This window comes from Pinus tabuliformis, chromosome J (genome assembly GCF_031772625.1).
Source record: "Pinus tabuliformis cultivar Carrire ecotype Pingquan chromosome J, CPIR1, whole genome shotgun sequence".
NCBI classification, from domain to species: domain Eukaryota; kingdom Viridiplantae; phylum Streptophyta; class Pinopsida; order Pinales; family Pinaceae; genus Pinus; species Pinus tabuliformis.
Window position 1 is genome coordinate 535,332,467 of NC_142295.1, and position 72,089 is coordinate 535,404,555.

The 72,089-nt window shown below is 33.8% G+C and overlaps 1 pseudogene; it reads right to left on the bottom strand.

Annotated features, from left to right (window-relative positions):
- Nucleotides 1-29,469: 29,469 nt before the first annotated feature.
- On the bottom strand, nt 29,470-30,246 carry LOC149228123 (non-specific lipid transfer protein GPI-anchored 9-like; annotated as a pseudogene).
- Nucleotides 30,247-72,089: the final 41,843 nt, after the last annotated feature.

Genomic DNA, 72,089 nt, shown 5'->3' on the forward strand with positions numbered 1-72,089 from the left:
GACCTTAGAGGGATCTATCTTCAATTCACCACCCCCTACAATATAACCCAAATAATTCAAAGATGTTCTGCAAAATTCACATTTTGACAGTTTTACATAGAAATTTTTTCTTTCCAAAACATCTAAAATCTACTTTACATGCTTAACATGTTCATCCCATGTTCTACTAAAAACAAGAATATCATCTAAATAGACTATTACAAAATCATCAATGAATGGTCTAAATACATCATTCATGACTCGCATGAATGTAGCTAAAGCATTAGTTAAGCCAAAAGGCATAACCATCCATTCATAGAGTCCTTGCTTCGTTTTGAAAGCAGTCTTCCACACATCCTGTTCTGCAACTCTGATCTGATGGTAGCTGCTTCGCAAGTCCAATTTAGAGAAGTACACTGCATCCTTTAACTGATCTAACAAATCATCAATACGAGGAAGGGGATAACGATTCTTTATTGTGATTTTATTTAATGCTCTAAAACCAATTCACATTCTCCACGAACCATCTTTCTTTCGCACTAACACAATAGGTGATCCGCACGGTGATGTGCTTGGTCAAATAAACCCTTGATCGAGCAACTCCTGTACCTGCTTCCTTATCTCTGCATTCTCTAAAGCTGATAACCTGTACATTCCAATGTTAGGTAGTGGAGCATCTCGCTGCAAATAAATCTCATGTTCTATCTCTCGCTTGGGTGGAAGCCCTTTAGGCTCTTGAAACAGAATATCATAATCGGAAACAACTTTAACTAGATCTGCTTTCTGTTTAGGATTACAGCCTTTGAATGCATCAGATTTATCAATATCCTTTGCTTTTACAATCATAAGTAAAAATTGTTTACTTGCATTTACAATTCTTTTCATATGTCCAGAATTTATGAGAGAGAAGTTATCTTTGAGTTTATGAGCCCTTACAATATATTCAATTCCATCCTTAGTGAGTTGATACTTATTTTCAGTTCGATAGAAGATAGCATTTCTATCGTACAAGTATGGACTTCCTAACACAATTCCACATATGTCCAATGGGACTATGTCTAACTCAACCTCATCTACAAACTTTGACCCAATAGCAAAACGAAGTTTACATTGTTTCGTAACTTGTAGCTTAGTTTTATCACACACCCAACCTAATGGATATGGCTTTTTATGAGGTTTTGTTTCTAGACCCAACTTCTTTACAATTGCTTCAGAAATCAAATTAACTTGTGACCCACTATCAAATAAAGTATCAATTTTAGTATGCTTGGAAATGACTCTTATGTGAAATAGCTCATTTCTTTTCTTCTTATCATTATCATTATCAACAGAATTTGAAGAAGTACTTGTACATGCTTTAGAATCTTTACCTCTTATACCTGTAGATGTAATCGTTGTCTCGTCACCTGAATCTAATCCCAAGTCCTTTTGAATAGCAGCAACATTCTTTCGCTCTTTACCCCCAAACTTCTTAGGCTTCAATTCCGGATGCAGTGACCAGCAATGTGCCTGATCGTGTCCTTCCTTCTTACAATGAGTGCATGAAGGTTTATCCTTCTTCACAGTGTTTGTTTTCTTCTCTTTCCACTTAAGTTTCTTCTTGCCTTTATTCTTTCCTTTAATAGATTTGGATTATTTCCCAACATTTGGGGTTACATTTTTACCTCTAGCTTCTAGATGAGTTGCTTCAACAGATATATCATCTAAGCTAATTGGATTAAACATAAGTATGGTATGTCTCAAATAACTATGAAGACAACCTATGTATTTCAACAATGTTTCTGGTGAGTCCAATGAAATGCCTAGTGTTAAAGCTCTCTTACGGAATTCCTGAGTATAACTTTGAACACTTTGACCTTTTAATTGACGTAGTGTTTGCCAACTCATCATTGCTTGTTGCATATAAGCCAATGGATAAAATTTCTTTTTAATAGCAGAAACAAATTCATTCCAAGTTGAAATGATTTTACCATGCTTTTGGAGATCTGCTTGTGTCTTGCCTTCCCACCATACAAGTGCAGTTCCTCCAAGTCGAAGGCTAGCAAGCTGGATCTTCTTTCTTTCTGAATCAACTTTCTGCACCCTACAATATACATCAATTTGCCTTATCCAATTATCAAGCTTTTCAGCATTAAGTTCTCCATCATAAATTGGAAAATCAAATTTTACATCTAATTTGATCAAAGAGGACTTCTTTTTCTTCTTCTTAGAAGAACTAGTTTTATGAAAAGAAGACGATGATGATGACAATGATGGTGATGAGGGAGGAGATGGAGGAGGTTTTTCTCCCTTTCCTTTCTCTTTATCTGGAGATGTAAAAAGAAAAGGTTCCTCTGCTCCTTTGTCTGGTTTAGGTGATGAAGTGCCTTCACCTTTACCCTTTTTAAACTCATGATACATCTCTTCCACCATGGCACGTATTGTCATGAAACTATCCAAGAATTGGGATTCTGACCAAAGTGGAGTTTCATCTACTATCCTTCTTTGTGAAAAGACCCTTCCAATCTCTGGATTCGCCTCAACAAGCTCTCATTCGCCTTGTTCGAGCCTCAACCTAATAAGCATCCAAATCTTCACACAAACTTATCAAACCTTAAAAACCTTGCCGCTCTGATACCACTTGATCCATAAATGAAAAAGATATTATAAACTGTGTGTGAATTCGTTTATGTTACTTAATGCAATGGATCGAAAAGATTCCCAATAACATAAACAATTAAACCATTTAAAAACACATTCAAACACATCAACACAACAGAATTTAATAAAGGAGTTCACCAGACTTCCTAGCTACGTCTCCTTGTTCTTTTACTTCCAGTGTTGACCTCTTTATTTTGTCTTCAGAAATGTTGTTACAGGCATAAGCTCAAAAACAGAGTGTCAGATGAGAAAATGGAGGTCACCACTGCGTTTAGCTCGAAATTTCAAGTCAAATGAGTATAAACAGCACTTTCTCAGTGTTTCCTGAGACCTCCAAATCCAAACAAACACAAACAATAACTTCTAACGGCCAGATTCAACATATTTATGGGTGCTATTGTGCCTTGAAACGAGGGATACAAATAGCAATTTCAAGCAATGCAGAACTCAAAGACAGAACTGAATACCCATTCATCAATTAATGAAAAATTCCAAATCCCACCCCTCTGCCGCTGATATGCATGCCCAGACTCCATTCTAGTCTCTGACACATAACAGTGGCACCGGACAACCCAACTCGATCTTTTGTCACTTCTTGTGTACAAAATGACGTCGTACTCTGTCCGTTTCAACAAACAATTGCTGGTCACGCCACATGCCAGAATGTGTGAGAAAACATGTGAGTAGATCAAACGCTTAATTTTTGTTTTATTTCTTGCCTTCTGTAAGTACAGTTTTATTACATTGAGTTTTAGTTTTCTATTTGTAATTAAAGGGTTGTAGGTTCCCGTCAATCAATTCAGGTTATAAAAAAGGGGAAATTATATATTTATAGTTATTTTTAATTTTAATCAATTTTAAAAAATAAAAACTATAATTTCAAATTAATCAAAACTTTAATTTTATATTATTTTATTATATGCAAATTCAATTTTTAATAAATTTTAAAAAATAAAAACTATAATTTCAAATTAATCAAAATTTAATTTTATATTATTTGATTATGGTAATATGATAAAAAAATAGTACTAAATAAAAAAATTACAGTTTTTCTCATCTTCTTTTATCACTATTAATTAATAATAAATAATACATTTTTCCTTATAATCAAATATAATTTTTAAAATAGTTATTAAATAATTTTATATTATAGCTATTAAGTAATTTTTATATATATATATATATATTGAAGTTGTATGGTCTTTTATCAATAAATATCTTAATTTTCTCATAATGAGGTGATACCCTATTCGCCTACAAAATAATGATGAGCCTTCATTGCCCATGCTTACTCCACCCTATGCAACTTGGATAGCTAATAGCAGATGATGAAATGTAGTACATGCAACACAATTTGAGTGTATAGAAGGTGGTGCCAAACTCCTCTCGGTCATGTGCACCATTTCACTCCCATGTAAAAATGATTTCACGCATCTTCTACCTCATTGCTCTCCCATTATGAAGCTGAACTCAAAGAATTATTCAAATACCATGAAGTGTCAAGCTATTCCAAGTTTGGATTTGTGGCTTTCTCACAATAAGATAAGCATATCTCTCTGTTTTCTATGTTTACTAAAGCCTTCTTCTTGGTTTCTCCCTCATGCTGGGGCTAGGAGATTAATCCTGCATCCTAGGTCCTCTCCTTTCTGAACTCCCAGTGGAATTTGACTCCACATCAAATTTATGTATTTTCCCTAGCTCTTGCTCGATAAAGCTCTTACCTTTGGAAATTAACTCTACAGCTTCTTTCCTTTGTTCAAAGTTTTTGTCGCCAGGATCTCCTACCATCTGGTTTACCTCTCCTTTGTGTTTTCAAGGTGGCCTATTTTGTTGATTTCTCCTCTCCCTATAACAACTTATTACTCATCTAGTCAACTTGTTACCTCGTGGACCTATTACCTCGACTCCTTGCTTTTGTTACCTCAACTCCTTGGTTCTCATTAACCTGTTACAACACCTCTTTGCTTATGTCGCAAGTATTCCTCCAAGCATACCTCAACATGGTTCATGCCAACACAACATAATGAGTCCTAGTCCTAAAGGACTCCCCTAAGCGCATGCTTAGATAAATGATGAGAACCCATTTGCTACTTATTGAGAGCATACGCCTCTATTAGCTACAAATAAAATTAATATTGTAGAAGCAAGGTAGGGAGACAGTTCATGTAGGATGAAAAAATAGAAGAAAATGTAGGTCAATGGATTTTTAACACTAAAATTAGCAAAGAGAGATACAATAGATATATTTATGAAGTGGACCTATAATCACAGATGGAAACCATCATTTGCAAAGTGTTGGTGGAAATGAGTGAGGCTCAATGAAACCCTTGTTGTGCATAGATGCTCTCTAGCTCCAAGTGAAAAAACTGGATCACAAGATCTCCAAACTCGCAAAAAGATAGTTAGCCTATAATTCCCTGATTCTAATGATGAAGAGGATAATCCAATGGCTAAACAAGTGGACTCACCCTTTGGGTGATCATGTCAAGAATTGTTTTTTTTTGTTTTTGTTTTTCTTTTCTTCAACAATAAAGCTACTAATCAGTTTAATTTTAAATATAGGCTAGGAAATGAAAACCTAAACATTATCAAACTTATGGTTTTACTTTACTTTATCACCATTTGTGCTACTGGTTTGGTTTCCCAAGTGGCAGGGATAGCAAGCCACATGTATTTCTTGTTTATGATCTAGATGGAATGTAATTTCAATGTAGATCGTACATTATATATATCATGTCGAGAATTTATTTTTTTTGTTTTTCTTTTTTTCAACATTAAGGCTACTGACCAATTTAATTTTAAGTATAGGCTAGGAAATGAAAACCTAAACATTATCAAACTTATGGTTTTACTTTACTTTATTACCGCATGTGCTACTGGCCTGGTTTCCCAAGATTTCTTGTTTATGATCTTGATGGCATATAATTTCAATGTGGAACTTATATATATAATTTAAATGTTTTACAATTTTTGGGGGGTAAATTCAAAATAATGGGAATGGAAACCAATGTTTTTAACCCTAAAAAAATCTTACAATAATTATTTCGAATTAATGGAATTGTAAATGTCAAATGTTGACTTTGTGCAATCACATTGCAATAGGGGTATTTAAAAGTGTTGGATCCATTTTTACATTAAAACCAACAATTTCATCTATTGAAAAGTGCAATAATTTTGGTAATGATTACATGATCAACTTTGATGATAGTAAAAAAAAAAAAAAATCCAATATATAAAATGTCTAGGTTTCCTCCTAATAAATAACTTCATCTTTTTCTACGGTTCAGAGGATTTTGAAGTAAATTCAATTTGTTCTTACTTGTATTGTGATCCAAATTTGCAGATTTGATTGAGATGGTCACTAACTTATTGTTTTTTAGCAAATCCAAGTAGAAATTCAGTATTTCAGTGTTTTTTCTTAGTACATCTAATTGTATTGAAGTTGTTTGAAAGCAAGTATGTTAAAATTTGCATGTTTTTCAACCATATGAGAATAAATATGTGGTTTATTGAGCTATTTTGATGTGAATTTGGCAAGATCTATGGGTGAAAGCATGGAGCTGAGTTACACTTTTTGGCAAAGGAGGGCACATTTTCGGTGAAAATCAACAACTCGATTGAGCACCTTTTGAGCCCTCGATTGAGTTGTTAGAGAGCTTAAACAATGTAACCTGAGGTTAACTAGGACCTTGATTACATGAAGTAGGCAACTTGGACATGGTTCATAAAGATTGATAAGTATTTAGATGAATAAGGGTTCTAACTGAGTCCTTCATATTTCAATCTATAAGTCAAAACCATTGGTAATGATATCATTCTATTAATCATTTATGTAGATGACATCATTATTACAGGAAGTGCGGCAAGTGTTATTGAATAGATCAAATCTAATATGAGTAAATCTTTTGACATCATCGATTTAGGCATGATGCATCATTGTCTAGGTATAGAACTTTTGAGAACAAGTAGCAACATTTTTGTTTCACAAAAAAAATATGGCAAGAGTTTACTTGATATATACAAAATTATAGAGTGCAAAATCTCACCTACACCTATGGAGAAAAGGTTACAACTTTTAGTTGAAAACAACTCTAAACCAGTTAATGAGTTAGTCTATAAGAAGCAAGTTGGAAGCTTGATATATCTTATATCCAATGGGCCTGATTTAAGTTACATTCTAAGCTTCATTTCCATATTTATGATAACACCAAAGGTAGAACATGAGATTATAATAGTGAGAGTGTTGAAATATGTGAGAGGGACACTTCACTTTGGCATTCACTTTAGCAGAAACAAAGACCCTCAATTGTGTGGGTATGTAGATTCATATTGGGTAGGTTGTGTGGATGGCAGAAAACCAACTCTTAAATATATATTCAACCTTAGCATAGGAGTAATCACATGGACTAGCAAGAAGTAGCATGCAACTGCCTTTTTATTGACTGAAGTAGAATATCAAGTAGCAAGGAGAGAACTGTGTGATGTAGTTTGGCTCTACAAGATGCTTCCAAACATAAGGATGATGTTGATAGAGCCAACATCACTACTTTATAACAATAAATGGATGTTCAAACTAGCCAATAATCTAGTATTCCATGAACATACCAAGCATGTTGAAATACCCAATTACTCTTTTATTGATGGAAGCATAATATCAAAGAGCAAGGAAAAAAGTGTGTGTGATGTAGTTTGGCTCTATTAGATGCTTTCAAACACGAGGATGATGTTAATAAAGCCAACACCACTACTCTATAGCATTAAATGAGTATTCAAATTAGCCAATAAATAATCTAGTCTTCCATTAACATACAAAGCAGGTTGATATATACTTAAAATACACTATCACTTCATGAGATAGCTAATAAATAATGGATCTATCAAATTACAACATTATCCACTAAAGATCAAAATTCATAAAGTTCCTAAAAATATATATATAATTATAAAATAAATTTAATGTACTTGAAATAAATATCATATTATAACACGGGCTACATAGTAGCTAGTACTTGTCGCTCAGCTTAAATATAACTTCATTCAACAAAAAGTAACAAAGACAAAGATTTTATCAAAAAAATAAAACAACTAATAAAATATTGTATTGTTAAATGTCATCACCAAAAATTAAAAAATATGATTAACTAGTATTGTTTATATTAACATAAATATATCTATGTGTGTGTTTTAGTTTTATTAATATATATAATTGTTTATAATTAAATTTATTAAAATATGTTTTTAATATAATAATAAGTCATTTTAAATTGAAAATAATGTGAAAAAATTATAATTTATGAAAAAAAAAAAAAAAAATCAAAAAATTAAATAAAAGGAAATAAAACTAAAAATAAAAAATTGGTAAGTAATAGAAATGGAAGTTACTAAATAATCCATAATAAAACCTCAACCAATCACCTTACAAAAAAACAAACTTAAATTTTTAAAATTAAACTATAAATAAACATCATAAATTCTTAATTAACAGCAAACTAATACTTAATCAAAAATAAAACTAAATATGTTATATGCCTACCGTGAGGAAGATATAATAATGATATGTTAAACATAGATTATAATTATCAATATAATCCCTTATATTAAATTTGTTTCGGCTTTTATGTACTTTTCAATCCCCCACATTCAAAAAGTGAATTTACTGATATGACTTGTAAACTTTTATAAGAAAAGGAAAGGAACCTGCATCCTTCCAAAGTGAATTAGGAGGAGCCCATGTGTCCTCGTGCTCCCTTCTCACACTACCCATTATCAAGTGTGCCTGCCTCGAAATATTTCAATTTTTTCCTTTAATATTTAAAATGATAATTAAAAAAATCCTTATTTTATTTAAGTTTAAGTAAATCATTTTAAATTAATAAAATTATAAATATTCAATATTAGTATAATTTTTTTTTATTATAATAAAAATAAATTTAATAATATTATATTTATATTTATTTATAAATAACAATTTGATTAATATTTTTTTAATTTTACTAATTATATAACCAAATTTAATTATAATAAATTATAAAAATTCAAATTCATAAAAAAAAATTTAACATTCCCAAATTAGAACATAGAACTCATCAATAAATATATTTTTTTATATTCCAACAAATTTTTTTATCACTTTTCACATAATATGTTTAATATTTCTTTAGCAAAATGAGATTCTAACAAATTAAAACATACACTAGTATCAATTTTTTAGATGTATTACTTTTAACTAATGATAAATAAGTCAAATCTTTAATTAACATCATTATCACCTAATCAAGTAGCTTTCATCCATTTTTATATCACATTTCATAATTCTTTAACTAGAGCAAGTCAGCTTTTTAGTTAATATCCTTATCACGTAACCAAACAACGTTCGTCAAATATTACATGACACTTCATTATCCTTTAACTAGAACAAAAGATTTTTTCATACATATATATTCTTCCTGTTATTTAATAAATAAATAAAACAAAAATCACCACAAACTTTTTTCAACCATGTTAGTGATAAAACAAAAATTGTCACAAACTTTTTTCAACCATGTTAGTGTGACATGATTTTCAAATTAAATATTTTTTATTTAAAATTACTAACTATGAGTTTAGATTGTATTATTTTAAGATATATATATATATATATATAATTTAAATTAATAAATTTATTATGATATAAGATTTATCTTAATTTTAAATTCAATTATATTGTTATATCGATGATATCCAAATTAAATATTATATTATATAATTTTAATAAAAAATTACCTAAAAGATATTTCAATTATATTATTTTATAATAATTATATATCAAAATTTATTTAAATAATTTAAACTAACAGATTTGTTATAATTTATTTTAAATTTAAATTCAACTATATTATTAGAGATATAATATTCAAATTAAATATGCATTATCTAATTTTATTTCTTTAAATTTAAATTCAACTATATTATTAGAGATATAATACTCAAAGTAAATATACATTATCCAATTTTCATTTAAAAAATAAAATTGTCCGATCTTCATTTAAAAAATATCAACTATATAGTAATAAATTTGTTATAATGTAAATTTATTTTAAATTTAAATTTAATTATATTATCATAATTATAATATTCAAATTAAATATAAACTAATATAACACTTTCATTTAGAAAATATCAACTACATATTTAATTAAATTATAATATTCTATAATGAATATACATTTATTTTTATATAAATATATAATAAAGGTATTTTACTTTTACAAAATATTAAATTTTAAAGCAATTAATTTAATCAATAAATTTCTTATAGTGTAGTATAAAAAAGGAAAAATATATGTGAAAGTAATTAGATCTCTTCATACATTTATAATTTATAATTTTTATATTTTAAAAAGTTTTAAGCTGGAAAATTTCAAGTTAGGATAAATTTACATTATAATTATAAAATTAGATACTAAAACATAATTTAAAAGATAGATTGATGTATCAACTTAAATATTATTTTAGATTATAAAAATATGATTATCACATTATTATATTTTGTATTATCTTTTTTTTGTAAATTGGAAAGGACTACATCTTCAATATGTCTAATGCATTTAATACATCATCCCTATCGAAGCAGGGAATTGAACAAGTGACTTCACATCAAGAATTGTCTTAATAGAGCACCCAATCACCATCTATCCAGCTCCCAGACCCGTATTATCTTTCTTATTTATACTATTTTCAAATTTAAAATAAATTTGATAAAATTGCCTAAAAAATATTTCAATTATATTATTTTATATAATTATATATCAAAATTTATTTAAATAACTTAAGCCAACAAATTTGTTATAATTTATTTTAAATTTAAATTCAACTATATTATTAGAGATATAATATTCAAATTAAATATACATTATCCAATTTTCATTTAAAAAATAAAATTGTCCTGTCTCCATTTAGAAAATATCAACTACATATTTAATTAAATTATAATATTTTATAATGAGTATACATTTATTTTTTATTTAAATATATAATAAAGGTATTTTACTTTTATAGAATAATCAATTTTAAAGCAGTTAATTTAATCAATAAATTTCTTATAGTGTAGTATATAAAAAAAATTAATTTCAAATTTTTCGTATGTGAAAGTAATTAGATCTCTTCCTACATTTATAATTTTTATATTTAAAAAAAAAAAAAAAAAAAAATTATCTTGAAAAAGTTTTTACCTTGGAAAATTTCAAGTCGGGATAAATTTACATTATAATTATAAAATTAGACACTAAATCATAATTTAAAAGATAGATTGATGTATCAACTTAAACATCATTTTAGATTATAAAAATATGATTATCATATTATTATATTTTGTATTAACTTTTTTTTGTAAATTAGACAGGACTATATCTTCAACATATCTAATGCATTTAATACATCATCCCTATCTGGACAGGGAATTGAACCAGTGACTTCACATTAAGAATTGTCTTAATAGAACACCCAATCATCATCTATCCAATACCCCGTGGACTCGTATTATCTTTCTTATTTATGCTATTTTCAAATTTAAAATAAGTTTGATAATATTTTCCATAATATTAATAATTTTTTATTATATATATATTGGCATTAATAGATATCTTCTTATCCAGTTAGGGGTGAAAGAATATGATAAATTGGCCAAATCTTACAGCTCTAGTTGTTCTAAATACCATTGAGATTTCCACATATGTTTGATGGTTTTAGCTACTTATGGTTTTTCTAGCAGTATTGTGTCATAATATATTGTATAATAAAATCTTGGGGAGTGGATCATTTTTTTTATGTAAGGAGTTAGTTAGTACACAGACATTTGGGATAAAAAACATTAACTTTTGTCATTAGTTTAGTTTCCAATTTGACAAACCACTGCCAAAAGATTTTAATATTATATAATTTGGTATCAATTTAATAGAAAATAAATAAATAAATTTACACAATGATAGATTTTTTTTTTAATATTCTACTATTATTATAATTTTTTTTTTGGTATTGTGTTTTTCATATTTTTATTTAAATATTTTATTTCATGTTATTAATCTCAATATGTATGTAATTTATCTCTCTCATGCATTCTTTACCTAATATAGATGTAATTTATTAGGTTTGAAATGTTCTATGCATTATATTAATATAAATTAATATTTTTTAATGCATAGGTTTTTTTATTTTTATTGTAATTAGAAGAATAGGTAATTTAACTTATCTTATACTCACATGATATTGGGTCAAATTCTACAACAACTAGTATAGATTGAATATGATACTACCATTATAACCTTTTGATGTCGGGAAAACACTGGTTGTGCCAATATGTCAGCTTTAAATCCCACAAGGCCCAACATCGTCCCAACCAGTGCTTCCTTCAAAGCTGACTTATGGGAGATAAATCTCTTCCTTTTTGTTAAACCAAGTGGGAGGAGTCATAAGGGTATGGCTCAGACCCTTTTAAATTCCACAACTATTGACCCATTCATGGGTGATATAACTCATTCCAATACCTTGCGTGGGTTTGGCTTTCTAAACCAATCCTTCATAAAGAACCATCGTAGTTGAAACTCTTTATACACAAATCACGACTGTGAAGCAAAGGTTCTATATTGCTTAGTCCCTTACCTTTTTATTTATAACGTCAGCTTGAGCCCCTACTTACACTCTTCCTTTATTTGCAAAGCTCTTACTAGCTCGCAAGTGACGAAAGTTTATGACATTGGCCTTCGTTCCTTTTTGTTATATGCCACTCCTTTATCCGCCAATGGAATAGCTCCATGGTGCCTCCCTTTACGCATTATCCAGGCCTAGCATCATCCCGCCTATTCCAAAAGCGTGCAGCTATAAATTACTTTGGGAGATAGACTCCAGGTAATGGAGTTTCTCCCATCGAATTATGTCATCCTCGAGCTCTGTTAATTGTTGTCCCAAATCCTTATAAAAAGCATGCACATCCCTTTTTCCTTTGTGAAATATCTACAGTACTTATGGGCCCCTTGTTAGTCTCGTCTCCTAATGATATTTCTCTGTATCATCCCGACTCATTTCACGTTGTTCAGTCTTCCATGTTGGCCTGGCGCTGAGTCAGCCCACTTGTTCTCTTTTGTGTGCACTTCTTAGAATCATCGGGGAAGATAGAACATGGGAGACATAAATGTTCCCATCACTTGTAATCAATCCCGCCCTCTATTAAATAACATTCCTAGCCATTAACTCCTCCATTGCATTAACCTTCCAAGATAAGTCAACATTCTTTTCGCAATCATGCTCACACTCCACACTAACCCAACTGTTTTCTTATTGGTGACCTTACACGTCAGCTCGGTCCTCGTCACCCCAACTGCTCAGCTCATGCACTTCTCTTTGATCATTCAGGAAAGAACCTTCAAGCCGACACTGCCTCTTGATGGGACTATTATGACAAAACTTTGAGTTTTGTTTCACGACGTCATCAATTTACATACTCCTATCAACCTTTAAGAAACCAAGTCTTATGCTACACCTTCTTTATATTCTCAACCAATGTTGAGCTACTCCTACATAAGATTCACTTCAGACTTCCATTCTCTATGATTTCCTTCCGACCCTCTAAAGTCTCCACGCTTCTGTTGCGCTTCTCCTCTCTACAAAACTTTGGCTTTATTCAAGGAAGAATTTCGTTCTTCACGGCTTCTCTGATCTTTGTATACTCTCGTGGGTTCCTTTTGCACTCAATCCCTCTTGAGCTTAATTGTGATCATTCTACAACAAATTGACTAACAAAAATTACAAAAAGCATTCACAATAGTGTACAAAGGCTCAATTGCACACATTCAATTGCTCAAAGCAAAGTGCTTCTTCTATTAATGAATATGTATGCACATAATTTACAAAAGGCCCTCCTCTGACCAAATTTACATTGTATTGGCCCTTATTGGCCTTGTGGCCAAACTCGACCTCCAAATCCTCACCTCTCTGTGATCGCTCTCTTAATGTTTTCTTGGCTTACAAAAATATACAAAAGGATTCTAAACTAGAATTAGTTCAAATCCACAATTCACTCAACTAATGAACCTATCTTTAGATCCTCTAGGTCCACAAAATCCTATCAAGAAATTTATGCTATCCCAAGATCTCTCTAACTCACTCATCCTCCTGAAACTTCTTCTTAGAAGAAGATCCGATTATACACCAAATCACATCAATATTACAATCTTTATAAAATCCCTATAAACATAGAAAATTACAAATAATTATCAATTAGGGAACCAACTCCCTCAATAAATGAATGACCCCTAGGTCTAGTCAATTCTTTTTGACTTGGAGGTCAGATGCAACTGCGTCACCTCTAGTTAAGGGTATGGATCGATTACGACACTACCACTATAACCTCTAGTTAAGGGTTAGGTAGGTGGGACATCTACAGGGTAAGTGCCTTAAGAGTGCACCCATTCACGCCCCATGAATAACATTTTTTTAAATATAATTAAAGTCAATGTACCAAATAATTTTATGTATTACATTGTTATTGATGTGTTTAAATTTTTATTAAACATTTTGGTTGAAAGTAATATTCAAATATTTTATTTATGGCACCATTGAACTATTTTTTTTAATAATTTTGTTAATGTTATGTATCAACTCCGTATTTTCCAATAAAAGAAATACACCTCCCTCAAAATATATATATTACTTAATATGGACATTGAAATATTATATCTATGGTTGAGATTGAATTTTGGCATTGTCTAACTCTTGTATTTTTGTTTTTTTATCAGAATTTGATGATACCAATTTGGACGAGATTATGACTTCTGATTGTTTAAAATGTGCTTTTGAATCCATAAATGGATTTAGCACCTTGAAAAACCCTTGAGGCAGATTGTGTATACTACACGGCTCACACTTGTCATTCTAACAAATCCTTAATGGATTTCTAAAAAATTGACCAAAACATATGCTCCAAAAAGTGTCAAAATGTAGAAGTATTAGATTGTGGCTTGTCTTATCATTATTGTTAATATTTTTTTAAATGTTACTTGTCAACTCCATGTTTAGCATAGAAGGAATTGTGAAAAGCATCTCTAAGACATAATAAGATTTTTATTTTTTTTTCTTTAATAAGATTTTTTTATTTTTTTTCTTTGCTTTCAACTACTTTCTTGAGTCAACCTAGTGGTTAAGGCCACATGTTTCCTTGTAAGAGTTCACAAGTTCTAATCTAGAGTAGAGAAAAGTATGCTACATCTCAAAAGTTCAAATCTAGAGGGGGTAAGAGTAAGTTGCACATTAATAGACTTTAACACTCAAATCCCTAAGGGAGGAAGGTCCCTTATTCAATAAACAAGGAGTCTCATACAACATTCAAAAAAAATCTGTATACTTCCAAAAAAAAATGAGGAGGAGCCATGTGTCCTCCTGCCTCCCTTCTCACACTACCCATTAGCAAGTGTGCCGGCCTTAAAATGCCATGGAAGTAGAGATCATAACCAACCTGTTCACACTCCCATTAGCCATTACCAGGTGTCCTCTGCCTTAAAATGCAAGGGAAGCTGTAGGATTTCAATGGTCTTAACCTTATAACCAATGACTGGGTGGAATTCAAAAGGTCTTAGCCTTATGAAATGCTACTGTACATATGGAAAAAAAGGGATAGATAGAACAGTTGAATTTCAGAAGGCAATGATCTATAACCAATGTGGGTAATTGAAGAAATTAATGAAGTTAAAGATGAAAAAGGAAGAAGATTGCACCTGTTCCACCATCTTGTGTCTGAGGAGCTTATCTTTATCCAGGATCTTGATTGCCACAATCTCATGAGTCTCCACATTTTTAGCAAACTTGACCTTGCCAAAGTTGCCCTCACCAAGGGTGCGTCCCAACTCATACCTACCCACACGAGTTCTTACGCTCTGCAAGCTCATTCCCTCTCAATACGCACACAATGCAAAGAAGAAGAAACAGGGAAAAGCTCGGCTCTGACCGGATTGATGACCTCTGGATCTACGCTCAAGGAACAGGATGGCCTCGCCTCTGGATCTTTGCCCCTGCTTCTGCTGATTCTAACGCTTACGATTACAAGGCTGCCAGACCTGCGACTTTACGACATTCATCTTGCTCACAAGAAAACCGAAAAGAGAACAAGAAACTGCAGCTGCACCTTCTCAGTGGTTCCTCAGACTCCCAAATCCAAACAAACACAGACAATAACTTCTAGCGGCCATGTTCAACATGTTTCTGGATGCTATTGTGCCTCGAGAGCAGGGACACATATAGTAATTTACAGGAATTCAGAACTGAATACCCATTCATCAATTAATGAGAAATCCCAGACCCCAGGAATTCAGAATCCAAAGACACAACTGGATACCCATTCATCAAATCATGAAAAATCTCAAATTCCACCCCCTCTGTCGCCGATACTCATACCCAATCTCGTCTCTGACATTTAACAGCAGTGCCAGAGTTTCTGCAAACAACCGAACTCAACTCAAACTTTTGTCGCTTGTACAGCGCAGACCCCAATGACGTCGTCCTGGCCAGTTTCAGAAAACGAATGTGGGTCACGCCAGAAAGGTAAACATGCCTGAATGTGGAACACGTTACTGGGTCAAACGCTCAGTATTTTTTTGGGTTCATATTTTGTTTTGTTGGCATTTTGGAAAATTACTGTTGGGAAGGAAATCAATCTCTGTGAGGCCAGAGGACTGGAATGCCAGGGTGAAGGTTAATATAATAATATTTATAGGCGTTGAGTAATTAACAATATTTATTATTATGATTATGTTATTGGTAGGGATTTAAATTGGGTGGAGCAGATAATATCATGTTATCATGTTATTAGGAGGGATTTAAATTTAGGTGGGAAAAATAACAGTGATTCTGTTTAACCACCCAAAACAATTTTAGTTGACAACTTATTTTTTACAATTTATATTAAATTTTTTCAAGAAAGTGATTTAATGGTTATCATCTTTTTAAATTTAAATTTATAATAAAAAAAGTTATATATTTTTAATTAAATTTATTTAACAATTAAAAAAAATGGTTAGTTAGTCTATCTAGTAGTAATCCTGTAATAAAGTCATCTTTATTTGGAGTCATCTTTATTTCACCAAATAAAACACATTATTTTACCCCATAGTAATCCTGTAATAAGACCATCCTTATTTCATCAAATAAAAATCCTATAATAGAATCATTTTTATTTCACCAAGTAAGAACACATTATTCCAAATTATATTGTGTCTCCTGAGATTTGAATTCACCACGACTAAAAACACAAATATGTACTATACACTTTATGCTACACTCCTTCAACACCAAAAGATTATTATTTTATAAATATATGATTTATATATAATTCAAATTTGATATATAATTAACTAGCATTTGCACCTTATGTTGCAAAGGAAATGCCGTAAGGCATAGAGTGGGGAAGTATAGCATAGAGTGGGGAAGAATAAGTAATCAAATCTGTCAAAATTAAGATTAAATTGATCTATTAATTTTTCATTTACATACACTGAAATCGTATGCAGCGTGGGATAAGAATCTCAAGTTATCATTTAGATAAATTTCTATAGTCCATGGTCTATTTTAAATATTTTACTCTTTTGTCATAACCGAAGAATCTCAAGTTATCATTTAGATAAATAAATCTCTATAGTACATACTCATCATATATATGTATGAATGAAGATCTCTGATATGATTTATATTACTGTGGCAATGCCATTTTTCTCTCGCAAAGTTGCATCCATTGGTTTTTTTTAAGACATTAAAAGAATCTAGTTGCTATGGTTTGTTATGATCGATGGGTTATCTTTCAGATTATATTGTAGATGATGTTAGATACATTAAATCATTTTGAAATAAACACGGACATGCCATTGGCATTGATTAGCATCATATGCTACAATAACTTATCTTCATTGAAAGAGAGGTTGATGTATTCATTGAGAATCTCTCACACTAAAACTTCTTGAAACGCAGCTTGAAAAACCATATGTTAATGATGCTTTCATAGAAGTTGCAACAATGAATGTTGAAGGCAACATGGATGTTGTAGAAAATAAAAATGTTAATGAAATTTCCATGCAATAGTGTCCTTGAGAGACAAAATATTTTTATGATTTATTTTGGAACAAATTGATGAAGAGCAAGCTATGGAAGGTGACAAGTGGTAGTCATTTACATACAAGCCAATTTTTGAAGAAATAGAGGACATGCATAGACAACTTGGAACAATCGAACAGTTGCACCAGCCAATAAAGACACCGAAATCTGAAGCTTACAACAAAAACACAAAGCTAAAGCAATGAAGAAAAGAAAAGGAAATCCAATTGATGTCAAAAAAAATTAAATTGTAAGCATAGCTTAGACTCGGACCAGAAAATATCTTAGTTTAAATTTTTGTTTTTTGTAATTAAAGGGAAGTGTTGCATAAACTAATTTCAACCACCCATTTAAATAGGAGACAAATGTTTGTTGGAAATCTTCAAAATTTTTATATCAGAATGATCTCAAAACATACAAGTAATGACTCATTTTCTTCAGTCAAGGATAGTGTGCATTTGCATGGAGTGCACAAAACAATTACAAGTGATAAGTATATTTATTTTCAAAGTGATTGGTACATTTTTTCCCATTTGCAAATCTATGGTACAAGAAACATGGTAAATAAAGTTTTGAAAACATGTTGCAGATAAATTTTGGAGAGCATATAGACAAAATGAAATTTAACTGGTGTCAACAAAGTACAAGAAAACCACCCCTCCTTATCGTCTAGAGTTGTGAAATTAGTGGAATTACCAATATGAATAGGTTAGCAAAGGTGTCAAATAGTTCAAGCACAATAAATAGGTAGCCTTTCATAAAAATAAAAAGGTATTCCCATTAAAGTAAGTGATGGTACATCTAAGAGGAGCGATTTTCTAAAGGTTTCTGCAACAAAGTAAAGTCAAAAACAAAAGAGATAAGTTAAAACTTAAAAGCGAAAGAAAATTGAACCATGTAAAATTCTAATGACAAGGCAATCATCACTATACATCACTTAAAATTTCAATGTTTCAAAAATTTATATATCTAACACAAGGTCAAATGATGAACCAAGGCAACGTTGAATGACCAATTACACGTCCATCAATTTATAAACTCTATTTAGTCAAGTGGAAAGGTTTACCAGATTCATGCCACACTGACAAATAGAATAAAAAATGATGAAACACAATGAGAGCAGTTTAACATAAATTGATAAACCAAAAAATGAAGATATGAAAATTGAAAAACCTGAAAAGCTAAATTTGTGAATGGTTGCTTTACGAGTAGAAGAATGTAGAGCCTCAGGGTTTAGTTCAAGATGAACCAGACATGAGATCTTTTCCCAAATTTGAGAGGTTACAAGTTCGAATTTCTTGATCCTCTTTATATTACGCTCCAGAATCACTCCAGAATCAGGATGAACGTTTACCTCATTTACCATTCACAGATCATAGGAAAGTACTTAGAACTTAGAAGGTTTTCCGCGAAGTATTTTCTTTTGAAGAAAAAGGATAAAAAGATGTAAAACTTCAAAAAAACCTGCAACTAGATCACCAAACATGTATCAACCTACAAACTTAGCTGACAACATGCAACATTGTGCGAATTGTATACTCAAGTCCATGAGAGCCAAAAGTTGAAGTGTTTGGAAAGTGTTGAAGAGTTTAGAAAGTGTTACCATTTTAGTATTTTTTAGGATATATCCTCCATATAAACCCAAAAATCCAAATTATAAATTACACGTTTTATTAAAATTAAGTGCTAAGTTCTCCCTAAGGATGGTCAAAATGACATTTATTAAGCAAAGAAGCCATAGAAGCACTGGAAGTAATGGTAAATGTATAAAGAATGCATACATATGTTTTCCAGAGTCTAGACTCCACCCTATGTTAGAGGATTACCAGAATTTGATCACCATAGAGTCATTAATTGGTCAAGTTTATGAGGTACAAGGTTCATGTATCTCCCCATTCAAAGTGAGTACTATGGAGTAGGATAGATCTTCAATCCCTAGCCGAAGGATGAATAAATCTACCATCACTGATAGGGAAGGCATGTAAAACAATATTAAAACTACCATCACCGAGGGGAAAAGAACTCCAACCTTGCCTTTAGGTGATAACAATCAAAAAAGATGTAGACAGTAGTAATTCTGATATCACTGAGGGGAATATGTGCAAACAATATTACCTACTATCACCAAAGGGAAAAGAACTCCAGACCTTGCCTTCAGGTGCCAGCAAGCAAACATATTCAAATTTCCAACGAGCTCATCCCTGGTGCGTCACCAGTGTAAAGACAAACTTCCAAATTCCTACCAAAGCATCAATCAGTTTCCAAATAAGATTCAACGGTATTTGGGTATTTATTCAGTTTTAAGAAACCAACAAGGCTGGTAGGCAATAGTTTTCTTTTCCTAGTATGTACAATCATTATTGGACAAATATAAGCTTTGTCATATTGGGTTTCAAGACTAAACTTCTGGCTAATTGTTATCATAATGAGATTACAATGGGTAAATTGGACTGTATCGGAAACCTCAAAATAGATTGTCGTAATCTTCACCATTCTTGGTGCTTGATAATATAAATACTGACCTTAGATTTGATGTGTAGGAGGTGCATGATAATATAAACATCGTTGCAAAATTCCTAATTAAAGTTTAGAAATTAGTCTGAAATTAAAAGATCTACACAAATATAGACCTTTTTACTGTCAGTTGTGTTTGTGATATATGGAAACGTACTGAATAGTACACATTTAAAAGAAGAGAACACAGTAAAAATACACATTTTTGTGACATATGGAACCGTACTGAATGGTACACATTTAAGACAACACAACACAGTAAAAATAAGAGAAGTTGCGATTACTTAAGGAATCAGCAAACATGTCACTTGGTAGAATCAAACAATGGTGGGGCAAGAACAACACTCGACTTTAACAGAACCCACAAACTTCCGTTTGACAACTCTGCTCTAAAATGTAGGATTAACTTAAAAATTTTGTTGTTTGCATATAACTAGCTATCCTGCGACTAGTAGCAGATAGATTAATACTTTTTCCCTTGGCCAATTGGATGCCCCATTCTCTAATTGCAGATCAGTCCTCAAAATCTTATGTTAATTTTCTTAATTATGCAACACCTTTTATTAAGATTCTTAGCCATGATACAAAAGGATTATAGTATTAACTGTGACAAATATTTCAAATTATAGTTTTGCATTCAATCCCAAATAAAAAGCAACAGTAGATTGGGCACTCTCACAAAACGTGAAACCTACACATATATGACAGAGCTATTCGTGTTTACTCTATGGTCACTATTTCGAATCTGTACTAAGGTGACCTAAAAATTAGGACAAGAATACAAAACATCAAAATATACAAATTTGTTACTTCTGCATATAATTAATAAAATTAATTAAATTTTGGAGTAAGAGAGTAAACTATTTCTAGTTAGTTGACTAAAATTGAGTTATACAGAGTCAAAGTGAACTACTAACCATTTGGAAAGACTAAAAGTTTGTACAGAGGAAGCAGGGGTGGCAGTGATCATATTGGATCAATGAAAATCAGGGACTTGATTATGCATAGAGGCTTGGTGATGCCACAAATGGTGAGAAAGAGGAATTGGCAGTTTATCAAGGCCTTGAACTGCTTAGGGCAGCGGGAATAAAATGTATTACAGTGGTTCCACCATAGTAATTTGAAATTTTCATTGTCGAATGTCTCCACAAGAAATTCATCTTGTAGAGTTCAAGCAAGTCTTGCTACACTCATTCATAGAGTTCAAGCAATGATAGGAGATTTTTGGGGAAATAACATGTGTAACAGTGGTGGGGATTCCACCATTGTAATTTGAAATTTGCATTGTCGAATGTCTCCACAAGAAAATATCTTGATCGACTCATTCATAGAGTTCAAGCAATGATAGGAGATTTTGAAAATTCGTATACACAGTTCTCATTCGAGAAAGAAAAATATTATCAAAATTGAAGTCTTTCAGGTCCTAAGAACTCTCCATTCAATCACAGATTCAAGGGCCAAACCCCTAATTCAATTGCAGATTTCTTATAAAGTAATTAATGTGGAAAATGTCTTCAAAAAATCAGGATTAAATTCTAAAATTGCGATTTTTCAACAAAACTATTTAATCGTCCAATTTTTTGCAAACTTTTTCAGAAACAAAAAAATCACGATTTATTCGTTATATGCCCAATTTTATCGGGAGTTGACCCAAAAAGTCTGTTGTCTTAAGAGTTGAGATTCAGACAAAACTCAAGATTCAGGAGTTGATTCACTATTTTGATATGTGATGTAGCACTAGACTTCATATACATATTATATATTAGCTTTCTTTACATGTTTATGTGGAAATGCATTTATTTGATGTTGTGAATACTCTAGATGTTAAAAAAAAAATGAATATTTTTGTGTTTTTTAATTTTGCCGACTTTTTTAACGGGTTTTTCAACTTTTGGACCCTTGCTGTAATTTCGACTTCAACTTTTTCCACATTGATAATTCTGACTTCGACTTTTTCCACATTGATATAAACTTTTGGACCCTTGCCGTAATTTTGACTTCAACTTTTTCCACATTGATATAAACGTTTCGGGGCCAATATGGGGGTCTCAATTCAAGGGCGGAGTCGGGGACTAATTTGGGGGTCATTTTAAGAAGAGTATTTCATATAAACGGCAGCGAGGGCTGCTCGGCCTTCTCTCCCATCCCATGATATAACCTTACTATATACACAAGTACGTAGGTCATTTTAAGAAGAGTATTTCATATAAACGGCAGCAAGGGCTGCTCAGACTTCTCTCCCGTCCCATGATATAACCTTACTATATACACAAGTACGTCTTGTTTCCCCAAGTGTTAGACTGTTAGTTCAAGTAAGCAAGTGAGAAATGGGAGTTAAAGCCACTGCAGAGACCTTTACTTCAACATTCATACTCACTAACAATAGGATTTATTAACTGTATAATAATGAGGAAGACTATTGCATGTGGTTTTATTGTCCAGTTCTTGGGTGTTGGGTTTATTGTATTAGCTAGCCCTTCAAGTCGGATTCCTCTGATATTAGGAGTTTGGGGTTTTGCATTGATGATCTCTATCAAGCAAGCTAGAAGTCTGGTGAATTCACCAGTCATTACATTATTGATTCAGCCAGCAAAGGGCATCAGTTTCAAACCCCCAAACTCTTGGTGAAACTAAATAGTGATTTAATTTCTCAATTTCTAAAGTTGGTGAAATGGAAAAAGAAAATGATCTCAAGTAAAAATCATGTTCTTGAGAATTCAAATTAATTACAGTAATAAGAAAGGAAATATTATAACAAGAAAATCTCATGCGTGAAAGTTAACTTTTTTATTATGAATAATTTTGATTTCAAAAGCAGGTGAAAGGGAAAAAGAAAATGCTCTTAAGTGAAACTCATGTTCTTGAGAATTCGAATTAATTATTTAGTAATAAGCAAGGAAATATTATAACAATAAAATTATATTCTTGAAAGTTAATTTTTTATCGACTTAACATTGCCTGAGTAATTTAAATTGCTTTAAGAACAATTTTAAATGATTTTAAAATGTTTTAAAAACAATTTAAAATGCTTTAATAACAATTTAAAAACAATTTACAATGCTTTAAAAACAATTTAAAATAGTTTAAAAGTAATTTAAATTGGTTTAAGATCAATTAGAAATGTTTTAAAAACATCTTAAAATGGTTTCAAATTAATTTAAAATATTTTAAAGGCATTTTTAAATGCTTTAAAAACGGGACTTATCATCATCTCTTTTGTGTAGAAAGGTATTTTTAGTTGATTTTTTCTTAGTAATCTTGAATTCTTCTTCATCAGAGTCATCTTGTTTGGAGAAGAAATTCTTCTTGTTAAACCCTTTCTTCTTGAACATCTTCTTTTTATATTCGTCTTCACTATCACTATCGTGTTTATGAGGACATTTTGCAGCGTAATGTCCTATTCTTCCACTTTTAAAAAAAAATGAGAGGATACTTTCTTTTGAAATGAAAAGAACATTTATTCCTTTGGATTTTTTGTCTATTTCTTTATTGATAGTCATTTATCCAAATTGCAGTAATGAAATGTTGTTTATTTTGCTATTTTAGATGAATGCCTTGATACCCCTATTTACACTATACTGCATCCTTGGAGTTTATTAATCTTTAAGCAATCATTAAGCAATCATCCTTGTGCTTCAAATAATATATCCATGTCTTCCTTGAGAAATCATCGATGAAGGTGATGTAATAGAGATGATGCATTTGCCAATTCGCATTGAGCCTTATAAACATCACATTCACACAGGACACCACACCCTGCAAATGCACCAAATGGCAGGGAGATTGGAAATACAAAGCAACGACAGAAAGCTGTGTTAGGGATCAGTGTGCAATTGAATCTGCCATCCAAATGTTGGCATCTAATGAATGGGAGCATGTTTTTGGAGCTTGTATGCATGCTCACAAGAGGAAATATAAGCGGGTGGAGACAAATTGGGTTTCTTGTATACTCTGGTCACCAAATTACGGAAAATCTTCAGACCTCTTCTCATTTCGGTCCAACAAGTGCGAAGGAGCGACTGCAGACTCTTACGTTGGCACGAATGAAGAAGCCCCCCGAGGGCCAAATTCGTTGTAATCTTTTGCGCTAGTTATGTTGTGGTAGCTTTTTGGTTAAACAAGTATTTTAGGCAATATACACGCCAAGTCTATAGGAATAGGTATGAGTAAGCTGGGCATAACAATTTTTCAATAAAAAGATTCTATGAGCAGCAGGCTACAATTGTTTTCATTTTCATCTATGACTGTCATTCTTTTAAATTTAAATTATTAAAAAAAGGGCGAAATTTTGCTCAGAAACCTCTTAAAGCCGACAAGTTTATGGAGAAAGTTTGTTGATGTGATTAAAGGGGAAAAATGAATAGCCCGATAGGTTAATCAACGAATCTCGTTAAAGGGTTGTTCTACTTGCACTCGCTTCAACAAGGTGGCCGTATGAAGATGGTTACTTTTCTCATTTTACTTATTGCACAGAAAAAAGTTAATTGCAGTTCCAACTACATCATTAAAATCCATTAGAATACATCCATGTTAACCTGGGGAGGATCTGATAAGCACCTATACCAAAAAATGAAAAAAAGAGCCTGACGGAGCGGCTAGGGTAATCCTAGCCGTCGCCCTTAGCTGCTGCAGAAATTTGCAATTTCCGTTTGTTAGCTCAGCTGCCGCCTTCCGCTCATTGCATCACTCCTTTTCCTTGACTGAGGATTTATTATGTTTGCGAGTTTCGTTTTTGTTGATATGTGTTTTCTGTTGTGTCCTTACTAGTTGATGGCCAAGTTTTAAGAATTCGCCCACAAATCAGAGTTGTTGATTTAAAGAGTTCTTTGTTGGGTGGTCTTTGACTGCCCCATGGTTAAGTGATTCACCTAAGTAGCTTTGTAAAAGGAGCTGACACAATTCCTTCTCTTAATTTGGAATTTTCTTCTGTGGTCAACGAGAATGTTAAAATTCTCAAGGAAAAAAGGGTTGATGGGTAAGGTTATCCGCCTTTGCCCTAATTATACTTCTATTTTAGAACGGATTTCTAACAATTAGGTAGATCATGAACTCATTGGTACTTTGTACTATGGAAACAGATATCATGCTTTTATTGTTGAATGTGAGGACAAAGATCTGATCTTCAGATCTGAGCCTTACTTCATAGACTCCAGGAAAATGTTTCTCATCTATTTGACTTTGAATTTTAATCGTAACATAGAAATTTTCTACGCCTACTGGGATCAAATTGTCATATCTTCCCCCTTTCATATGTTCCCCTTTTTTTTGGTATTTTTAAATCTATCGACAAATTGGCCTGCTATATTACTAGTTTACATTCTAAGGAATACAACTTCCCATGTGCCAAAATTTGTGTTAGAAATGTATTTTGCAAAACTCCCAAAAGTAATTTGACCTGCTATATTACTAGTTTACAGTCCAAGGAATACAACTTCTAGCATGCCAAAATTTGTGTTGAAATGTATTTTGCAAAACTCCCAAAGGTAATTTAGCTGACTTGGAGGGTCCAAGTCATCTTCAGGTTCTAGATTATGAGCAAGTTCCTTTCAAATGTAATTTTTGCGATAAGTATGTGTTTTAGAAAATTTGTCTAAATACTATAATATCTCAACTTCTTTCTATTTCAACATCATCTTCTCAAATTAATAAATAGAAATGAACATTCAAACAAATTCCAAGGAAACACAAAAGGCCTCATTCTAATAGATTTGAGTCTCACCAACATTCTCCCTCCAGTAATAAATTTGAAATTTTGCACTCTACAGAAGCATAGGTCAAGGTTGAATGATTAATTCAACACCCCATTTCGATCACGCAGTTCCATTCTCCCTCTAGAAATAGATTTGGAATTCTGCACTCTATAGAAGCAGAAGTCAAGGTTGAATGATTAATTCAATATCCCATTTTGATCAGGCAGTTCCAGATGTAGTGCAATCAGAGATCATCAATTCACCTATTGAGGAAGAGGTTTCACCTAAGGAATGGACAAAAACAGTCTTTTAGAAAAGAAGTAAGAAGTAAAGAAGAAAAATATGTAATCCTTTTTTTTCAAATGTTCTAAAAACTAATCAATGTTATTAACCATTAATAAAATATAGAAAATATCGAAGTAAGAAATCTCCAAAATCTGGTGTCTTGATCTTCCTACAGATCTAGTAAAAAGATGCTTTCACTTAAATTCTAGAGATTTTTTATTTTATATTACCTTGTGCAAGCAATTTGTAAGAATCTATTCATGTACTCAAAAAACAATGTATTTAATTTTCAGTAGATCTAGTCTTGAATCCCTTGCTCTCTTTTTGTCAAGAAAAGTATGGTTTTTTTGTCCTCTTCCTTTTACATTTATTGAAGAATTTTTAACATGTTCTAATAACAATTTTTTTAATACAAAAATTGTAACCTTCATTCCTATATACTACTTTAGCAGCATGTTCCAGTAGAACATTTTTTTTAATACAAAAATTCTCATTATAAAAAAAAATCCAATATAAATAAAATTAAAAAAAAATACATCTATAAACCCTATTTTTGATCTCCTGATAAATACATCCCAAATTAGATTCACATGTATCTATTGATAAATAGATACCAAATTAGATTCACATGTATCTATTGAAACATTCTGATAAACAAACTTGGAAAACAAACAACCTTAAGCAGATACCTCACTTCTACGAGCACGAAGTACACATCTTATAGAATATCTCACTTCTACGAGCACAAAGTACAAATTTCAAAAACACACAAACGTGAAAATCAATATGCAATTTGTAGTGTAAGCATCGTCGGCTGAAGTGCCGTCATAAGGGCTGAGAAGGACAAGAGGCAGATTGAAAAAATTGGTGTTCTGTGTGGGAGTGAGTTTTATTCTTCGGCGTCATTCATGGAATAGCAACGGCGAGCCACTCTAACAATGTTGATTGACTTCTCAGTCTGCCTCTAGCTCTTCTGCGCTCCTAGGCACTCAAATTGTACAGAGCTCACAACTTAAACTTATTATTCCAACAAAATCCCTGTTTGATTATGAGCAAATTGGACCAGAAAATGAACCGAAAAACTCTCCAAAACATATAATAGATCGGCTACAACTTATCAGGTGGTCTAAAGAATAAATAAAGTGGAATTATAACAACTAGATCTGGATATGATGCACTAATTCAAGACAACCCTCTTGCTTGGTAGCATAGATTAGTATGGAAGGGACAAGGCCCCCTTATATGTAGGTTATTCCTTTCATTGTTGTTGGAAGGAAAAACATTGACGTGGGATATTGTTGTTATGGAAGGATGGGTAGGTCTTGGATATTGTGTTTTGTGTTAGGTGAATGAGGAGCCTATTGCTCATTCATTTATTCATTGTCCTTTGGTTATTTATGTTTGGAAGATGATTTTCTCTTGTTTTAACCTTGATGTCTGTGCAATGGAATCTCAATTGAAAAGTGTTTCTAGACTTGAAATCAAAGGTTTATTTCATCTTCCCTTAAATTCCTTCTAATTTTTGTATCGTGGGGAATTTGGCTAGGGAAAAACTATTATTTATTTGAACGTTGTGGTTTTCTCTAAAGTTATTTCACACAATGCAATATCATCTTATCTTGATCAAGTGAAATCGCTAAAAGGAAAAAAGATTAGCCTAATCAAAGATGTGGAGCTACCAACTAGTATAGCATGGGGATTCATTAATGGAACTCATTATAGGGATGTTTTTGGTGTAGGTATAATCATTTCCTTCTCCCAAAATCTATTTAAAAGCAAATTAGTTATTGGCAAAGGCACAAATTTTACAGTTAAACTCCTTGTTATGTGGTGTGCCATGAAAATTGCCCTTTGGAATCAAGCAAAAATATTCAAATTGTATGGGGATTCAAAGGTCCTTGCTGAGTGGTTCAATGGAAGCATTGAGAATTATGACAAAAAATCCACTAGCTATAGGAACAATCTAATGATGTGCAAGTACTTCATACATACAAGGTAAACAATACCACCTTAGAAAATATGATATCCAAAGAAAATCTATTATTAAATACTACATTAATTTATCTTAAAAGTGCTCACTATAATGTATTGTATATTTTTGAACAATTATAAAACCAATAAATTATATTTTTGATTTCCTATAAAATATATGAAAACAAATTTGTTATTTTTAGATTTAAAATTTTATGATATTTATAAAATTATACCATATAATAAATTTAAAAATTTCAGAAGATTTAATTGCAACTTCGACATTTCATAGAAGTACGAGGGGATTTTAATTTAGATTAAAACTTACGAACACGTTGGAATCCATGAAGTATTAAGCCATCGTTGAAGCATCGACGTCAAAGAACGATTTAAAAAAGTAAGCTAGTTGGTGTGAATAAATGAAATCGTTGGCTACCTTTTTGGGTACATTTTGACGATGATCATTTTCAGTACATTTTGATGATGCTCATCAATACTGTTTGGGGATGGCTATGAATATTGAATGGGTAAGTAGACGATGCCACAAGGCAGTACTTTAACTATATTGTTTTTTTCCTTGAAAATTATGGAATTTAAGTTATATGGTTTTTTTTTTTTTTTTTTTTTTTTTTTTTTGAAAATTATGGAATTTAAGTTATATGGATTTTTTAATAAAATTTGGTAAGTATTTTTATAAACTTAAAGTTGCTTAAAGATATTTATTGAACAATCTCCAAATTTTATAAAACTATTATTTAAAAGAGACTTTTCAATATAAAATTTGTAGCATTCCAATCTCAGATAAGTTTTTTTGTTCTGAAACTATTATTTAAAGAAGGCTTTTTAATATAAAATTTGTACCGTTCCAATATTAGATAAGTTTTTGGTTCTGATGCTTGTTCCAATGAAAGTCGAGGAGCAGTATAAATTGTGGTTTAAACAGCTTAGCATTCATAATCAGCCTCTTGCATGTCGTTAACCAAGATAAAAATGAAAGCCCAACAGATGAAAACGAATAAAAATATACATTAAAACCCTAGTAATTTAGCCTGTACCCAAAGTTACAAGAATAAGATGACTAAGCCATAATGAGTTAAAATATTTATAAAACCCTATTTATAAAATCCTAGTAAATACTGTGTAGGAAAAAGCAGAGGGAGAGCCATACACAATAATTTACAACAGGATCCACACAGATGAAATGAGTACACAATTCTCACAGCACAACAAGACTGTAAGGAATGAACCAGTGTAATGAATGAAACCCTATCTTGCTCATTATTCAACGGAGGCAGGGGCCCTCTAATCCTAGAGTTGATGCCACTGCCACAAACACCAAGCCAGCCAGCGGCAATATTTTCACAGACACAGACGCTATCGCGTTTGATTTGGTACTTGTGGTTGTTGAGGATGTGGCAAGAAACTGCTCAACACAAAATCCCCTTTCTCATTAATTCTCAACTTAGATATCTCTCAAGGGAAGGAAATGGCGATTGATGAGACAAACAAAGGAAAGGAGAATTCCTGACCTGAAGATGAAGGTGTGGTTGAAGTTGGAGTTTTGCCAGTAGACGAACCACCCGCAGTCCCTGTTGCGCAGATCACAGATCCAGAGGAAAGAAGGCGGCATGAGATGAAAAATGACAATAAAAGAATTGCAGGAAGGCAGCATGAGAAGAAATATGAAAAGAAATGCAAGAAATAGGGCAAGGGAGAAGACTTACTTTTGCTGCATTGGCTGGCGCTAACATTCTTGCCACACTTGACAGGCAGCTTCATGGCTTGGGTAACATTGACGCCTAGCTGCTTAACGGCGTCACTGTTGAGAAGATTACAGAGGCATTGGGAGTCCTTGTCGATGACAGAGATGAGAGAGGAGCAGCATGTGGCATCGGGCATCGGTCTTGGTGATGGCGTTCAAATAAGGGGCACAAGCACTAAGGGACGATATGCACGACGTATTGTCTGTGTCTTCACACCCTACCAACATCAAGATTGACAGCAAAACCAGAGGTCGAGTCCAGGCAGAGCACTTGTTGGCAGTGCGAGCCAAGCACATATCAGCTGGGAAACGAATGGCTCCGTCCGTCCGGCTTCCTCATTAACCGTTCAGTTCCGCTTACTCATTAACCGTTCAGTTTTGGATCAGTGTTGGATCAACGATCACAGTGCATTCAATCGTCTAACACCACAAATCACAGTAGGACACGGCAGCATTCAATCGTCTAACACCACAAATCCACAGTCAATAATAGGACACGGCAGCGGCTGGGGCAATTCATTTCAAAGGGAAACGCCTTACGGCGTAATCAAAGGGAAACGCCTTACTGCGTAATAAATTTGTGTATAATTTAATATATTTTTATTTTTATTTTCATGTTAATTTTTTAATGATATTAAAATGATTTTATAAATAATTTACAAATTTAATAAAAATTTCAATTTTAGGTGTAATTTATATATTTAAGTTTTATTTATAAATTAATATATTTTAATATATTTAATATTTATATATAAATGAATATATTTTTAAATATTTTAGTCATATTTTAATTTATTATTTATTTAATTTTAATAAATAGTTTATAATTTTAAATTAATTAAAATTTTAATTTTTTTATATAATTTTATATAAAAATATACAAAGCCTTAACTAAAAAGAAAAAGAGGCAGTACATTTGTCAAAGACAGGAGAACCTCTTACACCTCTCTAAGGTAGCTCCTAAGAAATTTTGGAGGCAGATTCTGACTAGGAAGACTAAGGATAATAATAAAATTGCTCTTCACGATTGGAATTCTTATCTTAATAAGCTTTATGAATCTCCAAATGTCATGGATAATTTGGAAACCCTGCTCACAATGAAAGAAGTTTTCTCTTTAGAAGATATTAAGTTTGGGGTTAATCGCCTCGCTATTGGGAAAGCTAAGGACATTGAAGGTTACCAGGCGGAAATCTTAAAAATTGGAGGTCATGTCCTCATCCCCCACATCCACAAGCTTTTCAATCAAGCAATCAAGCAAGGGTTCCCTAAACCTTGGACTGAGAGCCTCATTATCCCTATTTTTAAAAGTGGGGATACAAATAACCCCTCTAATTATCGGATAATTATGATCAGCCCTCTCTTAGCCAAGTTGTATGGTAGTATTCTGGAAAAGAAGTTAAGCATATGGCTTGAGAGTGAAGGTAAGCGAGCTAAAGGCCAAGCAGGTTTCAGAAGGCATCACTCAACAACAGACCACCTTGTTACACTTAGGATCATTGTGGAGGAATGTCGTAATGATAAATCCAATTTATTTTGTTGCTTTGTGGACTTTAGAAAGGCTTTCAATACGGTTCCTAGATACAACCTTTGGAATAGGTTAGAAGAGCTAAAGGTTCCTCTTGAGTTGAGAGCTGCTACTATAAGGTTATACGAGAATGTAATTGCCAAGCTAAAGAGCAATGAGGGGTGGTCGAAAGATATTAAGTGTAACATCGGAGTTAAACAAGGTTGTCCCCTCTCCCCTACCCTATTTGGCATTTACATCGATAAGCTCGAAGGCTATTTAGAGGAAGCAGGATGTGATGGCACGATCTTAGCTGGGATAGTTGTTATCCTTCTTCTCTATGTTGACGATATTGTTCTTTTGGCAAGGTGCCCTTCTGATCTTGATAAGCAACTCAAGCTTCTTAAGGATTTCTGCTCTACCATGGGTATGACTGTTAACACTAACAAAACAAAAGTTATGATTATCAAATCCAAGAAGGACACTTACGCTAATTTTATATATGACAATAATAACTTGGAGGAAGTGTATTCTTACAAGTACCTAGGAATTGATATTCATCACAAGCTTAACTGGAACCATAGCATTGAGAAAAGGATTAATGGGGGGTGGAAAGCTTATTTTGGTCTTGAAAATAATTGTAAAACAACAAACCTCGTAATGTGGGATAAAAAGAAGTTCCTCTTTGAAACTTTAGTCACTCCTGTTATCTTATATGGCTGTGAGGTTTGGGGTTGCAGCATCTCCATAGAATCATGGAGAAAGATTGAGCAAATCCAGAAGCGTTTTATAACTTATAACCTGAAAATTAAAAGTAATACACCCTATCCTATTCTCCTTATAGAAGCAGGTCTTTCCCCTATTGAGAGCCTAGCTATGCTTAGGTTTCTGTTGTACAAGCACAAGCTCAACAACATAGACGATCATAGACTTTCTAAGATAGCTTTAAATTCCAGCCAAAACCACCTAAGGCTCAATCGAGGATGGCATAAAGACACAAGGGCCTGGTTAAACTATTGGGAGATCAACGAGAATGATGCATTGCAAAACATAAGTAACATTAAAGATATTGTTACTTCTAAGTTCAAAGAAAAATTGTGGTGTGAGAAAGATTTAGCGTCCAAAAGAAAATTAAGTTATTATAAGAAGGTCATCAACTCCACCCTTGAAGATCAAAAGTATCTCTCTATTTTAACTAGCTCAAAGAAGAAAATTAATATAGCAAAGATTAGAATGAATTCTCATGAACTCCATAGTGAAACAGGTCGTTGGGCAGTTCCTAAAACGCCATGGATGGAAAGCATCTGCCATATTTGTGAGAATAGGAGCATCGAGGATGAAAACCACTTCCTCTTAGAGTGCCCTGCGTACAACCACATTAGATCTCAATTTCACAATCTTTGTTATAATACTGACCTTCCTAGCCTTTTACAATGTCAAAATTATAGTGAGCTCGGGAGGCTTCTCTCCAAGCTTTTTGAGCATAGGAATAAAATCTTAAATCAAAATAAATAATTTGTTTATTTAGGTCCGATAGATCATTGTTTGGTCTCAGCGGATGTTAACCACCACCATCATCATCATCATAATAATAGGGGTTTATGGTTAATGATATGAAGTAAAATTATTATTGATTATAATAAAAACAAAAATAAATATGTATATTTGTTAGTTTTATTGGATTGAATGTCATTTTTTATACTCTAGTATGAAGGAGTGGTATAAATCTTTAGATATTCTACAAAGAGTTGAGATGCATTATTGAGAAAAATATTATTAATATATTTTTTAATAGGTTCCAAATATTTATAATAATATCTGGAGTATTTACATTATTGATAACTCTTCATATTCCCAATTAACTTTGACTTACCATTTTGAAAACAATTAATTAATCTTACCATTTTGAAAACAATTATTATTAATTAATGGAAAATAATGTAATCTTTTTTACAATCAAATGGAATAGTGCTTTAAAAAAACATGAATAAAAATAATTTTATATTAATATTTGTTTTATTTTTTAATATGTGTTATTTTTCATTAATTAATATGGAAATTTAAATATTTCAATTTTTCCTTTTAATGTTTAAAATGATAATTAAAAAATCATTATTTTATTTAACTTTAAGTAAATCATTTTAAATTAATAAAATTATAAATATTAAATATTAATATAATCTATTTTTATTATAATAAAAATAATTTAATAATATTATATTTATATTTATTTATAAATAACAATTTGATTAATATTTTTTTAATTTTACCAATTATATAGCCAAATTTAATTATAAAAAATCAAATTCATATAATAATAATAAAAATTAACAATCCCAAAAATAGATCATAGAACTCATCAATAAACATATTTTTTTTATATTCCAACAAATTTTTTTATCACTTTTTATCTAAGATATTTAATATTCTTTTTAGCAAAATGGAATTGTAAAAAATCAAAATATATACTGGTATTAATTTTTTAAATGTATTACCTTTAACTAATAATACTAATTTTTTAAATGTATTACTTTTAACTAATGATAAATAAGTCAAATCTTCAATTAAAATCATTATCACCTAATCGAGTAGCTTTCATCCATTTTTATATCACATTTTATAATTCTTTGACCAAAACAAATCAAATCTTTAGTTAATACATTTATCACCTAACCAAATAGCTTTCATCAAATTTTCCCTCACACTTCATAATCCTTTAACTAGAGCAAAAGATTTTTCGTACATATATATACTCTTTCTATTATTTAATAAATAAATAAAACAAAAATGGCCACAAACATTTTTCAACCATGTTAGCATGACATGATTTTCAAATTAAATATAAATTAAATATTTTTTATTTAAAAATTACAAACTATAAGTTTAGATTGTATTATTTTAAGTTATATATAATAAATTTTAATTTAATTAATTTAAATTAATAAATTTATTATAATATAAAATTTATCTTAATTTTAAATTCAATTATATTATTATATTTATGATATCCAAATTAAATATTATATTAAAAAAATGGCTAGAAGATATTTCAATTATATTATTTTATAATAACTATATATCAAAATTTATTTAAATAATTTAAACCAACATATTTGTTATAATTTATTTTAGATTTAAATTCAACTATATTATTAGAGATATAATATTCAAATTAAATATACATTATGCAATTTTCATTTAAAAAATAAAATTGTCCCGTCTTCATTTAAAAAATATCAACTAAATGTAGTAATAAATTTGTTATAATGTAAATTTATTTTAAATTTAAATTTAATTATATTATCATAATTATAATATTCAAGTTAAATATAAACTAATATACAACTTTTATTTAGAAAATATCAACTACATATTTAATTAAATTATAATATTTTATACTGAGTATACACTTATTTTTTATTTAAATATATAACAAAGGTATTTTACTTTCATAAAATATTAAATTTTAAAGCAATTAATTTAATCAATAAATTTCTTATATGGTAGTAAAAAAAAAAAAAAAAAATTCGTGTGTGAAAGTAATTAGATCTCTTCATACATTTATAATTTTTATATTTTAAAAAGTTTTTACCTTGGAAAATTTCAAAAGTCATGATAAATTTACATTATAATTATAAAATTAGACACCAAATCATAATTTAAAAGATAGATTGATGTATCAACTTAAATATTATTTTAGATTATAAAAATATGATTATCACATTATTATATTTTGTAATTTCTATTTTGTAAATTGGGGGACTACATCTTCAACATGTCTAATGCATTTAATACATCATCCTTATGGAGGCAGGGAATTGAACCAGTGACTTCACATCAAGAATTGCCTTAATAGAGCACCCAATCACCGTCTATCCAACACCTAGTAGACTCATTTTATCTTTCTTATTTATACTATTTTCAAATTTAAAATAAGTTTGATAAAATTGCCTAAAAAATATTTCAATTATATTATTTTATAATAATTATATATCAGTCTTGTCCAGTGAACTTGTAGATTTTTTCGTGCGGCCGATCTGGAGCGATGGAGCGCCCATGAAGACCTGCACTTCAGTGTTTTGTTCTGCACCCTAAGTTTCCCTGCCTTGCGGCCTTGGACCTTCTATCTTGGTGAGTTTTCCTGCGTTCTTTAGTTGAGAGCCTGTGTTTCTGTGTGGCTCGTCTGCTGCTGGGAGGAGCTTGAAGTTCGCGCTCATGGAGGACCCGGGCTCGCCCCAGGCAGGCCCCCTCCCCCCTCCTCCGCCTTCTTCTGTCGAAGCCTTCTCTCGGCTCTTGGCCGGTTTGCCGCAAAAGAAAAAGAGTGAAGCAGCCAAATTCGTCAAGAGGCTCGAGGATATTCCTGAAATCTCCCTACCGCCAGAGACTCTGATCCAAGTCGCCCTGTCCTTGGCTGAGCGGGCCCTCGTTGGCCAGTTCACCAGACTATGGCCTTCTCCTAAGTCCACTGAGAACTGGGTCAACAAGAACTGGGCTCCTTTGATCAAGAATAGCATCACTTCTTATTTCTTAGGTCGAGGGTTTTTCCTCTTCGAATTCACCTCTAAGGAAGACAAGGACCTGATCTTCCGGAATGGCCCCTATTTCATGGGCCCCCAAGGCCTCTATCTCAACAAATGGATGCCGGATTTTAACCCTGTAGTCGATGTTCCTACGGCTGTTCCGGTGTGGGTCAAGCTTCCAAACCTCCCAGTGCATTGTTGGAATTGAGACTCGATGAAGCACATTGGCAACGCCCTTGGGAAATTCATAGATCGGGCAAACAACAAAGATCAATACGACTGTTCCCGAATTTGCATTGAAGTAGACCTAGAGGTGGGACTTTCGGAAGCCATCAAAATCAAAGTAGGAAGCTGGACTCATTTGCAGAAGCTAGATTATGAGCAGTTGCCCTTCAAATGCCAAAAATGCCATGTCTACGGCCACTTCGCCAGAGGATGCCCAACCAATGCTGAACCAGATAAGGGTAAAGAAGAAGGCTGGAATCAAGTCAAGCGTGCCAAGAAAACCCAAAAGCATGTTGGTCCAATCGGAAGAGGCCCTCAGCGGGCCCCTCCTCAGCAACCCCCTTGCAGAATGGAGCAAGAAAATAAGTTTGCCCCTCTAAGCTTGCAAATAGAGGAAACACAGGAAGTAGACCTCCAAAAACCAACCCCCCTCACAAAAGGTACCCCCTCTTCTCCCAAGGGGGCAAGCCTTGCTGAGAGCTCCAAAGGAAAGACTGTAGAAGTCAAGGAAGTTGAGCAAGAATCAGAAAGCTCGGAAGTAGAGGGCAAAATAGGAGAATCCCAAGCCTCGATAAGGAGATCCACAAGAGGCCGCAAAACAGATCGGGAAAAAAGAGGGTAGGAAACTTTCAAAGACAAGTTCCAAGGCAGCTAGCCAACTCTTGAGAAGCTATTAGCGACAAAACCAAAGATGGAAAGAAACCAACCCCAAGGCTCCAAGGGAGCCAACCAGAAATACAAATGATGAAGATTGTCTCCTGGAACTGTAGAGGTATGGGGAGCAGAATCAAAGAAGAAGCCATCAGAAGTTTAATCAGGACAGAAGCTCCAGACATACTTCTCATCTAGGAGACCAAACTGGAGGACTCCACCTTCCTTCAGGTAAGTAAGAAACTCTAGAATAAATGTGAGGCGAAAGCAATCTCAGCCCGAGGGGCTTCCGGTGGGGTGGGCACCCTCTGGAATGCTAACAAATTCTCAGTCATTTCTGAGACCCTCAACTCTCACTGGATGTTCTTAAAATTGCAGCATTTAGATTCAAATCAGATTTTCAGTCTCTTCAATGTGTATGTCCCTGTGAACGCTGGGGAAAAAAAGGCCTGTTGGGACTCCATAAGAAACCAAGCAGACCTCATTAATCTCGAGAATATCATTATTGCCAGAGATCTAAATCTCACTTTCCTGTCAGCAGACAAGGGAGGAGGCAGCATTATTCGCGATCAGACAAGGGAATGGGTAGAGGACCTTATGCAGGACTGGGACCTGCTAGACATCAAGCCAATCTCTGGTAAGTACACTTGGACTAATAAAAGAATTGGCCTTGGTCACATTTCTGCCAGGTTGGACAGATTCTTTCTTCAAAGCTCTTTTCTTCTACTTAGATTAGAGGCTAGAGTCCATATTCTCCCATGCAACACTTCTGATCATAAACCCATCAAGCTGGAACTCATGTCTCAGCTTGATCTTGGACCTATTCCCTTCAGATTTAGCCCGCTTTGGGCTAAGGAACCTGACTTCATGCAACTAGTTAAGGGCATTTGGTTGCAGCCGGTCAAAGGCTCCCCTTTTTCGTCTGGGAGGAGAAGCTCAGAAGAGTGAAAAGGGCTTTGAAAAGCTGGGCCATATCCCTGCCCAATCCAGCCAATGAAAGGAAAAAAATTCATTGCACACTGGAAATTCATCATCTTCAGGTTGAAAAAGCTATCATAACAAAAGAGATTCTAGATAAAGAAGCCCAACTCCAACAAAACTATCATAAGGCTTGTCTAGCTAAGGAAGAATACTGGAGGCTTAAGTCTCGTAGTCTTTGGCTTAAAGCAGGGGAGAGGAATTCTATATTCTTTCACAAACAAGGTCGGGTAAGAAAATGTACCAACTCCATTTCCGAAATCAAAGATGGCACTACCATTCACAAGGATAATGCAAACATCAAAAAAGCAGCCTTCCTTCACTTTAAAAGCATGTATAGTGAAGATATGAATCTGGATCAAAACTCTGATATGATGGACGTGGTTCCCTCCTTGATTACTGCTGAAATGAATCATCTCCTTGAAGCTAAAGTCACCAAGAAGAAGTCAAGGATGCCCTCTTTACCATGGACCCAGACAAAGCCCCTTGGCCAGATGGTTTCTCAGCTAGATTCCTCCAAATTTGCTGGTCGATTGTGGAAAAAGATTTTTACAAAGTGGTTCTAAAGTCCCAAGTTTGCTAGAAAATTGGTGTCAGGCCAGGGTAACTCCAGAATGAGCGGGAGAGAAAACTGAGATATATTATTCATTAGCTAACTTATATTTATATACATAAATACAACGGATCAGTTCATCTTCTAGATGACTGTCCAGTTCACCCATCTGTTTCGGATTAGGTGTCAACATTCCCCCCCTTAATCTGAAGGGATGTTGGTGAGTCCAAGCATCGTTCTGAATCTTTCAAGCTTTTCTCTTCCAAGCGCTTTGGTGAAGATGTCTGCAATTTGCTCGTTTGTGGAACAATGACGGAGATGGATTGTTTTGGCCTCAACATGATGTCGGATCAGATGATATTTAGTATTGATGTGCTTAGTGCGATCATGGAACTTTGGGTTCTTGGCCAACTTTATTGCAGATGTGTTATCAATCATGAGTGGAGTTGATTGTATTTGTTTTACCTGCAAATCTTCAAGAATTTTCCTGAGCCACACAATTTCTTTCGTTGCTTCAGCTGCTGCCACATATTCTGCTTCTGTTGTGGAATCTGCTAGTACTGATTGTTTGCGTGATCTCCAGGAGACAGCTCCCGATCCAAGACTCATAGCATATCCTGAAGTAGATACCCCAGTTTCTTTGTCTCCATCGAAGTCTGAATCAGAGTATCCAATCAAGTTGAAGTCGTCCACCTGTGTATACTTGATTCCAAGGTCTTGAGTTCCCTTCAAGTACCTTAGAACTCTTTTTGCAGCAGACCAATGTCCCTCACAAGGCTTTTGCATAAACCTGGAGAGGATTCCAACAGCAAATGAAATGTCTGGTCTGGTAGTAGTGAGATAGATGAGATTTCCTACAAGCTGTCTATACTTTGTTGCATCCTCAAATTCCTTTCCTTCAATAGATGTGAGCTTCAAGTTTTGTTCCATTGGAGTAGAAAGGGGATTGCACTCTGTCATACCAAATCTGTTTAACAAATCTCCAATGTATTTCTTTTGAGAAAGAAATATGGACTTTGGATGTTGGGTTACTTCAATGCCAAGATAGTAATGAACATAGCCCAAATCAGTCATTTCAAAATTTTTTCCTAATTCTTTCTTTATGGATGCAATATAGCTTTCATTGTTCCTTGTCATTAAAAGATCATCTACATATACCACAAGATATACAACTGTTTTGCCAACTTTCTTGACAAATAAAGTTGCATCATCAAGATCAAAATGATTGAAGTTGAGTTTCAGAAGATGCTCAGTTAGTTTTTCATACCAGGCTCGTGGTGCTTGTTTGAGGCCATACAAGGACTTCACAAGTTTTCATACTTTGTGTTCATGTCCTTTCACAGCAAATCCTTCAGGCTGGGACATAAAAACATTCTCTTTTAGATCTCCATTCAAGAATGCAGTTTTTACATCCATTTGATGGACTTTCCAACCGTTCTGAGCAGCTAGTGCAAAGAGTGTCCAGATGGTGGCCCATTTTGTCGTGGGAGCAAAAGTTTCCTCATAATCGACCCCTTCCTTTTGTGCAAAACCTTTTGCCACAAGCCTAGCTTTGTGCTTGTCAAGTGAGCCATCAGCTTTGTACTTGTTCTTGTAGACCCACTTGCAGCCAATTGGTTTTGTTCCAAATGGAGGATCAACCAGCTTCCAAGTGCCATTCTTTATGAGGGCATCATACTCCTTCTGCATCGCTTCTTTCCATTCATCATGAGAAGCAGCTTCTTTGAAGGAAGTTGGTTCAAAATCTGTAGACAAGTTCAATTCACAATCATAAGTAACATCCATATCAACAGGTGAATTAGAGTTATCTACATCACCTCCATTTTGTCGGTTTGTATTTCTGGTTCCTGTTTTTCCAATTTCATCAGGATGAACACTTTCAAGTGTCTTTGTCAGCCATTTTGGGGGACCTTTCTGAGATGGTCCAGGCTGCTCTGTTGATTGAGTTGGGTCTGAATCAAGATTGAGTCTCCCAATTCTATCAATTACATCACTTAAAGCATCATCCGTTGTTGGAGTGTCATGCAGGGGAGATTGTTCTTCAGAAGAAGATTCCACATGTTGATCTAGTATAGGAATCCCCCCTTCAATATGTGGGATCTGATTATCAAACTCTTGAAATGATTTCGGTTTTGTGAATTTATCCAAGCGATCAAGTTGCCGCTCAACAACACTGTCAGATTTGGATGATTCAAGAAAAATGACATCTCTAGATAAAACAAACTTTTTATTTACTTCATCATAGAGGCGGTATGCTTTAGATGTGTTTGAATACCCCAGGAAGATACACTTACGACTTCTAGCACCAAGTTTGTTTCTATGTACCTTTGGTATTAAAGCATAACAGGTGGAACCAAAAATCCTGAGATGTTTTACCGAAGGAACATGTCCATACCACAATTCATAAGGAGTCTTGTTTCTTATAGCACTAGATGGACATCTATTCTTTATATATGCAGCACATAGAACAGCATCAGCCCAAAACATTGTCTTTACATTTTTGAAGAAAAGCATGGATTGTACCATATTCAAAATTGTTCTGTTCATTCTTTCAGCTACACCATTCTGTTGAGGATTATAAGGCATAGTTGTTTGACGTTTAATCCCATGTTGGCGAAGATAGTGTTCAAATTCATTTGATGTATATTCTTTTCCATTATCAATACGAATAGACCCAATATGAGATTGTGCATCATTTTCAATCCACTTATGAAAATTCTTGAATGTTTGAAAAGCATCAGATTTGTTCTTCAATAAGTAAACCCAACACATTCTGGTGTAATCATCAATAAATGTCATGATATATTTATTTTCATTTGCAGAAGGAACAGGCATTGGACCACATAAATTTGAATGAATAAGTTCAAGCTTCCTATGTGCTCTTGAATGTGAATCATGAAAAGACTGTTTGCTATGCTTTCCTAGAATGCAAGCATCACATTGTTTATGTTTTCTAGGAATTGTAGGCAAACCAGCAACACCATTTTTCTTCAACAAGCGGAGACTATCATAGTTTAAATGTCCAAATCTAGCATGCCATAATAAACTTGATGGAAGTGTACCTTCTTCATGATGAGAAACATATGAAAAATGTTGTGCATGAGCAGAGGTTCCTTGCAGTTTAAGAAGTCTTTCTTCTTCTATACCCCTCATGACAAGTGAATGGTCAGATGCCTTTCTTACCTCAAGCTTTCCATCAAACATATGAATGGAGTGACCTTGCTGGCGGATGTGGACCAGGGACAGCAAGTTTCTCTTGAGCTGTGGGAGATATAGAACATGATCCAGAAGAAAGTCTGGAAGACCAGGCAGTTTAAGCCTGATTGTGCCAAGCCCTGATGGCTTGATTTTTGACTGATCTGCAAAGTATACTGCTCCATCAACATTATCAGTGAAATCTTCAAAAAAATCTTTCCTATGAGTCATATGACAGGTTGCTCCTGAATCAAGCAACCAGTCATTTTTCGAAGAAGCAAGTGAAGCATTAAACAAGTCTTCATTTACTCCAATGTTACATTGTGCCTCAATATAGTGAGCGGATTCAGGTGCTTTACCTTTGTCTGTGTCATCAGTTTTACCTTTCTGTTGGTTTCTTCTCTGCTCAACCTTGTCCCATGGTAGCTTGCATGTAGAAGCATCATGTGATCCATTTCGTTTGCAGCGAATGCAATGCAGATCTGCCTTTTCTGCTTGAGGATGTCTGCCCCCCCTGCCTCTGAAGTATCTTCCTCTTCCTCTTCGTCCACCTCTTCCTCTTGTAGAATCTTGAGCAGGATGCTTTTCTTTATGAGCAAGGCAAACAGTCTCTTCAGAAGATTCAGGGACTGTTTTCTTTCCAAAGGCTTTCTCTCTTTCAGCAAACTTTTTCACAAGAGAGTCAAAGGTTATATCTTTAAGATTTCCATTTGCTTGTAAAGACTCAAGATAATTAGAGTAGGTAGGATAGAGTGCTTTGAGAAAGGCAATAAGAGAGATATCCAGCTCAACCTTAGTGGATTTAATATCATGCATTATAGACTTTATTTCAGATGCAAGAGCAAGAGGATCATTATTTTTCAGTTCAAGAGTGAAGAGTTTAATCATGAGCTGAACAACTTCAAGTGCAGAATGTGTATCATAGAGTTCTTTCAGCTTTTGTAAAGCTTCAAAGGCAGTGGAACAGGATGAAATATGACGACTTACTTCCTCATTTACAGATGCTGCGATCAATGCATAGGCTTTGCTGTTCTTGTTTTCCCAAATGGCAAGTTCTTTATCTGATGTAGGCTGCACATGGTCTTTGTCTTCTTCTCCGACACACACTCCTTTCCACAGCTCATTGTAGATGACAGTGTGTTTTACCATCCGAGACCATTCTGAATAGTTCTCCTTGCCAGTGAGAACTATTCCTACCATAGAAATGATTGAATGCATTCTGTAAAAAAAATATCTCTGCCAAAAAAAATCCTTATGCCATAGCCTTATGCATTTTATTTTCTTCTAACATTTGCATCAGCATTTCTTATATCACCATTTCTTATATCACTGCCACAATATTATGTTTTGAAAAAAAGAAGGCGCTCAAGGGATCTCTTCAACATATATCATTTCAATATATATCAATGCAAAAACTGTTAAGAAAACAGCGCAATATATAAAACTCCGCTCCAAGTATAAGCATGATATTGCATACTATAATATGAGTCAGATACAATAACTTGTTCCGCTGCTTGGTTACCTCAAGAATCCTTATGCATCACTTCGTGCAAGAGCTGCAGAGATTGTAAATACGATTGTACAGAACAATCCACAAAGTCAACAACTTGTGAACAGAACAATGTGTACGCTTGATGATCACTTGGATTTTTAAACGCATTACGTAGGCACATACACCTCATCAGATTACGCAAAAGGAATAGTTCAAGCTTTAGTCATGACATTATAGTATAAATCAACGGATGCAGCACAGTGCTAAAAAATTACGAAGAGAATGGAGCTCCGATAAACGGATGCACACAAAACTCAAACGAGGAAATGGAAGAATCGAGCTGAACCAGCTAAAACTCCGATGAGAAAGCTCGGTCTATCGGAGGGGATTTCGTAGACTCCGTTTCACGAGCAGTGCATACGCATCAATGACAGCCAGCGCTAGACTCCACAAGCACAGAGGTGCGATGGGGAAATATTTGAGGTGGAGACAGAGGTGGCATCAGCTTCAGATCCTGCGCCTGGTGATTCTCTTAAAAACCAATATAAACGGTCAAATAATTATCTTGAAAAAACTGTAATGTTGCTCTACTCTGCACAATATGGACAAAATACAGATATTACACGTTTTGGGTCAGCCCGTAAGTGAACCAGCATTCTGTTCACGTTTTGGGTCGCCTACTGATCACAAAAAATTATGGTATCAGCCCGTAACCTTCTGGAGAATACGATACCAAATACCCAAACCTACACAGGCCTACGATAAACCATCTCTCAGTCGCCTACCAGCCGAGGAGAATTCGAAGAGATTCCGCAAAAGAAGTCGGACTTGCAAAACGATTTTACTTAAAACGCATCAACGCACATTCAGTATCAATCACTGAGAACAACGCACATTTAGCAGCATAATTATGGATAGTGCGCAGTCTTCAGGACAGAGGCGCAGTCTCTGGCAGTCAGAGAGCGCAGGCCAGGCAGAGGCAGAGCCAGGGAATCAATGTCAGAGTAGCGCTCAGGACTGAGCAGCTCTTAGGACAGCAAGAGTTACAACTATTTCTGGAACTTGGCTCTGATACCATGTCAGGCCAGGGTAACTCCAGAATGAGCGGGAGAGAAAACTGAGATATATTATTCATTAGCTAACTTATATTTATATACATAAATACAACGGATCAGTTCATCTTCTAGATGACTGTCCAGTTCACCCATCCGTTTCGGATTAGGTGTCAACAATTGGATGCAGCACAAACTCCGCTTTTCTTGCTCTCATCCCCAAAGAGAAAGGAGCCAACTCCTTCAACAGGTTTCGCCCAATATCGCTTTGTAATATTGGATAGAAATTGACTACCAAAGTAATCGCTAATAGATTGAAGCTTATCCTCCCTAAAAACATTCCGGAAAGCCAAGGAGGCTTCATTCAAGGTAGACAAATCATGGACAATTTCATTCTAGTTCAAGAGGAAATCCACTCAAGTCTGAGTCACAAGGAAAAAGGTATGGTTGTCAAACTTGATTTAGCAAATGCATTCGATTGAGTTAGGCACAGTTTTCTGCTGAAAGTCTTACATAAGCTTGGATTTGGTGCAAATTTTATAAATTGGATTCGGGCTTGCATTTCGGAGCCTTGGATTGCCTCGTTAGTAAATGACAGAGCTACTGATATTTTCAAAGCCATGAAAGGGCTCAGGCAGGGGTGCCCTCTCTCACCTCTTCTTTTTGTTCTTCAAGCTTCAGTCCTCAGTTTTTATTTAGACAAAAAAATGATGGATCGGGAAATCATTGGGCTCTGCATAACAAGAGGTGTTAAAAACATAAATCATGCCCTCTTTGCGAATGACACCTTGTTATTGGGAGCTACCTCTGTGCTCATGGCCTCCAGATTTAAAGGAGTACTGGATGAGTTCTATATGGTCACGGGAAGCAGTCTAAACAATGGAAAATGTCATATCTATTGTTGGAACACCACTCCCAGCTTGCTCAACTCCATTTCTAGAACCTTCGGTTTCGCTGCCTCCTCAAATTGGACTTCCTTCAAGTACTTGGGCCTCCCTGTTTTCCTCAAAAGAGCCTACAGCAAAGATTGGCTCCCCCAATTGGAGAAATTCAAGAACAAGTTGCTTGCCTGGGGCTTTTCCTGGCTTAACATTGCTGGTAAGACTATTCTCATCAAATCTGTTCTTAATAGCCTTCCCTTATTTCAATTTTCTGTCCTTCTTGCTCCCATTGGTATTCTCAGGAAAATGGAGGAGATCATTCGAAAATTATTTTGGAAGGGGGGCAAGTAGAATGAGAACAAGATTTCACTATTCAACTGGGAATCCATCTCCAAGCCGCTATTGGAAGGAGACCTGAACTTCAAAAATCTTGGCAATCACAATATTGCAATGGGAGATTAATTAATCTGGAGAATTATTGCGCCTAACCCTGGTTGGGCACAATTAGCTCTTTGGAAAAAATACTTCAAAGGCCAGCGCTCCTGCTGCCTAGATCAACCTCTCGTGCACCCTAATACGTCCTTTCTAAAGCTTTGTTCCAAAGCCTGCCCACTCATAAATGATCATGCCTACTGGGTTCTCGGAAATAGAAAAAGGATCAACCTCTAGACAAATAGGATAATGAACAATGAGTCGTTGGGAGATTGTCGCTCACTTCAAGCGTTGCGCAAATGGATAATTAATTCTGGAATGCATTCCCTGTGAGACATTTCCGTTTGGCAGGATTCACGCTAGGCTGGCTGGAATCTACAAATGCCCCCAGAGTTGTTTATGGAGCACGAGATCCTATTATCCAAGCTCCACAACTTGGCTCCATCGCTAGCTCGAAAGCGTGACTGAAGAGGATGGGGTGTGCAGGCTGGTGGATACACCGTAGCTCATGGCTACGCCAAGCTGTGTGAGCGCCCTCATGTGGCTACGAACCCAGAGGCGTGGAAAGGGATATGGCATTATCCCTCCCTGCCAAAAATCGACTTTTTCAACTGGCTGCTATGCCACTCCAAAATATTGACGGATGATAATCTTCAGAAGCGAGGCTTCCCCGGCCCTTCAAGGTGTAGCCTTTGTAAGGAAAACCAAGAAAGTGTAACTCACCTGATGCTTGAATGCACTTACACAATGCATATATGGACCGACCTGCTGGGAACTTTGAGTTCCAGCTTCGCCTTGCCCTCCTCCATTCCTGATCTTTTTGCTAAATGGCTGCAAAGGTACCCTGGTCCCCCTCCAAAAAACAAAATTATCAGAGTTGCTTGGTCTATTCTCCCTAAAATAATCTGTTGGCAGGTTTGGCTTGAGCGAAATAAAAGGATTTTCAGAAACTACGAACAGGATGCCAAGCTTGTGGTAGTTAAGATTAAATGCCAGTTAAAAGAATGCCTGAGAGAGCATAAAGATGATCAAAGCCTAAGCCAGCAAATTATAAATTGGGGCTCTTCTCTTGATCTTCAGTTCCAAAAAATTGCAAACAGTATCTCCCTCCCCGAAGATTGGCAAATAAGGGCTACAACAGAAGAGTTCCATGGATGGATTACAAATCATCGGAGATAGTCTCTATTTTTTGATGGGGTTGCAAAGGGCAACCCTGGTAGAGTTGGCGCTGGAGGTGTCATTTTGAATCCAGATGGCATAAGGACCCACAGTTTCGCTTGGGGTTCGGGCATCGCTTCTAGCATTCAAGCTGAGGCTTTGGCTCTTTTCCAAGGACTCAAGCTTTTGAAAGTGTTGAACATCAGGGAGGCCAATGTAATTGGGGATTCCCAAGTTATCATTAACACTATGGTTTTGCATTCTCAGCCAACGAATCTAAAGCTTGCAAGGTTGATTTTCAGAATAATAGATCTAGGAGACTCATTCCAGAAATTGAATTTCTATCACGTGTTGAGAGCTAATAATAAGGAGGCGGACATTGAAGCCAACAAAGCAGCCCTTCTTACGGCTGGAGCTTTGCTCAGAGGCGGACAGGAAAAATGGGAACCAATTCCTTAATTTAGAGAGTTGTCATGTTTTACTGCTTATTGTTAAATCAGTATGTATGTATCCACAAACTTGGAAAAATTTCCGAAATTGACCACATAGTAGCAACTAAAAAGAAATGTGAGCTAAGCATAAATGACACGGCCTTGCAAGGTTGTGCCTTACTCGTGGAATTAGGCTCTCCTTTTGTAATCAGTTTTTTGGCATTAAGGCCAAGTATCTAATATATCCACTATCTGTTTCTATTAAAAATAAATAAATTAATTATATATCAAAATTTATTCAAATAATTTAAGCCAACAAATTCGTTATAATTTATTTTAAATTTAAATCCAACTATATTATTAGTAATATAATATTCAAATTAAATGTACATTATCCAATTTTATTTTTTAAATTTAAATTCAACTATATTATTAGAGATATAATATTCAAATTAAATATACATTATCCAATTTTCATTTAAAAAATAAAATTGCCCCGTTTCATTTAAAAAATATCAACTACATGTAGTAATAAATTTGTTATAATTTAAATTTATTTTAAATTTACATTTAATTATATTATCATAATTATAATATTCAAGTTAAATATAAACTAATATATAACTTTCATTTAGAAAATATCAACTACATATTTAATTAAATTATAATATTTTATAATGAGTATACATTTATTTTTGATTTAAATATATAATAAAGGTATTTTACTTTTATAGAATATTAAATTTTAAAGCAATTAATTTAATCAATAAATTTCTTATAGTGTAGAAAAAAAAGAAAAAGAAAAAAATCAATTTTTTTTTGTATGGGAAAGTAATTACATCTCTTCATACATTTATAATTTTTATATTTTAAATTTTTTTTGCTCGGGATAGATTTACATTATAATTATAAAATTAAACACTAAATCATAATTTAAAAGATAGATTGATGTATCAACTTAAATATTATTTTAGATTATAAAAATATGATTATCATATTATTATATTTTGTATCACCTTTTTTTTTTTTGTAAATTGGGCACCATTATATCTTCAACATGTCTAATGCATTTAATACATCATCCTTATTGGGGCAGGGAATTATTTCACATCAAGAATTGCCTTAATAGAATATCTAATCACCGTCTATCCAACACCCCGTGGACTCTATTATCTTTCTTAGTTATGTTATTTTCAAATTTAAAATAAGTTTAATAATATTTTCCATAATATCAATGATTTTTTTTTTTTATATATATATATATATATATATATATATACACACACACACTTTAATTTATTGGCATTAATAGATATCTTCTTATCCTATTAGGGGTGAAAGAATATGATGAATTGGCCAAATCTTGCACCTCATGTTAACCATTGAGATTTCCACATCTTTTTTATGGTTTTAGCTAGCTTATGGTTTTTCTAGCAGTATTGTGTCATAATATATTGTATAATAAAATCTTGGGTAGTGGACCATTTTTGTATGTATGGAGTTTGTTAGTAAATGGACATTTGGGATAAAAAACATTAACTTTTATCATTAGTTTAGTTTCCAATTTGACAAACCACTACCAAAAGATTTTAATATTATATAATTTGGTACCAATTTAATAGAAAATAAATAAATAAATTTACACAAGGATAGATATTTTTTTTTAATATTCTACTCATATTATAATTATTATTTTTTGGTATTGTGTTTTTCATATTTTTATTTAAATATTTTATTTCATGTTATTAATCTCAATATGTATGTAATTTGTGACCTAGGGAAAATTTTAAGAACCCCCCTAAATTTATAAATATAATAAATGGGTGAATCTCCATGGTATATAGGAAAAATGGAAGGCGATTTTATCAATAATATAATATGTATATATAATTTTTTGGCGAATCTCTCACCAGGCATGGCGAATATTTTACTCAATTATAAAATCTTGTAAGATCTTGGCGAGTCTTTCACTAAATAATAAAACTTTGTAAAGTCCTAGTGAATCTTAGCATAGGCTACATGCACGTTTAATTCCCCCATTTAAATAGGCTACATTCGAGGTGAAACCATACCTCTCGTTTATTTATATTTTTATTAATTTACCATACCTCTTTTACAAATATGGTATTTGGCCCATAGGATTCACTTAAATAAAACCTCTTTCTTGAGCCTTCATAAATAGAACGAGGGTTATGGACTAAATATAAAAAGAGGTTTTATTTATTTACGATACGTCTAGTTTATTTATATTTTTATTTATTTACCATACCTTTTGAGTAAGTATAAAAACACGTTTTATTTATTTACCATACCTCCACTTTACTTATATTTTTATTTGTTTACACCCTTACATGTATATAAGGTGACTTATGGAGTAAATATAAAAAATGTTTTATTTATTTACCATACCTCTCATTTATTTATATTTTTATTAATTTACCATACCTCTTTTATAAATATGGTATTTGGCCCATAGGATTCACTTAAATAAAACGTATTTTTGAAAATGGGTGAATGGATTCACTTAAATAAAACCTATTCTTGAAAATGGGCGAATGGAAGGTTGTAAATCCTAATTTCAAGGGCTAAATTTACCTTTTTTACCCTCTCCCTTAAAATAAGGTGGGCTATTTGAGGTGATTTGTAAAAATGTACTATGATACAAAATATTCGCCCACTAAAAATTTAAAACCCCTTAATTTCGCCAAAGGGCGAACATTCGCCCCTAAAATTATCCTTAAATTTGTCTCTCTGATGCATTCTTTACCTAATATAGATGTAATTTTATTAGGTTTGAAGTGTTTTATGCATTATATTAATACATATTAATAAATTAATATTTTTTAATGCATAGGTTTTTTTTGTTTTTATTGTAATTAGAGGAATAGGTAATTTAACTTATCTTATACTCACATGATATTGGGTCAATTTCGACAACAACTAGTATAGATTGAATATGATACTACCATTATAACCTTTTGATGTCATGAAAACACTGGTTGTGCCAATATGTTAGCTTTAAATCCCACAAGGCCCAACTTCATCCCAACCAATGCTTCCTTCAAAGCTGACTTATGGGAGATAAATCCCTTCCTTTTTGTTAAACCAAGTGGGAGGAGTCATAAGGGTATGGTTCAGACCCTTTTAAATTCCACAATTGTTGACCCGTTCATGGGTGATATAACTCATTCCAATACCTTATGTGGGTTCGGGTTTATAAACCAATCCTTCATAAAGAACCGTCGTAGTTGAAACTCTTTATACACAAATCATGACTATGGAGCGAAGGTTCTATATCGTTTAGTCCCTTACCTTTTTATTTATAATGTCGACTTGAGTCCCTACTTACACTCTTTCCTTTATTTCCAAAGCTCTTGCTAGCTCGCAAGCGACCAAATTTTATGACATTGGCCTTCGATCCTTTTTGTTATATGCCATTCCTTTATCTGCCAATGGAATAGCTCCATGGTGCTCCCTTTACACGTCAGCCAGGCTTGGCGTCATCCTGCCTATTCCAAAAGTGTGCAGCTCTGAATTACTCTGGGAGATACACTCTGGGTAACGAAGTTTCTCCCATCAAATTATGTCGTCCTCAGCCTCTGTTAATTGTTGTCCCCGGTCCTCATAAAAAGCACGCACATCCCTTTTCCTTTGTGAAATATCAACAGTACTTGTGAGTCACTTGTTAGTCTCGTCTCCTAATGAGATTTCTCTGTATCATTCTGACTCATTTCACGTTGATCAATCTTCCATGTTGGTCGGGAGCTGAGTCAGCCCACTTGTTCTCTTTCGTGTGCACTTCTTAGAATCATCGGGGAAGATAGAACCTGGGAGACATAAATGTTCCCATCACTTGTAATCAATCTCGCCCTCTATTAAATAACATTCCTAGCCATTAACTCCTCTGTTGCGTTAACCTTCCAAGATAAGTCAACATTGTTTTCACAATCATGCTCACACTCCACACTAACCCAATTGTTTTCTTATTGGTGACCTTACACGTCAGCTCGTTCCTCATCACCCCAACTGCTCAGCTCATGCACTCCTCTTTGATCATCCAGGAAAGAACCTTCAAGCTGACGTTGCCTCTTGATGGGAATATTATGACAAAACTTTGAGTTTTATTTCCCGACGTCGTCAATTTACGTACTCATGTCAAGCTTTAAGAAACCAAGTCTTATGCTACGCTTCTTTATATTCTCAACCAATGTTGAGCTACTCCTACACAAGATTCACTTCAGACTTCCATTCTCTATGACTTCCTTCCGACCCTCTAAAGTCTCCACGCTTCTGTTGCACTTCTCCTCTCTACAAAACTATGGCTTTGTTCAAGGAAGAATTTCATTCTTCATGGCTTCTGTGATCTTTGTATACTCTCGTGGGTTCCTTTTGCACTCAATCTCTCTTAACTATGATCATTCTACAACAAATTGACTAACAAAAATTACAAAAAGCATTCACAATAGTGTACAAAGGCTCAATTGCACACATTCAATCGCTCAAAGCAAAGTGCTTCCTCTATTAATGAATATGTATGCACATAATTTACAAGAGGCCCTCCTCTGGCCAAATTTACATTGTATTGGCCCTTATTGGCCTTGTGGCCAAACTCGACCTCCAAATCCTCTCCTCTCTGTGATCGCTCTCTTAATGCTTTTTTGGCTTACAAAAATATACAAAAGGATTCTGAACTAGAATTAGTTCAGATCCACAATTCACTCAACTAATGAACCTATCTTTAGATCCTCTAGATCCACAAAATCCTATCAAGAAATTTATGCTATCCCAAGATCTCTCTAACTCACTCAACCTCCCAAAACTTCTTCTTAGAAGAAGATCCAATCATACACCAAATCACATCAATATTACAATATTTATAAAATTCCTAAAAACCATAGAAAATTACAAATAATTATCAATTAGGGAACCAACTCCCTCAATAAATGAATGACCCCTAGGTCTAGTCAATTTTCTTTTACTTGGAGGTGAGATGCTCCTGCGTCACCTCTAGTTAGGGGTATGTATCGATTATGACACTACCACTATAACCTCTAGTTAAGGGTTAGGTAGGTGGGACATCTACAGGGTAAGTGCCTTAAGAGTGCACTCATTCACGCCCCATGAAGAACATTTTGTAAATATAATTAAAATCAATCTACCAAATAATTTTATGTATTACATTGTTATTGATATGTTTGAATTTTTATTAAACATTTTGGTTGAAAGTAATATTGAAATATTTTATTTATGGCACCATTGAACTACTTTTTTTAATAACTTTTTTAGTGCTATGTTTCAACTTTGTATTTTCCAACAAAAGAATTACACCTCCCTCAACAACACTATATATATATATATATTACTTAACATGGACATTGAAATATTGTATCTATGGTTGAGATTGAATTTTGGCATTGTCTAACTCTTCTATTTTGGTTTTTTATCAGAATTTGATGATACAAATTTGGACGAGATTATGACTTCTAATTGTTTAAAATGTGCTTTTGAATGCATAAATGGATTTAGCAACTTGAAAAACCCTTGAGGCACTGGATTGTGTATTCTACACGACTCACACTTGTCATTCTAACAATTCCTTAATGAATTTCTAAAAAATTGACCAAAACATATGCTCCAAAAAGTGTCAAAATGTAGAAGTATTAGATTGTGGCTTGTATTATTATTATTGTTAATATTTTTTTAAATGTTACTTGTCAACTCCATGTTTAGCATAGAAGGCATTGTGAAAAGCATCTCTAAGACATAATAAGATCTTTTTATTTTTTTTCTTTACTTTCAACTACTTCTTTCTTGAGTCAACCTAGTGGTTAAGACCATGTGTTTCCTTGTAAGAGTTGACAAGTTCTAATCTAGAGTAGGGAAAAGTATGCTACACTTCAAAATTTCAAATCTAGAGGGGGTAAGAGTAAGTTACACATTAATAGACTTTAACACTCAAATCCCTAGGTGAGGAAGGTCCCTTGTTCAATAAACAAGGAGGTCTCATACAACAATTTGGTGTTTGGCTTGGTTCATGACCTTAAAATTAGAGTATTATTATTATTGTTACTATACAAAGTTGACATTGAAATATTTTATTTGTGGTTGACTTTGAATTATTGTTATTATTAATATTATATTTAAATGTCACATATCAACTTCATATTGAGAACAAAGAAAACTACACATCTCCTTCATATTGTACTATTAAAAAACAAATATTTATACAATTAAATCAAATTATCGTTTATTGTGTTTCTTTAGTGCCTCCCTTCTAACCTTTACGTGTTGAAATTTTATTCTTTTTTCCTTTTCATCCCGTTAAGATTCCCTACATTTTAATAACATTGTTTGTGTTTTGGAATTTTATTCTTGGTTTTATATTTGCAAATGATATAACATTGAAGGAGAGGTTTTCAAAGACACAAATATTTTGGGATTTTTTTTACTATCATAGGTTTTAAGTAAATTTAGAGAAAATGGAAATAATGTTTGATGTATCTAAGAAAGAGGTATTTTACGTGATTTTGATTTACAAAAGTAAGAGGGTTGAGTTGGTTACATCATACATGTATCTGGAGTTCTATTTTCTAGAACATGCAAGAGCCATGCCACCTTGATAAGTATTTTTTCCAACTTCGATTTCAAGTCATTTCAATCAAGATCCACATATTTCACTTATTGGTCACACCTACACTATTATATGGGTCAAATATTTGGGGACCATAGTTTCAAGTAGTAAACCTTAACCAAATAGAGAGAGTACATGTTTTGATGTTTTCCAATCACATTCATGCTGAGATACTAGTTCCTAAAAGGATCATTCTCATGGAGTCTGGAATTGCCCCATTCATTACTTCAATTATATGTCAGGTGGTGATGATGATACACAAGTTCAAGAAAATGGACTGTGAAAATTCCAAAATGGAACCCTATTGCAGCAAATGATATTATTTCTCCTAATTGTTAATTAATTAACAACTTATCTGCTACGACAAATATCGAATTAATACACTACAACCTTCACAAACAAAATTTTGCGACAAACTAAAACACTGGAAGTGGAGAAATGATAGCACACACACATAAAATTAACACAATTAGTTTTGGACAAAACTCCCTGGAAAAACCCAATACGGTAAAACTGGTGCAACAATTGAGGATTTTATTATTATGCAGCAATGATAAATTCCGAGTACAACTGGATGCCGAAATCTAGTAATCCTATAGAGGAAAATACTGGCAAAAATCTAGTGAGGAATTTCCTCACCCCACAAGCAATCCCCGACACAACTTGCCTTCAAAAATTCAGCGCTCTAACCCTCTACGTCAACCTCCACGCAACCTGACTCACGGCAAGCCTCTGACTGGTCTCCAATGAAGTCATTATGCCTCCTATTAGCTGGGAAAATGCTTCTTTGGCACTCTGGGTCTCCTTCCCGGCCTCTCGAACCGAAGACTTCTTTCCCTCTTAGCAAATCGAACTTGCCTCTAGAAGTTGTTTCGTTGCCCCTGCGTCAACTTCTCTATGGATCTTCTTCCTCTCTGCAAATGCACTCACTAGATCTGGAATACTTCATCTAGTCTCATTGTCTTTGCCCCTCACTCATTGCTTCGATCTCTAGCTCTCTCTGGTAACTAATTGTTACTACTCTAGAAATTGATCTGCCAAGAAATTGAACTGCTCAAGTGTGTTCTCCATCACCACATCGAACTCCTCTCGTAATCCTCTATTATAGTACCAACGACTAAGATTAAAACATAATCAATGGCTAGGATCATCTTTGGATCGATCCGTGAGAGCTTCTAGATGATTCTCACCTTGACTTAATTAATATTGATTAATTAACCATATTTTATAAGTTTACACTTAGGAAATATTTAAAAATTGGTTAATAATTTAATTAAGTCATTTCTAGGCGAAATTTCCAGAAACAATTTTTGGGTTTTGGAGATCCCATGTATTCTTCCACCAAATTTCAAGGTTAGAACACATTTGATGCTACAAAAACTAACACTCCCTCTTAGCAAGGAATGTGTTCTAGTGTTGCACACCCTGCCACAACACGATGTCTCTGCATCATCTCCTGTCACACTGTTGATGTCTGGCCATACTTCCCACCAGAAACTGTGCAACTTTGATATACACTACATATATGTTGTTGTTGGCACTGCCATACTATTGCCAACACTGCATCTACACTTCAACTCCCTCTCATATGTTGTTGTTGCAACTGCAACTAAAAAACATCCAAAATATTGAATCAATTGTGTTCAGTATGATGCATATGTCTCTCGAGTACTTGACTACTACTAACATCTACACTGTCACTGAAAAATATGTGTTGCTGCCAACTCTATACTAAGCCAACAGCTCTGCTTTCAACACTGCACTATGCTTCCCAGCATCTAACTAATACTAGTCTTTGCAATTGTCACTCGGTCTCTGATTACATCAAATGTCACTGATCCATCCCGCTACTGAATAATGTGGGCCCCCGTAGCCAGGTAATGATGCATGAGGTGGACTCCTCAAGGATCCTGCCCAACTGTATCACTTTGGGGATATAACACCAAGTTAACCCACCTCACTCCTGGAGATATATCAATAAACATAGCAAAGTCTTCCTCTAGCCTAGAGGAAGTCCTGTCGATCTCTGTTGAAGCTGCCTGCTAGTCCTACTTCTCCTCTTTGTCCTTCTTCCTAAGAGGACACTGGGTACTGTAGTGACTGAGCTCACCTCACCTGAATCACTTGACCTTTGATAGGTCCTTCTTCTTCTTTCTCTGCTCCCTCTGTCCCTTAATTGGACCCTTTGATGCGAGGGCCAAATTCTCCTCCTCCTTCTTCGGCTTCGATTTGTTGATGCTGCCATTGATGGAGCTCTTTAGTAGAGCTTGTCTCAACTCCTTTTGTTGCAAATCAACCCACATTCTATCCCAGTGTGGTATCCTATCTCTGCCCAATATGCTTTGGACAAAGGCCTGCCAATCCTCTAAGACACTATTGAGAGCCAATCGCACTATCTTTGTGGGTTGAGGCATCGCCCCAACAGCTGATAACTAGTTTCGTACCTCCTGAATCCTGGTAAGGAAGGGGTCTATGCCTTCCCCTTTTTGCATCTAGATGAGTCTCAACTTCTCCTCTAGGTACATCTTCCATTTCTCGGAAGTACCTTGGTACAACGTGGAGAGAGCATCCCAAATCTATTTGGCAGTATCTTTGCCAACTATACGTGATACAACGTGATCCTTGACTCCATCTAGGATCAATCGCTTCGCTCACGCCATCTCCTTCTTGTATTCTTTCTGTTGATTTGCATCTTGAAGAACCGCCACTATAACATCAATGTAGGCTTTTAGGCCATATTCATCTAGAAGGAAGGACATCCTTGCCTTCAAGATGATGTAGTTGGAAGCTCCATCCAACCTGTCCTGATCACGAAGCCCAGTAGTGGCCATCTCAACAAAATGTCGAAAACTTCCTCTTTCTTGATGCTTGGATGTTTCCCAACTACTCACACTCCCTTTTGGAGTGAGAAAAATTGCTCATAAATACTGTCGATCTACAAGGAAAATAGAACTTCTTGAGGCTAGAAGTTCCCTGAGGAAAAATCTCCCTTTGTGTGTGCTCTTCTCTCTTCCACTTTAACATTGGCTCTGCTCTAGCGAACTACTACAAAAACCTTTGCAACTAGCTATAGATCTACCCCATGAAAAATTTGAGCTGCTCCCTCTGCCTCTAGAATCACTTGATCTAGAAGGATCAATTTTTTTTGCCCTTGTCTTAGAAAAATCGGTCTTCCTCAAGCAACTCGCCCTCCTGGAAAAAGGTTGCATTGCCTTTGGGAATTTCGGCCTGCTGCCCACACTGAGCAACGAAATTCCTTCTGTTTTCCTTTGAGTTATCTGGCTGATCAACTGTGCTCTAATACCATGTGAAAATTCCAAATTGGAACCCTATTGTAGCAATTGATATTATTTCTCCTAATTATTAATTAATTAACAATTTATCTGCTACGGAAAATATCGAAATAAATACACTGCAACATTGACAAATAAAATTCAGTGGAAAAATAAAACGCTAGAAGCTGAGAAATGCTAACATGCACACATAAAATTAACACAAATATTTTTGGACAAAAGTGCCTGGAAAAACCCAATGTGGGAAACTAGTGCAACAACTGAGGATTTTATTATTATGCAGTAGTGAGAAATTCTGAGTACAACTAGATGACGAAATTTGGCAATCCTATAGAGACAAATACTGGAAAAAATCTAGTGAGGAATTTCCTCACCCCACACGTAATCCTCGGCACAACTTGCCTTCAGAAATTCGACCCTCTGACCCTCTGCATCAGTGTCTGCACAACTTGCTCGACGTCAAGCCTCTGGTCAATATCTGAAGAAGTCATTATGCTTTCTGCTAGCTGGGAAAATGATTCTACGACACTCTGCGACTCCTTCCCGACCTCTGGAATTGAAGACATCTTTCCGTCTCAGCAAATCAAACTTGCCTCTAGAAGTTGTTGCGCTCCCTCTAAGTTAGGTTCTCTATGGCTCTTCTACCTCTCTGCAAATGCACTCACTGGATCTTGAATACTTCCTCTAGTCTCACTATCTCTACCCCTCACTCATTACTTTGATCTTCATCTCTCTCCGACAATTGACTGTTACTATTCTAGAAATCAATCTACCAAGAAATCGAACTGGTGAAGTGTGTTCTCCATCACCACATCGACCTCCTCTTATAATCCTCTGTTGGAGCACCAACGCCTAAGATTAAAACATAATCGATGGCTAGGATCATCTCTGGATCAATCCATGTGAGTTTCTAGATGATTCTCGCCTTGACTTAATTAATACTGATTAATTAACCATTTCCCTAAGTTTAGACTTAAGCAATATTTAAAAACTAGTGAATAATCCAATTAAGTCATTTCTAGGTGGAATTTCCAAGAACGATTTCTGGGTTTTAGAGATATCATGTATTCTAGCCTCTCCACCAAATTTCAAGGCTAGAATACATCTAATGCTACAAAAACTAACATGGACATCTCCAATTTGGTCGCCTTAGTTATTTATATCTAGCACTCATCTCCTCTATGGAATGAACAACACATGACGTGGACACCTTTCGATATTCTCTACATTGCTTTGTTTAGTTGATATCGATGTCAATAAGACACCTATACACATCTTTCTAGTTGATGATTAGAGCATTTCAAGAGAGATTTAAATAAGAGCATCCAAATTGAGTTCTGAAAAGCTTATCTCTGGTCCACATGGTTGAAGCCTCAAGAAATGTTTTCCTTAAAGCTCAATCACTAATCCAATTTATATCTTCACTTTAGGGATGGATAATTCTTTGAACCTCATTGGTACATAATAATCCAATTTCCCTGTACCCTAATAGTTCATCTAGTGTGACTTAAAGTGTGTTCACTTTGGATCCACATTGAGATAAACCACCATATTCTTCCAAAGCACCATGCTTGTCATTTTTTTTTTTTAGATCTTGAGATCAAAGAGTATTTTGTATTCAAATGTCCCCCCTATATTTGTGACATCAAATGGAACTTCTATTGTCCATTTAGGGACTCACATGGTTTCCCCTATGCATTCATGGCATATGAGGACTAAAAGTGCTTAACACTTTTTTCTACAAGGTGCTTGACTTACACTAACAACTTTCTAAATTTTTTTTATCCAAAGTGCCTCACATTAGGTTAATTACTTTCTTCTCCCAACCTTCTCATAACCTAAGTACTCCCTAACTAACATCTTGTCTCAATTGGTAGGTCCATGAGGTATCTCAAATCCGAGGATACCATTGACCTCATGTCCTTCATGCACTTTTTTGCTATTTTAAATATTAAAAGAGTTTCTCTAATATATTATGATTCCTCTATTTTTTTTAGACTTTCGTTTTCATGAATCTCCTTACTATTCCAATTTGATAAATTGAATCTTTCTTTTATTAAATTTTTTTAACTCAACTTAAATCATTTACTTCCATATGATTTTCAAAATTGTATCTACACTCTGGGTCTCAATATCAAATATTATGTCATACTCATTTCAATCCCATATATATATATATATATAATTTTTTTTTGATTTGATAGTATTTTTCTATACATATTTTTAATCTCTTTTTAATATTTTCATAACTATTTTTCACCAAATATTCCTTAGGTTTCCTAATGACTCCTTAATCTCACATATCCCATCATGTTCTCTTTCCCTTTATTAATTACACTCTCTTCAATTATGTCTCTTCATTTATTCTTGTGCATTCTCATTCTCATTCTCTGTGTCATTTTTTTATTTTTATTTTTGAAATTTATTTCTCTCTTATTCACTTTTATACCATACTATTTATTTATTATTTTATAAAATCATACATATCTATTTTTTATATGTGGTTTATGATCTTGGAGATCAGTGACTGCTATGTCCACAAATTTTTTTTACTAGGTAGATCTATCTGAAAGGATCACCTCCTACTAGCTCAACCATGGAACATGACCTTGAGAGTGTCAAGAGAATTAAACTCGTAACCTCTCAATATCATAGAATAATTGTAACAAACAGATCTATCCAAAAGGATCAGTGCCTACTGGCTCAACCATGGAACATGACCTTGAGAGTGTCAAGAGAATTAAACTTGTAACCTCTCAATATCAAAAGTACTTTAACAACAAAGACTCAACTAAATGAACCAACTCTTGAAACTAAATCACAATGTTTTTTTATTTTCTTAAATTAACTCGACCTACACATAACTACTCTTTAATTTTTTATCTTTATTTTACTTTTAATATATATATTTACTATTTTACAAATTTAATTATTTTTTAATACTTATATTACAACATAATTTAAATAAGCAATAAAATGCCGCTACAAAAGTCTACACTTGTATTGTTGTGTATCAATGTGAAACGTAATAAAAATAAAATTCCAAAGAGTAGGTTTTTCTATGTAAGGTGGAACTATGTGGAATTTCTTTGGAATTATTTTAGGTTATGGAGTATTAACGATGATAATAATATAAAATAAGTATTATTTTAATATATTTTTTACATTCTTATATATTAATATAAAACGTTATAAAAATAAATTTTTAAATAAAGGAAGGTACTTATATATCAAGTGAAATTATGTGGAAATTAAAAAAAAAATTATATTGAAGTGCAGTGACAATACTAATAATAATATAAATTAAGTGTTATTAATATTTTTAATTATATAAAAACAAACAAACAAACAAACAAATTTTATAGAAAAATTGTCAAAAGTTATAATTTCATTTAAATGATAAAAAATTATTATGAAATTTTATTTTTTATGGTTTTGGTTCATTATAAGATTTATGAAGAGTATTGTTTTTAAATGTGTCTACTAAGAATTTATTATTAGTGCTTAAAAATTGCAGAGGTTTGTACTTGTATGGCCCACAAGTTTCAAAGAGGTTTATAGTTTTAGAGTTATAGGTTTTGGAGAAGACGACAAGAGATTAAGATTCACAAAAGGTTTAGAATTTTGACAAATAAGCCATATGAGTAGAGAGATTTTTCATCCCATCATATGAGAGAAATGAGTTGATTTTATGTTATAGAAGTGTTAGCATTAAATGAAAAATATATCATAATATATACCATCTAATTTTTAGGAGGACTTAGGGTTTGTGTAGGGATGTTTCAAGGTTTCAGAGGTCCCATATGTGGTAGCATGCAGACAAACAAGAGGTAAGGAGGGTTGACATAATATCGACACTGGAAGACGAGGTAATTGATTAATCAAATGATATGGTGAAGGTTCGATAGATATGGTCTGCCCCAAAATTTTGCTCATCATTTGACATATTGGATCCATGGAAGCAAACATTCCTATGGTCTATCTTACTAGAAGAGAGACAATCACTATCATTAGAGAAATGGCTTAGGCATCATCTAATTCTAGTGTATGAGTGAGTAATTTCACTGGGGATAGGGTGATGATACTAAGCAATGCATTCACTAAAAATCTTAAATATTGGATTAGAAACTACATGGATAAATTTATCACACTAGATTTGGAAGATTTATAAACATCATCCCAAAAAATCAATAAAAACCCTTTATAAACATCATCCCAAAAAATCAATAAAAACAAAACTTTATCGTAAAGATTAATCATATTATAGTCTCATTTACTCCAAAAGAAACATATAAAATCTTAAACAATTTGATAAAACATAAATTCAAATTTCTTATAAATCAATAGAATATCAACCACCATATAAACAATTTTTTTAATCTTTATTTTTACCAATTAATTTTAGATTATATATATATAGATATATTAAAAAAATATGACCTATTTTAACTCCTTATTTAAAAAACTTAAAAAAGTTTCATCAATTTTCATATGATATTTAATATTCCTATGATAAAATGAAGATGTGACATTTAGCTATTCAATAATAAAAAACTAGAGAAGCAACATACTTTTTCGTAGTGAACCAGAAGAATCTTCCATGAATATCCTAAATCCTAAGATTCCAACCGAGTAGCTTTCATCCATTTTTACATTATCAAGTGAAAAAGTGGGATTTAGGTAGGATGTGACATTTAAGTATTAAATAAAAAAAATTAAAAAAATAAAAAATAAAAAATTAACCATGTTATGTAAAGCGGCCGCCGAGATTGATCCCGAGATCTTCGTGGAACAATTCAAATAGAACAACAGTTGCGGCAACGTGTTCCGTTTTTTCTAAACCATGTTCTTGTGAACAAGATGTTCAAATTAAATTAAATATATAGTATGTGACCTTTATCTAAAAGGTATCAACTACATTTTAAATATGGAATAGATAACCTTTGTCTAAAATGTTGACATATTTTTTAAATATAGAATAGGTAACCTTTATCTAAAATGTCGACATATTTAAATTCTATTATTTTATAGTAAAAGGTATGAATTACATGTTTAAATATAGGTTATGTGTTCTTTTTATTTTTAAATATAAATTATATAACATTTATTAAAAAAGTGTAAAATTTATTTTTTCAATGGAATATAATAATACAAAGTATTATAATTATCTAAATAATAATAACTATTTCACTTAACCACTTAAAATAACTCTAATTTATAAATAAATTTTATTATTTAATAATAATTATATATTTATCTTTTATTTTTATTAAATATTAATTTTTAATATCATTAATTTAATCAATATATTTCTAATTATATATAATATAAATTTATTCTAATTTTAAATTTACCTATGTCATCACAAATATAATATTTAAATTAAATATAAACTATATCACTTTCATGTAGAAGGTATTAACTACATTTTTAAATGGTATATTTTATAGTTATTATATATTTATACTCTACGTGTATATAAAGAAATTATTTTATTTTTAAAAATATTATATTTTAGAATAATAAATTTAAATTAATTAGCTTATTATAATGTATATAAATGATATTATTTTATCATAATTATATATTTATCTTTTATTTTTATAAAATATTAGATTTTAATATCATTAATTTAATCAATAAATTTGTAATTATATATAATATAAATTTATTATATTTTTACATTTACCTCTGTCATCATAAATATAATATTTAAATTAAATATAAACTATATCACCTTCATCGAGAAGGTATTGACTAAATGTTTAAATGGTATATTTTATAGTAATTATATATTTATACTTTACGTGTATATGAAGAAATTATTTTATTTTTATAAAATATTATATTTTAGAATAATAACTTTAAATTAATTAGTTTATTTATTATAATGTATATAAATGATTTTAATTTTAGATTTAATTTTTTTTTTTCTAAGTAAAATTGATCTATTTATGAAGGCATAATGTACAAGGAGGCTCCGGCCTCAGCGGTACTGGGTCAGTTGAATGACCATTCTGAGCATCCAACATTGAGATCGTGACTGCCCCAGAAGGGGAAACCAGTCCAAGCCTAAAATTAGGAAAGTTCCAGCTACCCGCGCAGGGGCTATAGTTCCATAATACAAAAAATATAAGCAAAGACTAAAAAATCCAAAACTTGACTCAGACTTTTCCATTGTAAGTCGACCAGTGGGAGCAAAATTCCAAAATTTTGACGCCCGAGAAGGAGAATAAGACAGGGAAAGACCCGACAGGATGCAAATATCAAAATGACAAATACCAAAACTAAACAGAAACAAGATTATGGCTCGCCACATGACCTGGCAAGCAGCTGCATAGTGTCCTCTGTAGGTTCTTCCTCCACTATTGGACACCACCCGTAGACGTCAGAACCCGTGTTCTCTGCATGTCCGCCACCTGCACTGTCCTCAATTTGGATGCCCTTATCCTTACGGGTGGCTTCACTTTCCAGCGTTTGCGGTTTGCTGCTAGAAGGGATATCCTTGTCTTTTGGCTGGCTTCTGGAGCTCGGCTCTCCTGGAGCGAAATTGAAAGGAGGGTCCTGGTTGAATTCCCTGCTGAGCGTAGGTTCGGAATTGGAGGCAGGGACTTCCCTGAAATCCACTGTGATGGTGACCATTATGAGCGGCTTGTTCAAGGCGCTTTGAAAATGGAAGTGCGCTTGCTGGGAGGTGGCATTGGTTGCTGCGTGCTGGGGGATGCTTTCAGAGTGACGAGCCTTACTGGTACTCAGTCTTCCACGGCCGCTTCGAGTGTTCGGATACCTGCCAAGGGAGCAGGGATTGGAGAGGGTAGGGGATGGGGAAACAGAAGGGGAGGATGAGGCAGAAGGGGGCCGATACCCGGGATAAGTAGCACCACCACGACTGCCTCCGCGCCTGCTCCACATTCTGTGACGATATCGCATGGGTCTGATGGAGTGAGGCTGTTGTGAGTAGAAGGAAATCTGAGTAGGAATCAATCCAGGCTCCACGGGAGGAAAAAGGCAGGGGTCCACGGGATTCACAGGCGGAGCAGAGGAAGGAGCTAAGACCTCAGTCCGCAAATGGCAGAGAAGGGACTGGGAGTAATGGTTTCCGTTACCTAGGTCGACGCAGCTTAAGAGTCTGCAGCGTCTTCCAGTCCTGTGCGGAGGTTAAGCTCAGAGATCGATGGATGGCAGGAGTAATTGAGGGGCTGAATGAGGTGATGAGGATTACTCTGTTCCATATTTTTGGAATTGCAGGGAATGTCTCAAAATTCCCAAGCAGTTAATGGCGCCGGCTTGAGAGCCATGACTTGCCATGAGATCACACAAGCGAAGGCACAAGTGGCCATACGGATGGGCCGCCTGTTTGCCCGCCTACTCATGCACCATAAATGGCTAACTACCACCTGCATCCGGGGTAGATTTAATCATATTAACTTGATGTTCAAATTAAATATAAATTATTATTTTTTATCCAAAAATATTAATTATATATTTGTTATAATGTATTATGTAAATTTATTTATTTATATATTAATATATCAAATCTCTTCAAATTTATTTTTAATTATATATTTGTTAATTTATTTTAGAGAAAACTCTGAATCACAAGAAATCAGGGAAGAAAGCCATAGCTCTCAAGACAAGCAAGGAGAAAGCCCCGCCCAACAAATCAAGAGTTATGAGGATTCGAATACCGCACAGAATAAATCTTCATTTAACAGCAAAGCAGATCTCCTAGACCAAACTTCTTCTCCGACTATCTTCAAAAGAACGAACACAATAGATCGCGAAGCTAAGACACCAATCTCCCAAGAACCAGAAGAGATGAAGGAGATGCAAGAGAAAGGAAGTTGGAAGACCGTAGAGAAAAAAAAGAAAGCTACAACACCAATCTTGCCAAGAAAGACGAGGAGCCAGATAATTAAAAATTAAGAAAATTGTAGGGCCGATAGACCAATTTGGTCTCAGTGGACGTTAACCACCACCATCATCAATGTGTTATGTAAATTTACTTTTATTTCAGATTTTTCTATATATTAATATATCATATCTGTTAAAATTTATTTATTTTCAAACTTTGATCTTTTAAAAGTTTTTTTATTTTTATTTTTTTTAATAGATCATATCGCTTAAAATTTATTTATTTTCAAATTTTGATATTTTAAAAGTTTTTTGTTTGATGATAATGATTAGCTTAAAAATTTTGATTCCTAATGATATATGACAAATTTAATTTACTATCAATATTTGTAAAATTATATAATAAATTATAATTTAAAAGAATTGTTTTTTTTGAAAAACTTATTTTAGGTAATGAAAATGTGATTATCTTATTATTATATTATATTAAATTAAAGTATTTTTAAATTTGTAATTGAGTTTAATGCACCAAATCATTTTATATAGTATTGTTTTTTGTTTGCTAAGTAATGTGAGTCTTGAGATGACTAGCACATTTAACTTGTGGCTTGAGTAACCACAACCTAGAGGCATCTAAGCTGTCAAAATCACTTGGGGATCACGCTTAGCTTGGGCCACATCAATGCTTAGCACAGCTAGATTTTTGCCTACGGAGTTTCGAACCGGTGACCTTCACACCATGGAGTGCCTTAATAGAACACTTTGTCATCGTAGGCTCTACACCTGTGGGCTATTTTATATAGTACATTGTTATTGATATGTTAATATTTTATATTAAAATAGTTTGATTGAAAATGACATTAAAATATTTTATTTACAACAACATTGAAATGTTATTTTATTAATTTTTTTAATGACATGTATTAATTTCATATTTCACAATGAAAGAATTACACATCTTTCTCATAACATCACAAAAATGTCTTAACCATATTCATTTTTGGAATATTTTACTTAATAGCCCTCAAAGGCAACTCAATTGGCAAGTGTCGTGAAAATGAAGTGTTGTGTACCAAAGAGATTCGAGTTTCAAATCCCCCTGACTTACCCATTTTTGTAGAAGGAGCATATGTAGGAACCTAGAGGTTATAGTGGTAGCAATGAGAATCGACCTCGTATCATGCAAGTATGACACTGACCCACTTGTTGATTCCTCATATCACAATATATATATATATATATATATATATATATATTGAAATATATTATTTATGGTTGATATTGATTTTTTGTTGATATTGATATTTTTTTTAAGATATTATATATCAAATCCATGTTTAAGCCCCAAGGGTTAGCTCAATTGGTCGAGTCCCCATTGTTAAGTATCTCGCCAATCGGGAGGTCACAGGGCCAATTCTCCTCGACGCCCATGGGGTTAGGCCCTGCTAGTCTGGCCGACGGGCTTTAAAAGATCCTCTTCGGGGTTGATCTACCCATATTTTCCTATGGGAAAAAAATCAACTCCATGTTTATCATAAAAGGAATTATAGATATTCCTCATATTAAACTATAAAATGCACCTCTCAGTGCATGTGAGGACCCAACTCGGGGTCCTCTAACCAAAACTAATTTAACCAAAATTTCATAGAATGATTTATTTGCAACCCAATAATTTTGTCTATTTGACAATAACATATATATAATAAATGATTTATTAATTAACATATTTGATTTACAACCATTCACAGGAATTGAATTATAAGAAAATATGTACTTGGTTACGATATGGTGGCTCGATTGTGGTGCTCCGCCACCCGACAGAATTTTCCACCTTGCCAACTAGGAAAAATCTATTTGATTTCCTAGTCCAGAGAACCTCCTTAGTTTCCCTAGCCCTCTGAGCCCAAGTCCAACAATAGTTGTAGTGTATCCAAGTTAGATCCAACACTTTCCAACCACAAACTAATCTATGAGTTCTCTTAGTTTCCCCTCCTCCTCAATAACAAAAGACCAAAACCCCAAGGAATCCTCCCTTTTCCCACTTCAACTCCAAAAACAAAACAAGAAAACAAAAAACAAAAAAAAATGAATCCCCTCGTTCCATTCTCCCCCTCACCTTATACCTCCCCCCCCCGACATGAATTCCTACCACCACCCTTCATTCTCACCCACTTTGAACCACCTCATAACAAAAACCCCCCCAATGCCTTATCCAAAAATAACTTTGAGGAATCAGCTAGTCAAATTGAGGGAAAAGAAATGATAATAACATAATAATATTGAATCCTTAAATAAATTTGAGGAGACAACTTGTCAGGTTGAGGGGGTGATAAACAATAAAATAATAATATTAATTCATATCAATAAATCTTATATATTCATAAGAATCTAATCAGTTTAATATTAATAAGCATATTCAAATATAACTTAATAATTATAATCCAAGATTTTAACGTTGCTAAACACTAATCATGATTAGCCATTAATCAAGCTTAACCGTTTATTTAATTATCTAACCTTTTCAACTTTAGAATACTAGTGCATTCATGCAAGGTGTGGGTATGTAGCTAGCATACATATACCTCATATGTATACTAATAATACTTATTGGAATCAAGCACAAGAAGTCAATCACTCAATAGGTAGGCTATTAAAATAATGCAAGATAATATGATCAGATAGGGCATTACATGCACCCTCCTTCAGAAAACTTCATCGCAAAGTTAGAGTCAAAAGAATACAAACAGTCATGAAGTAGCATGACAATAAGGCATAACAAAACAGGGAGAGAGATATATTAGTCAAATTAAGTAAATCAAGTAAGGATGTCACTTCCCATCTAGAGTCTCTAGCTAACCTATAGCCTCTTATCCTCCCTAACCTACTTTTTCTCCAATCCTATCCATCCTTTGTTGCAATATACTATGGCATCGACTATACCGATCTAGCCACTGATAGAAACAAGATGGAAAAAGCATCAACTATAATGACCTAACTTCCCCGTCAGACAACTAGAAATATTTGTCATGTGTTTAGGGGAGTGTTTCCATCACTGGCCTCCCACAATTCTGGGCTTGGAGGTTACACGGTGGGAAATGCCTCCAACCCCCCTCAAATAAATAGGACCAACGACCTAATATGAACCACACTACGATGTTGGTTGGATACTTGTCATCGAATAATATAGTTAGACAGTCATGTCTTGCAATCTGCACCTTACACCATGTCATAATAATGCATATTAATTAGATAAAAAATATAATAGAATAATGTACATCATACTATTCCTCGTTGGATGTCTTGACATCTCTCAATCAATAACATGGATCTTGACTATCACACAGTCCCTTCTAGTTGGCAGGCTAGTTCTCATCTAAGCATATACATAAAAAAAATATATATATAGGTAAGTGATAACAATCATCATGTTATTATCCTTCACTATCCATGTACCCACAAATTGTTTTAGTTTTTAAAATTAATATTAGTATGTTGGAAGGAAGTCTTACATCAAATAAATCATAACTTTGATAAGACATATATGAGATAAAACATAACCAAATAAGCCATACAATAGATAAATCATAGATCAAATAAGTCATACATCAAATAATTTAATCAACAAAACATAATCCAACAAGTGTTTTATAAAAGTTAGTTCATATGTCCAATTGAAATGCATAAACATTACATAGATTTCATAAATAAAACAACATGAAAATAAAATAGGGCCTCAACATAGGTAGCTATCCATGTCAAAATGGACATAAAAAATGGTCAAAAAGTGACGTATAGTTTTTGCATCCTCCCAGGTAGCAGATTTTGGGCTAGACTTGTCCCATTAGACATTAACCTAGTCCACCAAGTGACACATGAGTTGTCGAACCCTACAATCCAATATGCATAACGATTCGATCACTACAGTTCCCATGTCTGAGACCTGCAATTCCCTCCAATCGAGTTTGTGAGATTCATCAAAAACATAATATTGTAGAACAAATACATGAAAAACATCATGAGTTTTATGCAAATGGGGTGGTAGTCAATAGGCAACTGGTCCAATTTTCTTTTTGATTCTAAAAGGTCATATAAATCGAGGTGGCAACTTCATCCCTTTCCCAAACCAAATGGTGCTTTTTTTGGGTCAGATACGAACAAAAACTTGATCTCCCACTTCATAACTTTGATCCGTCCTATGTGCATCGACATAACTCTTATGTCTATCTCGTGCTTCCTTTAACCTTTGTCAAATTTGCCTTACCTTTTCCTCTATTTCTTGAATCAATTTCAGTCTGATTATTTCTTTGTCCTCTAACCTTTCCCAACTTAATGGAATCCTACATGGATGCCAATATAGAGCTTGATAAGGAGGCATCCTGATTAAATTGTGGTAATTGTTATTATAGGAAAATTCTATCAATGGCAAGTACCTTTCTCGCCGAGTCTGATTATCCATGACGTACATTCTAAGCATGCCTTCCATAACTTGATTTACTCTTTTAGTCTTCCCATATATTTTTGGATGATATATAGTGCTCAGGTTCAATTGATTCCCCACCAATAACTGCAAACTTGTCAAAAATCTAGATGTAAAGAGAGAGTCTCTACCAAAGAGACCCTCTCATTATAGGAAAATTATATCAATGGCAAGTACCTTTCCCACTGAGTTTGATTATCCATGACGTACATTCTAAGCATGCCTTCCATAACTTGATTTACTCTTTTAGTCTTCCCATCTATTTTTGGATGATATATAGTGCTCAGGTTCAACTGAGTCCCCACCAATAACTGCAAACTTGTCCAAAATCTAGATGCCAAAAATTATTTTTGTGGGTAACTCATGTAGCCCAATAACTTTAATTATAAAAACATGTGCCACATCGGTAACCTTATAAGTGTCTCTCACTAGGATGAAGTGGGCACTTTTGGTCAATTTATCAATTACAACCAATATGGCATTGTGTGTTTGTGAAGTGAGTGGAAAACCTACAATGAAATCCATAGAATTGATCTCCCACTTAGACATAGGAAAATGTTGTAGGAGTTCTATTAAGTGTTGATGATCGTCCTTCACTCGCTGACATTCAAGACACTTGGAAACAAACCGGTCTACAACGCTTCATGCCTAACCAAAAGAAGATTTTTTTGATGCCTACATACATCTTCTTCATGCCAGGATATGCACAGTAGAGTTCCCTATGTCACTCCTCAAGGACGTTTCTTTGTATAACCCCCCTCCTTAGGGATGTAAATTCTCCCTTGAAATATCAATAGTACATTTGGTTCAAGGACATAGCCCTCAAACTTTGGTTTGATTTGCTTCTCACTCTGAAGCACTGATGTAACCTTTAGATACCAACTATCTTCAAAGAGTTTCTCCATCATATATTCCTCAAATTGAACCTCAAGGGTACCAGGGAGAAGGTCCATGGCCTCCTGCTTAGTGCATTAACCACCACATTATCCATTCCCTTGATGTATGAAATCCTAAATTCATACTCACTCATGAATTCCTTCCATCACCTATGCCTAACATTCAGATCCCTTTGAGCGAAGAGGTGCTTCAGGCTCTCATGACTAGTTCTTAACTCAAAGCTTCTCCTGATGAGGTAGTATCTCCACAATTTGAAAGCTAATATCACTGTCGCTCATTCCAAGTCATGCGTAACATACAAATCTTCATGTTTCTTCAACATCATGGATGCATAAGCTATTACTTCACCTTCTTGCATCGACACCGCTTCTAATCCTTGGTTCAAAGCATCAGTGAAAACTACAAAATCCTTCTCCATGTTAGGCACTCAAAGGATGGATGTACTAGTTACTAATCTCTTTAGTTTGGTGAATGTAGTGTCACATTCATTTATCCATTCATACTTAACCCCTTTCCGCTATAATGTGGTGATGGGTTTTGCAATATTTGAAAACCCTTTTGTTGAAAGTGTTGGAAATTTGTCAACCAAGGGGGTCTCCCTAATGTGAAGTCCCAATCAAACCTCACACCATTTGGAGTAGGAGCCCCATCTGGAGTATCGACCCGACTACCATAACTCTAAGGTTTTCCTTGGCTGCAATGAATCACATAAGAGAGTATGCACATAACCTTTGGAATCAACAAATAAGTTGACACAGTGAAACACTAATTGCAATGTGTAAACAAAGACTTCCACGAGGGGGAAATAAAAGTGAGCCTCTGAAAGGGACGTAATAGTACTATACTAAGAGAGACACACAAGAGCAAGGAAATGTTTGTTAATTGTGTAGCGAAGTAGTTCACATAGACACAATGAACAATAAAGAAAATACAACACACATTCAACAAGATAAGTACCAAATCCACCGAAATAGTTCAATTTCCTTAGTACATGTGAATAAAATATATACCGAAAACATAAAAAGAATACTCTTACTACATTCACGATACATGCATGAAGATGTGTTGGCTCATTGAGCTTATGATTACGAGTGGAATATCCAAATACACAGTTACAATGGCAAGCCACTAGCTCCAATGGTGGACATTAAGTCACCTCTTGCTTCTCCAAAGAATGATCTTCTCTCCTATGCTAAGCTAGAGAAGCCAAGGCTAGCTCTCCAAAGGCTAAGCCTCCAAAATCCCTTTGCTTGAGTTATGAGGGTGTATTTATAACAAGAGGAATGACCTTTCATATCCCCATGACTCTTGAGCTTCCCTCATGACTCTTAGACTTCTAATGTGACCTTTGAACTTCTATATGACTTTGGACTTTTCCTAAAGACTCTTTTTTCCATATATGACTATGTGACTTTTCATATTCCACATATGACTCTTGGACTTCCACACATTACATTTTGTCTTTTCCTTTTGATAATTACATCATTATATTTACAATTAGTGTAGCAAGACACATGGACACACATGACATTGTGATGGCACTGGTACAAGTCACAACTTGACAATGATGACATGGACTCCATGATGAAATGGCAATGCCAAGTTGCTTCTCTTGCTGCTTTGTCTTCAATATTCATGAGAGATATGTTGAGTACTTCACCTTCACCCTCTAAGGGATGAATGATATGGAGTCTTCATGTCGTCGTGATCTTTTGACTTATGTCCTAATCTAGTGTTCCTTCATCTTCTCGCTTGATGATCAGCTCATATTTTCAGCTTCACAAGTGTCTTCTAACATGGCCTCCTTCTTCTTCTCCTCCATCATCATCCTGTCATGAAAAGATATAATACCTGCAACTAAAAACCACTCATGGTGAGATGACACCAATCTGATAAACTCCTAGTCTAACATGCT